The 72,089-nt window shown below is 40.7% G+C and overlaps 1 long non-coding RNA gene across 1 annotated transcript; it reads left to right on the top strand.

Moving 5' to 3' along the window:
• The first annotated feature begins 31,985 nt into the window (after positions 1-31,985).
• LOC122560185 lies at positions 31,986-64,702 on the top strand. Its single transcript, XR_006314688.1, has 5 exons — positions 31,986-32,285; positions 32,663-32,733; positions 50,499-50,605; positions 51,714-51,796; positions 62,476-64,702. It is a non-coding gene; the product is annotated as an uncharacterized LOC122560185 (long non-coding RNA).
• Positions 64,703-72,089: the final 7,387 nt, after the last annotated feature.

The following is a 72,089-nucleotide window of genomic DNA, read 5'->3' as shown; positions in this document are numbered from 1 at the left end:
TATTTGGTGTCCCATAATCTATTCCGGTCCAGGAGATGATTGGTAAGGGCTGATTAATATTATAATGTTTTGTGGAGACATGATGGTGGGGGTGATATTGTTCTGTACACTACACTTATTCAGAGGTAAACACTGCTGTAGCAAGGGCTAATAAGGTGTGAAAATGCAATAATGGGTTTGAAAGGGTTGTTTCGATTAGAAAGGGTTGTTTTAAATTTGGTTTATCTTATGATTAAATTTGGTTTATTTTATGACTTTAGAACTGCGGTTTTATGAATGAATGAAACCATGTTATAGTAGAGTCATAGAGTCATAGAAATGTACAGCACAGAAACAGACCCTTCAGTACAACTTGTCCATGCCGACCAGATATCCCAACTTAATCTAGTCCGACCTGCCAGCACCCGGTCAGTATTCTTCCAAACCCTTCCTATTCATATAACCATCCAGGTTCCTTTTAAATGCTGTAATTGTACTAGCCTCCACCACTTCCTCTGGCAGCTCATTCCATACACGTACCACCCTCTGTGTGAAAAAGTTGCCCCTTAGGTTTCTTTTGTATCTTTCATCTCTCACTGTAAACCTATGCCTTCTAGTTCTGGATTCCCCCACCCCAGGGAAAAGACCTATTTATCCAATCAATGCCCCTCATGATTTTATAAACTTCTATAAGGTCATCCCTCAGCCTCCGACGCTCCAGGGTAAACAGCCCCAGCCTATTCAGCCTCTCCCTATAGCACAAATCCTCCAACCCTGGCAACATTATTGTAAATCTTTTCTGAACCCTTTCAAGTTGCACAACTTCCTTCCGATAGGAAAGAGACCAGAATTGCACGCAATATTCCACAAGTGGCCTAACCAATGTGCTGTATTGCTGCAACATGACCTCCCAATTCCTATACTCAATGTTCTGATCAATAAAGGAAAGCATTGCAAACGCCTTCTTCACTACCCTATCTACCTGTGACTCTACTTTCAAGGAGCTATGAACCTGCAATCCAAGGTCTCTATGTTCAGCAACACTCCCCATGACCTTACCATTAAGTATATAAGTCCTGCTAGGATTTGCTTTCCCAAAATGCAGCACCTCACATTTATCTAAATTATACTCCACCTGCCACTCAGCCCATTGGTCCATCTGATCAATATCCCTTTGGAATCTGAGTTAGCCTTCTTCGCTGTCCATTACACCTCCATCTGCAAACTTACTATCTGTACCTCTTATGCTCACATCAAATCATTTATATAAATGACGAAAAGTAGTGGATCCAGCACCGATCCTTGTGGCACTCCACTGGTCACAGGCCTCCAGTCTGAAAAACAACCTTCCATCATCACCCTCTGTCTTCTACCTTCGAGCCGGTTCTATATCCAAATGGCTAATTCTCCCTGTATGCCATGAGATCTAACCTTGCTCACCAGTCTCCTACAGGGAGCCTTGTCAAACGCCTGACTGAAGTCCATATAGATCAGGTCCACCACTCTCCCCTCATCATTCCTCTTTGTTACTTCTTCAAAGAACTCAATCAAGTTCATGAGACACGATTTCCCACGTACAAAGCCACGATGACTATCCTTAATCAGTTCTTGCCTTTCCAAATACATGTCCATCCTGTCCCTCAGGATTCCCTCCAACAATTTGCCCACCACTGATGTCAGGCTCACCGGTCCATAGTTCCCTGGCTTGTCCTTACCACCTTTCTTAAATAATGGCACCACGTTAGCCAACTTCCAGGCTTCCGGCACCTCACCTGTGACTATCAATGATACAAATATCTCAGCAAAGGGCCCAGCACTCACTTCCCAAGCTTCCCACAGAGTTCTAGGGTACAACTGATCAGGTCCTGGGGATTTATCCATCTTTATGCATTTCAAGCCATCCAGCACTTCCTCCTCTGTAATATGGACATTTTTCAAGATGTCACCATTTATTTCCCTACATTCTATATCTTCCATGTCCTTCTCCACAGTAAACACTGATGCAAAACACTAATTTAGTATCTCCCCATCTCCTGCAGGGAGTTATGAATTAATGAAACAGGAACGCAGTGTTTGCTTATGAATGAGTTAGTAAAGGAGTGATGAAAGAGTTGACATAAAGTACTTGTGAGTGGGTTAGTGAAGGGACCTAGAATACAATATCTCACAGTCCCCCCTTTTGATTCTACTGAGATCTTTTGCAGGGAATCACACAATTCTTTTGCTAGCACAAATATACCATTGAGTCTCCCAGATAGTGGAGGAGCTTGCGAGGACAGGGCTCATCTTTATGGTGCCTGTTCCATTTATAAGGATCCATTGGCCTAATAACTGAGTCATCCTGATGGCATTTGGCAGCATGGTCCTTACCCTGCAGGTCCATGTTGGAGGTGGCACATTTCTGTGATTACTTCCTTGGTGAAAGACAGCCATGAAATGCACTGCTACTGGCAGTCAGAAATAGAATCCACGAATGCGGTCCTCTGCCTCCTCTCTAGTGAGCATCTTATACCCTGACGTTTTGCTCCTTTTCCCAGTGATGTTTCTGCTAAAGGGGACCTGCAATTGAAGGGCCTGTACCTGAGATCATTTGGTATACTCAGAGACCTTCCAAAGTGCGTAGGGAAATTGATCATGGCTCAGCATCTCTCCTACAAGAATCGAGCTTCCCACTAATTCTGCAGCAGCAATAAATAATCAAAAGTGAAAATTGAATGATGATGCTTTTCAGTAGCACCAGCAGATGTTCCTTATGTCGCTGCACACATGTTCTGCTCCCTACGGTTAGCAGGAGTAGCAAGATTCAAAATGGCAGGCATCAAACTGGCGCTGATCCATGTCACAATCCTCCCACTTCACCTGCTTCTGCTGCATGCACAGGAGGCCCTTGTTATGAACCCACTGCATTACAGTCCATGTGGATCAGGTTGGAAGCTGTTTGGAGTGAACCTCTCAACATTTTCTTATTTATCTTGCCCCGGAGCAGTGAAACCAGCAGATGCTATGGAGCTGTAGTTTGCAGCCAAGGTCCTCTGGAAATGGTATGCAAGATCTGACAATTATCTTCTCAGATTTGGAGGAAACAGAAGAATTTAAATGCAAACAGAAAATTTTGACAACGCTCACAAGTCAGACAGCATTAGTGAAGAAAGGAAAGTAGAAAGAATGTTTCAGGTCCGTGACCTTTCAGTTCCAAGAAAGGGTCACAACTGAAATGTTAATCCTGCCATAATTTCACCACTGAGACTGCCTGACCTGCATCACGAGTTCCTGCAGTATATTGTTGGGAAGCATCACTTTTAGAGCTACCTACTGTAGAGACAGACAACAAATTCAGAATGGTTGAATGGTATCATAGTTCTTAAATTTTCTGGATGAAAATCTCTCCTGATATAAGAATGAACCTGGTAATAAAACTGGTTACGTTATAGTTTTCGGAAATAGCTTATTCATATCGATGACCTGTCATTTCATGCATACGGTTCTAGGAACCAAGACAGAATTGAACTACTGGAACCTTCCAACATTTTTACGTCCTGTGACCTGGCCTTCCAAATGCACCCGCCAATAATAGGAATTTTCAATCAACCTGTTCAGACAGGCTATGACACTTGTCTGGGTCAATTGCATCAATGAGCTGAGGAGTGACAGATGGAATTTAATTTAGGTAAATGCAAGGTATTACATGTTGGTAAAACAAACAAGGGCAGAACCTATACAATCAATGGTAGGGCCCTGGTTAATGTTGTAGAACAGAGAGACGTAGGGGTACATGTAAACAGGGTGATTAAGAAGGTATTTAGCACACTTGCCTTCATTGCTGAGACCTTTGAGTAAAGGAATTAGGACATCACGTTGAGGTTGTACAGGATGTTGGTGATGCCTCTGCTGGGTATTGTGTACAGTTCTGGTCACCCTGCTATAGGAAGGATATTATTAACTTGGAGAGGGTTCAGTAAAGATTTACCAGGATGTTGCCAGGAATGGAAGGTTTGAGTTATAAAGATAGGCTGGAACTTTATGCACTGGAGCGTAGGAGGTAGTGGTTTATAAAATTATGAGGGGTGTAGATAAGGTGAATAGCAAGAGCTTTTTTTTCCATAGGGTGGAGAAGTTCAAAATTAGGGGATGTATTTTTAAGGTGAGAGAAGAAAGATTTAAAATAGACTTTGGGGCAACTTTTCTACACAGAGAGTGTTTTGCAAGTGTAATAACTGCCAGAGGAAATAGTGGATGCAGGTTCAGTTACAACATTTTAAAGACATTTGGATAAGTGCATGAATAGGAAAGGTTTGGAGGGATATGGGCCAAACACAGGCAAGTTTGATTTGAGAACATGGTCAGGGTGGACTAAAGGTTCTGTTTTCATGCTATATGACTCTATGACTCTATGATTCTAAGTGAGACTTAACACTGGATCTTTAGGTTCTAATTAACCTATGGCAGACTTCTGGAGCAAGATGGGACTTGAACACAGGCTTCCTGACTCAGAGGTGGGGACACTGCCACATCACCACAAGAGCTCGGTTACGCTGTACTGGTACCTTTAACTGAATCACTAATGGGAAATGTGAGAGGAGGCTGGGGTCTGGGGCCAATCATTTGAATTTATTAAATTTGTATTTAAATTAAATTTGTGCAGAATATAACTCAATTTTTCCTGAGGCAAGTTTAGCTTTGAATCGTTATCCAGTTATCCTGTTGTCTTTTAATGTAGGTATCTGCACAGGAATACATATTAGTGTTGCCAGGCCTCTGTCGTTGCTATTGTGTCTAGTTGCTGCAAGATGCTTATGAGCCAGGAGCAGTTTGTAGGTAGGATGGCACATGACAGCCCAGGAATTCTCATAAAGATTCATTGTTGTAGAGCAGGGGACACTCTATATTGCTTGGCAGAGCAAATACAAATGATCACTACTGACAGTAAAAACCATTGGATTGACACTGCTCAAATATTGAATTTCAATTTAATCAGAAACACCAGGCAGTTTTTTTCAAATTCATATTATAAACTGTTTTACAAATAGTACATTACCAATATTAAAAATGACCATGGAATTCATTCTTAAGTGCATTTCTGCAAGAGTTTTGAAACTAATAATCTTTACCCTAGTCCTATCCAGAACTCTACTGCAGTGATTTTCTTCTTTCTACTTTATACTTCAGGAGGCAGGGAATGTTGGTGGAGTTGTTTTCTCATGTTTTTCTTGGAAGAGGTGGGAATATTTAAAGTAATGGTGATGATTTTTAAGTGACAGCAGCACACCTCCAAGTCATTGTCAGACCTCTCCAAGTGAGAATGTCCAATGCACAGTATTGAAGCTGATGTTTCAGGAGCTTTCTGTGAATGTGTGTGAAGCTAGTTTCATAAAGGACACTAGGATTTATAGGTAAGTCCACTCAGGAGTAGGATGACGACAACTGATCTGTGCACTTGGACATTGCTGACGTCGTAACTTGTGAAAGGGTGAGCTGGCAGTGTCATATCTCATCAATGCCTTTGAAAATGATGGTTGCCAAGGCATGGGAAATTATCAACATATTCCAGAATCTCTCCTTTACCATGTGGAATATTTGGCTGATGGATTATGTATTGATATGAGTTTTGTTCTAGTAACATTCAAGGACAGGGCAAGTTTCCTCTGTGCAGAATTGAAGAGATCAAAAGTAACTTGAAAACTATATGCAAAGTGAGCAATGGCACTGTTGTCATCTGCAAGCTGTAGATTATACCAGGCATGTACTCAGATTAATTTGTGTATTTGTATAGCTTATTTAGCTCCTATTTTAGAAAGTTACAATTTATAACAAATCAGTGTTAAAACAAGATTATCATTAGTTTATTGTGAAACTACTGCAGCAGTAAGTTATTCAAATAAAAATAATAAAAATATTTGCTAAAAATACAAATGCAAAGATTATCAGTAGGCATGGATACAAGATACTTATATAAATTAAAGTAAAGTCAGTCTACTATCTCTGCAAGCCCATGACTTACATGAAGATTCTCTTTCTGATGTGAAGGGATTGAAAAATTGAAGTCAGAATTCAGCAGCTCTAATAATTTAATTAGAGGTTATCCATGTAGGTAGAATCAGTAGATAGCACAGTTTCAGGGAGTATATAAATGTATCTGCTCTTTGTTAATCACAATCAAGCAAAATGGCTGCTGATGTTAACATTGATGAATCATTATTCCACAAGTTAAGTGCTGGAATTCCTTGCAGTATCTTTCCAATCTTCTGATCAACATTACAGAAGCTGTTGAGTCATCATATCTTTTGAGTTTTTAATAGACAGTCCTGAAATTTCATGAATTATTTTATGTCCTCTTAAGATAATACATTAGTCTGTCCAATTTTGGCTGCTGTGAGTCAACAAGAGCAGTTCTTGGTACCATCTTGTAAGATTCTATATCCATCACAGAAAGACAGAATAGGCTTCTTTACCAAATTTATAATTATATATTTGTGACATTACTTACATTGGTCAATTTAGTTTGGGCATGGATGACACTGATGTTACAGAATGTCCCATCTACATAGTACTTAATACTCAAGCTACTTTAATGGTAGTGAGAGCAATTGATCTTTGAGGTGAGTACAGTCATTGACAAGTAGATTGTCAGTATCATGGGGGCTTTAACACAGCCTTGTTTAACACCATTGGCTTTGAAGGTATCTGTTTCAAATTTCCCATTCAAGACACTTGAAACTGTATCACCATGAAGCATATGCAGTCAGGAGCAACTACAATATTTTTCACGTCAATGTGGGCTTGACTGTGCAACATTTTTTTGATCCCAACTTTGTTTCTCAGATGAATAGTTATTAAATGTAGACAAATACATTTAAGCAGATTTATTTTGTAAATGTAGCTTTAGTTTCATATAAATGAATGAGTTAGAAAATTTAGTTATTTTATATTTCACACAATTGCAAGCATGGAAAAACTCACAACCCTCATTTTCCATTTCTTTTTTGCTCTTTTAAAAGAAGAAAGGGTGTTTTCTTTTCTGCGAAGTTCCATGATTTCCATCATTATTATACTGCTCACCTGTTCTGTATGCAGTATGCACTGAGCTGGCAAGGTGACTATAAGGGACTACAGTGATGAGTTAAGATGAGGGAGGCATGGGAAGAGGGTGGGTTGGGCCAAAAGCATGGTTAAGGATTAGAGGGCCCAAAATATCTCAGTACAATTGGAACTGCCAATTAACTAGTCCACCTTGGCACCTGCTTTTGGGGCAATGGACTTGATTCTATTGTGTACCCATCTACCCTGGTACAAGTATCATGTCATTTGGTGGTCTTTTTACTGAGGGGTGGGTGAGGTCTGGCTAATAGAGAAATTCCCTGACTCAAGCTGCCTTCCATGGTAATGAAACTCTAGGCCTCAGTTTCCACCCTCCATAAAACATTTGCCCACATCATTCCAGTCTTCAGTAACATACATTAGTTCAAATTTTCAATTGGTCTCAATTATAAATTTTACATGTTTAGAACTACTTACCTTTATGGCGTTACCATTCTTTGTAAAGCCCATCTGCTAACTGCATAAAAATAGAACATAGAACATAGAACACACAAAAAAAATCACAGAAGTCTCTGTTCCTCTAATTCTTTAGCATTCCGACAAATGGGCAGACTGGTGTTGTAGAAGAAGGTAACCCAGATTGGTTGTATTTTCTTCTGACCAACAGACTGTTCCATTATTGTCCTCTTTCAAATGTTATAAATAATTGAATCCAAATCCAATATTAATTCAATTTATCAATGGATCTTCCTTATCCACAATATTCACAGTTTGCTGGTGTTCTTTCACTGTTCTTTTGCACAGCCATGAAATGGAGCATTTAATTGAGATTGTGCCTGCTAAATATATAGTCCTATCTAAATATATAGTAGCATAGTTCAATTTATTTTTGGACCAAATCTAATGCAGTAGATAATAGAAGCAATACCTGCTAAGTATAATCTTAACACCAACATTCCACATTGCAATATTACGAAAACTTGAAACTCCATCTCTGAAATGTTAAAATGATCCTTATGATCATTTAGGAGTACCCAGTACTTCTGAAAGATGAGTGGATTTGTAACATTACATTTATTGATTTATTCAGTTTTTATTTGTTTCCCCTAAGGTCTTTCATGTTCAGGGATTTGATAATAGTCCTATCAATTTAACAAGCATTTTCCTCGTAAGCGTATTATACTGTGCAGACCGTTATGCATTCAAAGTGCAGAATTGTGTGCCCTCCCCATGTTGAGAGTTTGGTGGTGGGAGGATATTTAATCCGCTGTAAGGGTGGCAGGTAGGGTCCCTTCTGGAGAGATATGGGGGTCAAGGAATGGAGTGGGAAGGTGGGGAATTCCTTACTCAAAAACTCTGCACTTGGTCCAGTGACTCAGCATCAGAAAGGATCTGCCAACTGAGAGCTGTCCATTGCCCTTGTTTCTGACCTCACCCCCATCTTCCCCTCAACCTTTGCGGCCTGCTCATTTCCCATATTCCGGGTATGCTGGGTCTACTTGGTACAGACTTTGAAGGGACAATAGCATTATTTTTCTTATAAGATAAACTCTGCCAGTCCTGCCCTGATTCTCCCGACACCTCTATTTCCATGTCCATACCCACCCCACCCCACACCCCATAGCCCCACCTTCTACCCCTTCACTGATACCAAACAAAATCTCTGTGCACCAATTGGAATCAGTGGCTCATTTGCTGCTGATGTCTGAACTTCCTGCTTTGGTATCCCCAGTATATCATCAATGGCACATTTGGAATATATAAGGTAATCTCACTTATATGTAAAAGAAAGCTGGGGGTAGGATGCTATTTCCCAAGTGGAATAGAGTTGCTGTCCAGTCACAGGGATATAGAAAAAGTGTCTTGTCCCAGAAAAAGAGGGACCAACGAGTCAGGTGGTGGGGTATTTCAGGTCCTAGGATTAGGGCAGGGGGTCAGGTTCCATATGGTAGAGGATAAGTGTTCACAGATTTAGGGAGATGTAAAGTATCTTGGGGGTTAGACTATGTTTTTGACAGTCTAACATTTCTTGAGTAACTATTTGCTGAACTGCACTGGAACCCACTTAATTCTCTGATTTAAGGATACTTTCAGAAAGTTCTAGGTGCAGGAGAAGTGGCCAGCGGAATCTTCAATTTTCTGGGCAATTCCCTTGGAATTTGATATGCCAACAGATTCTGCAGGCTCCTGATACACAACTCCAGTCTATGCTTCAAAAATGAATGGTATGATTAAAGATACCCAACATGGTTTCGTGAAGGGTAGGTCGTGCCCCACAAACCTTACTGAGTTCTTTGAGAAGGTGACCAACAGGTGGATGAGGGTAAAGTTATTAATGTAGTGTAAATGGATTTCAGTAAAGCATTGATAAGGTTCCCCATGGTAGGCTATTGCAGAAAATACAGAGGCATGGGATTGAGGGTGACTTAGCGGTTTGGATCAGAAATTGGTTAGCTGTAAGAAGACAGAGAGGGTGGTAGTTGATGAAATGTTGATCTTGGAGTTCAGTTACTAGTGGGGTACCAGAAGGATCTGTTTTGGGGCCACTGCTGTTTGTCATTTTTATAAATGATCTGGATGTGGATGTAGAAGGATGGGTTAGTAAATTTGCAGACAACACTAAGGTCGGTGGATAGCGCGGAAGGATGTTGCAGGTTACAGAGGGACATAGATATGCTGCAAAGCTGGGCTGGGAGATGGCAAATGGAGTTTAATGTGGAAAAGTGTGAGGTGATTCACTTTGGAAGGAGTAACAGGAACACAGAGTACTAGGCTAATGGTAAGATTCTTGGTAGTGTGAATGAGCAGAAAGATCTCGGTGTCCATGTGCATAGATCCCTGAAAGATGCCACCCAGGTTGATAGGGATGTTAAGAAAGTGTACGGTGTGTTAGCTTTTATTGGTAGAGGGATTGAGTTTATGAGCCATGAGGTCATGTTACAGCTGTACAAAACTCTGGTGCAACCGCACTTGAAGTATTGTGTATAGTTCTGATCGCTGCATTATAGGAAGGAGGTGGAAGCATTGGAAAGAGTGCAGAGGAGATTTATCAAGATGTTGCCTGGTATTAAGAAAGGTTGAGGGACTTGAGGCTGTTTTCGTTAGAGAGAAGAAGGTTGAGAGGTGACTTAATAGAGACATATAAATGTTTCCTCAGATGGTGACGGCGAACATGAGGGGTCATAACTTTAAATTGAGGGGTGATATATAGGATGTCAGAGGTAGGTTCTTTACCCAGAGAGTAGTAAGGGCGTGGACTGCCTGCCTGCAACAGTCATAGATGTGCCAACTTTAAGGGCATGTAAATGGTCATTGGATAAACACATGGATGATAATGGAATAGTGTAGGATAGATGGGCTTCAGATTCGTTTCACAGGTCAGTGCAACATCGAGGGCTGAAGGGCCTTGACTGTGCTATAATGTTCTATGTTTTATGTTCTACCTGGGCCTCAGCACGTGACCAGGAGTCCAACCTTACACTTCAGAAGCTGACTCAAAGAGGATGTAAGAGACTGAGCCAAGCTGTCCAGGGAGTGTAAAGAAAGTGCAGTTCACACCAGGTCCTTCCCAGGGCACAGCTGTCAAGGGGAGTGAGCCATGTTAGTTTTATGACATTCTTTACACATGCAGACCTGAGCTTACACCCAGAAGCTGTGTATGAAAAGTAATAGGAAAGCACAGAAACACATCCAAGAGATGTCTGAAGAAGGGTTATACCCAAAATGTTGAATACTCGACCTCCTGATGCTGCCTGGCTTGCTGTGTTCTTCCAGCCTCCTGCTTGTCTACTTTGGATTCCAGCATCTGCAATTTACTTCTCTTTCTGCAATCCAGGACCATCAGTGGGCCTTGTCTCATCACAGCCACCAAACCTAGAGATGCCTGAGGCATGTTGGAAGAATGCCCCATGTTTCAGCATCATCTTCTCAAAGTTCTCCTGCAGAGTGTCTGTAAAAGGAAAGGTATGTTGTTTTTCATGGATGGCAACAAGAGGCCATATCAAATCACAAAGACTGGACCAAAGCAGCTGCAGAGGTTAGCACCTGTGGGAACCAGAGGTCAGAGCAGAAGCAACGCTTCAAGAAGCTGAATAGTCCACTGCATATTCCCAGAGTATGGTACGTGTCTCTATCTACTCAATGCTTCATGCCCTGTGTCAGCACACTGTTGGACAAGGCTGGCACACAGAAGGTTGGATCTCCATCTCCATCACATGCCTCATGTGCAAGGAATGTTTGTTACTCCTCTGCACCTACCAATGTTGTACTGTGAACATCATTGTGCCTCTCAAACATCTGCCAGGGTTTACGTATAATCAGAGGAGGAACTAAAACATTTAAAACCACTCGTTCCCAGACATTTTATCACAACCAGGAGAACCTACATATCTGATAACTTCTCACTGAAGGCTTGCATTAGATAAGGACCCAATCACAAAAGGTGGCTTTCCTTAAAGACCCACTTTTTTTCTACCTATGCTTGATGCTCTCCCTCGCCATCTCCACCTGCTTCTGGAGGTCCCCCACACACACCCCTGCTGGAAACCTGCTGATCCAGCACCCACACATTGCACTCAGTAACCAATTGCGAAGCAGTTTAGTGATTCACAGCTTTAATTGCACCATGAAGGCTAGAATATTCAATTCACATAGAGCCAGCAATCTCTTCTCACATCACTGGTTTGGGCCAATGGTAAGATTGGGATGATACCCACCATTTGCTCCAGCTGACCTTCTCAGCCCTAACCTGTCCTGGTACCCTCCAAGGAATCGAGGCTCTCTGCAGCTCACCCACACAGGAGCCTAGGTCGGACAGCTCTCCAGGAGCTGTATGATTGACTGCTCTTGTTGTTTCAGTTTCCATCTCCTGGTCGGTCCTCTATGTGCAATTAGGAGAGGAACTAAAACATTTAAAACCACTCGTTCCCAGACATTTTATCACAACCAGGAGAACCTACATATCTGATAACTTCTCACTGAAGGCTTGCATTGGATAAGGACCCAATGATGAGAATAGACCTCCAAACACTGGATGTACTCGCCCACAACCAAAATCACAACACATAGACCACTCCAGGACTCCTCACTGCTATCCAGTTCCACTTCACTGGAGCCATACTACACCACACTCCAGGTTCCACAATGCCACTGAGGGAGATGTTTGCCTACACATCATCCACCAGACTCTGACCCCAATCAATTCCTCTCTAAGAACTATTTCCTGAGGCTGCCTCCAGCTATTGGTTTAATAACATTGCTCTGGTCACTTGTGTCCAGCTGCCTGATGCCTCTGCAGGGTTCAGGGTCCCACGTATTATTTCAACTGGTATTCTGATTTTGGAGGAATTTTTTTTCAGATTGGAAGGTCAATCCCAGCAGCCATGTGATCATTCAATGCTGTTATTCTCAGTGCTTCTCTCTCAGTCCTCATGGACACCATTTGAATACATGACTTATCCTCGACTATTCACTCATTGACTTGACCGTCTCCACTAGAAGACATGGTGAGACCAAGAAAATGGTCTGTGGGAAGAAATGTGCCTAAACCAAAGATGAGGTAGTATAGAGAAAAGCCTGTGGATGAGTGTGAGGTGCTATTGGAAGTACAAACTAATTTCAGAAAGTACTCAGGCCACTTTAATTTTTTCCTATGTGATTAAGTGCACAGAGGGTCATGCAGTATATGGTCGAAGCATTCACACTGTCCATGACCCTCTGGGTGATAAGGGGTGGTGAAGTTCTTGGTCATGCCATCAGCTTTGCAATGTTCCCATAGCATCACCCTCTTGGTATTGCAACCCTGTGAATCTGACATTGAAAACCAAAACGGACAAACCAATTACACATCTGCACTCTGGCTGCAGCTGCAGCTTGTTAACGGGTTGGAATGATCTGCATGAACTTTGTGAAGACTTCCATAAATATAAGAACAAGCTCAGTCCTGTTACTGCTGGAGTCAAAAATTGTAAGATCCATTGCATGGACATGTCGGTGTCTCTTGTTGTCCAGGGATCCCATGTTAGGGTAAAGTCACTTGCCTGCTTTGACCGAAGTACATCTCTCTCAACATCAACAGTAGTCACCAATATCAGCAGCCATCCCAGACCTCTCTGCTCTCCTGAACCAATAGCTAAGCTGGCCCAACTTACCAGGAAGTCACCCTACGTGGCAGAGGGCTCACCCAGAACTGGTGAAATGCCCAGTGTGGCAGCATGAGATCCTTAGTGTGCCAGTTAAATGGCCCAATTCGCCCCAGATCAGAATGACTGTCCTCTACATTCATCACAATGCTGACAAGAAATCAAAGGGCATTTCACTCCCTGCCAAATGATGTCAAAGCAAAGCAAACTCTTAAATTTTCCCAGTCTTCTGTGCTTTTTCAGAGTTCAATAGACGATAAACATTTGAGCCAGTGGCTATGATACTTTATTTGGCCCTTGGTTCAGTGAAATTAAGTACATAAGGAGACCTAGACTGTTGAAGAGACATAATACAACCACAAAGTGTGATATGTGAGATATGAGTGAATTTGTTACATTTTTTGATATAATGTTTTGATGCTGATAAGCCAAAACAAAATACTAGCGTGTTCACAAGTCAGTATTTCAAAATGACTTCAATGTTAGAATGATAAAGTTGGATATTTTCTATTGTCAACCTGCACTTACACAATGCTCTTATTTACCATGGATTGCAAATGAGCATTTTTCAAGAAACTTAGACAACGTGCAGAGGATTGAACACATTAAGTACAGTATTAGTAATTTATAAAATGGCTTTGCTTCAGTGCTGTAGGTGAATTGGGGCCTCAGTTTTCCATTATTTGTACAGCATCCAAATTCAGCGGGAACATGTTGAGTAAAGTTGCACGGACATGCCATTGTATCAAAAAGAGTGCAAAAATGAACTTGTACATAATGTACTACAGTCCTGGACTTCGCTTATTTGCAGAATTCTTGCCAGAAATGGGGCAGGGGAGAACTTCCAACTATCAGATGACCTCAATGTGAACTCACCAAGTTCTGGATGGAGGCCAATTGCACATGCTGGGTAAGCTTTCAGCACAACGTCTTCACTCTGTTGGGACTCCATCCCTATGAAAGAAAATAAAATATTACTGCAACATTTAATTCATGGCAGCAATGTAAAGATAAGGGCCAATGACTTTGTAAAAACAAAGGAAAATCTGCAAATAATTATTTAGAGGAATTGAAGAAAGTAATATAACCAAACAGGGAATAAAGGATACCATCGTTTAGCTCACAGGTTGCATGTTAACTCCCTGAACAGCAATCAAGTCAGTCCAATTCCCAAATCTTCCTATAGTCCTGCCTTTTCTAGAAAGAAATTTGGTGATCTTCAGTATGCATACCGGCTGGTTGTTGCCAACAAACAAATCTGAACATTTCTGGTGAAACCAAAGTAATGATTGAGGAAAATTAAATGTGGGACTAAACCCTACTCACTTCCCACCATTTACATATTGCTAAGATGGGCAATCACTGTATGGGCAGTTAGTGCTTTCAGGGGTTGCAGAACTAAATTCCACCAGCTACTTCTAGGCACAGAAATTCAGTGGAAGCCTTGCTGGCTTGTTTTCCTGTGATGACTTACCTCAAAAACAGGCAACAATTTACCAAAAGATAAATTCAGGTTCCAGAGTATTAGTTAGAAATTTGCTCCCAGGATAAGCATTCAATATCCTGAAATATAAGCTGAAATGTGAACCGATCTAAATCGGTAACAATCTATGACAATTCTAGATGTGAAATCACATCATCCTCCTTTAATGCCTCTTCTGTGATGTCCAATAGGGTGAGAATGCACTTGTCAGGTTCTACTCTGATTTATCCAGAAAGTCATTTGCCATGGCACTCTTTGCACTCTTACATGGTTATCTCTGGCATTCCTGTAGGATGTCTTCTTTGTCCCCATATATTTCTCATTTGAACCTTGTTAACATCAACCAAAAAGCTCTCGATTAAAATAAAATACTGCAGAGGCTAAAAACCTGAAATAAAAACAGGAAGTGCTAGAGAAATTCAGCATTCTGACAGAATCTGTAGTGAGAGAAACAGCATTAATTCTTCAGGTGTCTCAATGAAGGTCAATACAAGTTGGAGGAACAGCATCTCATTTTTTCATTTTACAGCCTCCCGTACTTAATATTGAGTTTCACTACTTGAGGTTATGACCTTTGTGCCCCATTATTTTATATCCTCTATCCTCCACTAGCCATGTCTTGTCTGTGTTAGCTTTGCTCAGCAGAGTGGATTCATTTTCTCCTTTTCGCACCTAATATTAACACCTATTTTACATCCTTTCTCTCCCGTAGCTGATGAAGAAGCAGTGCTCCAAATGCTAGTACTTTCAAATAAACCTGTTGGACCAAAACCTGGTGTTGTGTGATTTTTAAATTTGTCCACCCCAGTCCAACACAAGACCTCCACATCATGGCTACCATAAATATTGTGGATATAGGAACAAGTCAGACCTGAAGCTAATGCAGTGAGTGACTCAACTCCAACTCCCAAAAGTCTTTCAACCATCTACACAACACAAGTTAAGAGTATGATGGATTATTCATGCAACTGCAACAACACACAGCAAACTGCATGGCACTAGAAATTTGGATGCTTGGGCTGCCGGTACAGATGTAAAATGGTGTCCATGCAACTCCTGCCCACTTCTGGTGCAGCTTTGAACAAACACAACATTAGAAACAAGATCTGTGACACAGAAGGAAGTAATATGGCCCAGCATATCTATGCAGGCTGTAAAAGAACCATCCATCCTGATCCCAGTTTACAGCTTTTGCTCTGTAGTCCCATAGATTACAGCACTCCAAGTACATATCGAAGTGTTTTTATGACAGCCATGAAGATGTTTGCTTCTAAACCCTTTAACACAGTGAGCTCTAGATGCCCAGCATCATTAACTTCCTTTTAATCATTAGATTATAATAGAATAGAATAGAATAGCCTTTATTGTCACATGCGCTCGAATGAAAAATTTGTATTGTTGTCTCTCTGCGCCATCTTACGTAATGGGTACCTAAGTACAGATACTTTAAGTCTTGTCATAGAATTGAAAAAGTAAAAAAAGATTAGCATGGGAATACAGAGTTTAAAAGTCCAGAATGAGAATAAGAAATGTATTTAAAGTACACGTTTTACACCTTTTCCAACATGAGTTCTTGCCTGCCGAGCTTCAGAACATGAGGCCACGCTGCCTCCACACACTGGCCTATTGTGCAGGACTTGCTCTGTTACCCGGGAAGGACCTTATGTGTCTGTAACAGTTTTACTTACTCGAATGTCTGAACCTGGTGGGCTTTCAGAGCAGCAAGGCTCAAATGTAAGGACATTTCGTTGAGATGTCACCATGCGGGGTGACCCAGTTACTTGGCTTGATAGAAGGAGCAACAGATTGGTTCAGAGTGATCACACCTTCAGACTTCCCCATGCAGCTAATCAATAATAGAAGATCTTAATTGACCTTTCCAAAGTTGTGAAAGGAACAGGGAGCAGTCGGATCTTGCAACAGTACAGTGTAATTAAAATTTTCCCAGCTGTCACTTTATCCTTATTCCTCAACATAATTAGCCCTCTTGTAAAAATTCCTTTGCTTCAGATTGAACAATATAGAATCAGTGAAAGACTGGCATGGTTTGTACTTTCTTTCTACCACATCTCCTCACTGCCAACTGCAAATTTTTTTTTATACCTGGGTTCTGTTTCATCATTTGATACATCGAGTGTCCTTACACTACCCTGCTAAAGCGGGAATGACAACTCAACACCCAACACCCACCTCCCCCACTAACCAAAATATGCTGCTGCAAAGCATCAATCTCAGGAGTAAGTGGTGAAGGTTGGGAGAGCCTGTAATATGGAGAGTGTTCTATTCTACACCGTTTCTCTCTAAGCACAAGCAGTGGGTGGTAAGAGGTCAGTTTACTTTAAAATGATTTGGTCATAGATGAGAATATTTGTGAAATGATTAGGGTCAAGGTTGGAAACATCTGTTCAGAGAGGCTACAGAAGGTTTTTGAAATGGAACCTTGCTAGTTATTGAGAAAAGGTACTTGCCAGCAAGAGAATAAGTTACTTCCTGACAGAAGAACACAATTATGCCAAGACACATTTGGCGGTGGTTATACATAGCTGAAGGTTTCCCGTATGCCCATAACTGGCAGGCAATTGACACAATCTGAGTTTTGATTTGTGGGGGAAGCATATGCTTCTAAAGCATTGCCAAGTAGTGAAACTGAAGTATTCTTGTATATGTGTGCTGGAGTAGGCGGGTGAGTACCAAAGGTTTTGCTTCAAGGTTAAAATGCTGAGCCGAAGGAAATTTAAGGAGTCTGATCAATGTAGCATCTCTACAGTGGTCCTGCCAAACGTCCAAGGGCAAAACAATGCCTCCAACAAATCATGTTTTGAAGATATTGTGCAATTTTTGGGACAGACATTCTTCCACAACTGAACTCTCAGGTATAGATCTGCTTTATGACAATATTACTTCAAAAAAGTTCAGACTTTACCTTGTTTTGGTGTGATTCAGAAAAGTTAAACTATTCTTAAGAATAGTTTCTGAACATTTTCATTCATTGTAATTTTCATTTGGTTCATTTGGAAAGGCTGAAGCTTACAAACATCAAATTCCTGACAGGCTCTGTGAATAGCAAAGTTCTTTTATATAAATTGGTGCAAACACGTACATATCTAAACAGATAAAAAGGAGGAGCGCAAGCAGGATGTTTGGTCCCTCAAGCCTGCTCTGCATGCAATAAAATCATGGTGGATTTGTTTGTGTTTCAAATTCCACACTTCAGTGTTCCAAAGTCAAGCGACCCTCTGAGAGTTAAAAAAATGGACCACAGTTTCTGAATTGCTAATGAAGAGCGAAACTATGAACATTGCAATTGTTGCAGTAGAGGTTACTGTCAACTTCAACAATCTTCGTTTTTCAGGTGGTTAATACTCTATTATTCTGATTCCTTTTGACTGTGACTGAATTTCAGCATATGTGATGAGAGAGAATGCTTTTGTTGTTCTGGTTTATTTTGCCTGGTTTACTAGTGAGCTGGCTGGTAGCACTCACAGTGACAGACTAACTTTTCCGGGAACTCAGGGGCAGATGGGAAATAGTTCTTCAACTCTAACCCTCACAGCGTGGTAGTGCGTCAAAACAAATTATTTTACATAGGCACCTCAGCTTACTAGCACACACAAGAATGTGAAGCTCCACAAGCAAACATTAGAGTTGAAACAAGGTTTTTAATCCCTGGCCTTGTGTATTCTACAGAGGGAAAATCAAAAGGTGTCTACAGTTTGGGACATAACCTGCAGGGGTCACCTGCTGCTGAGGAGAGTTTCATCAGCATTCCATTATTACTGTAGTCACAAAAGCTCATAGACAAGTATGTTCTGATTTGGAGATGCCGGTGTTGGACTGGGGTATACAAAGTTCAAAATAGTGTTCAAAGCACACTAGCTTTCGGAGCGACGCTCCTTCATCAGGTGGTAGTGGAGGGCTCAATCCTCCACTATCACCCGATGAAGGAGCGTCGCTCCGAAAGCTAGTGCTTCCAATTAAACCTGTTGGACTATAACCTGGTGTTGGGTGATTATTACGTATGTTCTGATTTGCCTTTTCTGCCTTTAAAGAGTTATTTGATTTTCTCTTTTCATTGTTAGGTATGAAATTCTGTGGATCTCTGTCAAGACAGCCATTCGATTCACATTCATGACCACTTTTGGCTATTTCAACCTTCATTGAAAGAAACATATTCTGGAAGTATTAGTTAAACGTGTCCATAATACTGTACTTCAGAGTTCTGATCCATAGCCATAACAGCTTCTATTATCTCATTGGCTACCTCTTCTAAGAATGTAGGATGAAGTCCATTAGGCTCTGTGGCTCTGTCAATCTGCCGTTCCAATAGTTACTTGATACCTGCTTCCTTAGTGATTGTGATTTTACCAAGTTCCTTTCTCCTAATTTACAGCTATGGCAAGAATGATTTTTGTATGCTTTACGGCATAGATTGAAGCAAAATAGTTGTTCATTTCATTTGCCACTTCCTGGTTATCTATTATTAAATCTCCATTTTCACTCTACAGAGGTCCATGCACATTTTCATGAAAATGCTTTTTCACGCAAGGAACATGAGTGGACATTATTTTTCGGTTTGTTCCGCCAGTGCATGTTGCAGATCTTAGTACTTCATAGAAGTTTTTATGTCACCCGTTTCAGAATACAGTTGAGGTTTTACTGTAAGGGTTATCCACCAGTCATTAATCATGTTTACCAGTTTACAATGAAAGGTGTTACGGGTGGTCGGCTGTCTTTCTCTCCTGGCCAGTCAGCTTTGAGTGAATAAGCCAGTGCCCAGTATTGCAGTCCCTGATCTTCTTGGTGCTTTATCTGAACACCTTGTTGGATGTATCCAGTACTGCAACTTTGAGGTGTTCGCAGCATCTCCTACAGTGAAGCAACAGTGAGGTCAGGCTGTTCCAGTCTGATCTGTAATATTGTTTGGTAATTATCCCTTCAAGGTGAGGTGTATAGGCTGCTGACTGAAAATTTCGTTGATTGGTTTTCTCTTGGTCTGTTCTTGAGGGCTTAGCATTGAAATGGAAGTTCAGCTTTGAGTGAATAACCCAGTGCCCTGTATTGCAGTCAGTACTGGGTATGACTCAAATATGCAGAGCCTCCTTTACATCACACTGGCACACCAAAATGTAGTGTATCAGATGTCAGTGCTTACAGCAGGAATACATCTATGTTCTCTTGAAATGATCTCTATTGTTCTTTATGGACAGCTGCTTTTCTGCATAGAGTTCCAAGAGTAGATGTTCATTTTCACTGCAACGGGTTTAGATTCAGGGCTCCCTGTCTGACATAGGTTGTTAATCAAGGCTTGAAGGAAATATTTTATTTATCGTTAATAAACCAACCATATTCCATGAAATATGGTCTGGCATGGCTTTGGTCCAGAAAACAATGATCACCTCAGTCATTTGAGCTGTTTGGAATCCTTCTAAACTGGCAATTATCATTATCAAGGAAGACATCTGCTCAGATGACATCATGTTCATCATTTCTCTCCTCACTATAGTGAGATGGTGCGCCTTGGAGCCAACAAGGAGAGTTGGCATAGATTAGGACCATTTATGTCAGTCCACCCTACCAGTAAGATGCAACTGACTAAACGTATAAGGTTGTACCTCCATTTGAACACCCCTGACACACAGCCTAGCACAATTAGGAACCTTCGTCAGCTTGAGATGTGCTCTCTTGAAGTCATAAGAGGGGCAGTCTTACCAGCTTTTAAAGCTGGCTGCATCAGGACTAAAAGGGGACTTGATTGATCCTCATGGTATCCGGTGGCCACACAGAATGCCATCTTATGGGTGGGACCAATTTGGAGGCCTCCTACTCTTTTATTATCCAATTAGGATTGACAGGACGATTCCTGAGGCTAGAGGCTCTCTCAAAGGACTATAAACTGTGTATAACTATGAACTGTCAGGCAGAGAAGAGATTGTGAATGTGCTTCAAAACAAAGATGATCTTGGAAGCCTTTTGAAAATAGGGTTGCATGTAGCTGTGTGGGGGTTGGTTCCAAAATTGTAGGGTGGAATGCTTCAGGTAGGCCCCAACACTATCACCGAGAGGTACGGCAGCATTAGGGGGGCAGGGGGAGGAGGAGGCTGGGAAGGTCGTATCGGACCTCAACAAGTACCCACCACTGTCAGCAATCAATTTGCTCCCCATGTGTACTAGCAAGTAACCACGGCCAATAGACATTGCTTCCGGCAAAATCGCTTGGAGTCTGTGGCACGAAGGGGAGCTGACCTGACTCTACGTACTATCTTTAGATTTTACTCCCTATCTCTCCTCCAACCTGACTTCGTGAAGCAAGAAGATTCCATCTAAGGTTTCAAAGAAACACATTGTTGGAGGCATGCTGCTTCTCACATCCTTTATTTATCAAGTTTGTATAATCTTCTGACGCTTCCTGCATACTTTCAGCCAGGTGCAGAGAGTGGGATGGAGGAGGTAGGATGGGGGAGGTGAAAAATCATCAGTCCTTTAGAAATGATGAAAATAATTTTGAATATTTCACAGCCATTCCAAAGATTATTTGTCTGTTGGATAAAGAGACAGCAGGAAGGCAAACAGAAAAGGTATTGTGCTTGATCATTATGACAACAAACAATTCGTACCTTAATAGTATTTTAATGCTGCTTCATTAAATACTTTACCATATTTTTGAAAAGGGGTAAGACTCTATGAAGAATGTGTAGCCAAATTATTTTTCACTCAGAATACATTTGTTTTATCTGAAATATTGGACTTGATGGTACAATCTTGAGATAATACAGGGTAAAAGGAGATGTGCCAAGAATATTCACATGAACCAGACCATGACTGTAGACCATAACATAATGCCTGCCAATTATCAACAAGTGGCTTAACTTGTTCAAGGTCAATGAGAAGTCAGTTGCCGAACTTTGCCATCTGTAGCAAATAGACCACGTTCGAACATCTTGTCAGCACTGTGTGGTTGGCAAGATGAATAATGCTCTCAAATGTTAGCAGTATGGCTCATTCCTGGCCAGCACTTTAAAAACAACTAATGTGCTGTTCACAGATAAATTAAACAGGTGAGTGATGCTTTAGTCAGCATAGCTCAAAACTTTCATCTCTTCTTTTTATCACATAGCTTGAAATAGCTCCCACTGTCACTGCATTGCTGCATTTGCAAACTAGAGGGAACTGTGGATGGCTGCTTTTGCCCAACCTGAAACTCATCTTATGTGGTGTGGTAAGGGTCCATATTTATGTTACAATCATTTGATACGTGAATTCTTTGGAAAGTATGAGCATGCAAGATTTTGAATTGTAAATAATAGTTTAAATATGTTGTCACAAAGCTGGTTTCTTTTTTTATAAAAGCTGTTCCTTTTCTCAAGGATACTATGTCCTTAGTTTTTTTTATCAGAGGTGTAATAAACAGCTCTTGGTTCTGAGAAGTCTAGTTTGGTACAGAGATTAAAGGATATTGAGAGGCCTTTTCGTTTATATGTAAACAGTTGCGACTTCAGGCCAAAGTGGTCCTGTTTTAGAAGTGATCTGTATAATGAAAGGGGAGTGGTCAGCTCTTTAGCTGAGCAGAGTTCAGTCCAGAACTAGTTGGGAGTTCAACAGTGAGCTGTGTGGAAACACACTCTCTCTCTTTCTACCCTTCTAACTTCAACCTGTAAGCATGTATTGCATTTGTACTGGTTTTTAAGGGGGTTTGCTGAATAGGACTATTGTATATATTCCAAATAGCATAATTATGTCTCATTTGGATAGACTGAGTTCTGTATGGGTTCTTTATTCTGTTCTTTGTCTTTCATTGTGTAATTTTGTGAATAAACTTTTGCCTGTTTTAAAGCCTGGTGGTCAACCTCGCTAACTTACTCCGGGTAATTTTCACTGTACACTTACCAAACAAATTGCAAAGTTATGGTCTGGGTTGCCTGCTCAAGAATGTTTTGAATGGTCTGGTCTAGTTCATAACAATGTAGTTTGGTGAGATACAATGAGAGAGCTCTAAAGCAAATGTATTTGACATGGATAATCAGTAGATATACAGTAGATTGACAAGCAACATTTTGAGGTTCACAATGGTTATTGGGTATTATTATAATTCAACACTGGTCTATATTTATTTTTGTGTCCAAATAGTCTAGCAATTTTTTTACCAGGCATTGCACTCCTTTTTATAGAAGGTGTGCTCTATAATGCCAAACAGATGCCAGTTTATGTAACAAATGGGAAGTCAGGTCTGCAATGTTGTGTCATTTAACTTTTTTCTGCCTAAACTATAGGGTCACCATCACTTGTTTTTGCCCTCCTGATGAATATTTTATGATGATATTAACCTTTTTTGAAGTCAGGTTATTTCTATTCTCCTATCTCATTCGTTTGAGTGTGCTCTACCTGACCTAAACTGCACAAATTAAAGACTTGTAAATACACAGTACCTTTCAATAATCTCAGAACACAAATACTTTACACAGGTACATAAAGTCCTTTCAGCTACTCTTGCTTCGCCATTCCAGATCACAGCTGATCATCTAGCTCAGTCCCATTTTCCCATGGTATTCCCATATCCCTTGATTCAATTAAAATCCAGAAATCTATTGGTTGCAATCTTGAACATAATGACAGACTTCCATAGCCCTCTGACAACAACAATTCCAAAGATTCACTCTGCTCTGTATGAAGAAATTCCTCATTATTCAAGCCCTAAATAGCTTGCCACTCACTCTGAAACTATATCCCTGGTTCTGGACTTTTGCCCCAGAGGGGCAGAGTAGGGACTTATCCACAGGAACCATTTTTTCTACATTACACAATGTAGCCCTTTAAATTTTTGTAAGTTTCCATAAGATCAACTCTCACTATTCCAAACTTGAGAGAATACAGACCTTGTCTCAGCGTGTTCACTTAGATTAGAGCCACCATCTGGTAAGTCACCGCTGTACTCCCTCTACGGCAATAATATTCGTCCTTAGGTAAAGAAACTAAAACTGTACACAGTACTCCAAGTGCAGTCTCATCAAGGTTCTATACAGCTGAAGGAAGGCATTGTTACTCGTATACTCAAATCCTCTTGTTATAAAAGGCAACAAACCAATTCTTTTCGTAACTTGCATGTTTGCTTTCAGTGATGTATAAAAAGGACACAAAGGTCCTTTTGAACGTCAATGTTTCCACACCAATAATGAAATATTCTGCACACACAGCATATGCATCAGCAGTTCCAGTGCAACCTGTCTGAGGACTAATGGTAAGTCAGTCAGACAGTTGACAAGTATCAGTCAGGAGTTCCATCACTTGTCAGTCGGGGCTGTCATTCAAGGTTGATAAGGGGAATTGACCAAGGTTAGTCCTGAGGGTTCTGCTCACTTCAAGTCAAGGGAGTTTATCAGGAACCACCACTATGATAGGGAAGTTGGGAAAATCAATTGTGGGGATTGGAGTCAGCATACTGCAATGGACAAATTGTGAAGAGAGGTACACAACTTATTAAGTAAGAGACTACAACACATTGGAGGAGATGGATTACTGCGGTGACCAAGTTGCAGAAACTGTGACACAGTCAGTTCTGGGTACATTACCTGGATGTTTTGTATCAGGAGAGAGTCACACCCGTCAGGATAGGATCTTCTGATTTGGTTTGTGGTCAGGGACAGGTGAGTGAGACTCCAAGTGAAGCAGACAATGTGGACCAGAAGAGAAGAGCACAGGAACCTCATTGTAATTGTCCAGCATGTTTGAGGAACTGCCAGCTTTGGAAGAGATTGAAGGTTTCACAGTGACCATATAACCATAGAGCAGAAAGACATTCAAGTGAGGGAGCAATATAGTGAAGAGATTGACACTGTTTCTTGCAGTGGAGGGCGAGAACCCGGAAGGTCATGTTGCTTGCCAGGGCCAAAAGCCAACACATCTGTTTAGGGGAAGGATGTAGTCGTTGTAATGTTTGTGAATATCAGCGACTTAGGCAGGACGAGGAAAGTGGTTCTGCATAGGCAGTATGAGCAGTTAGATATCAAACTAAAAAAGCAGAACCTCAAAGGTTCAGTATTATTAATTGATTATATGACCTGGGGCAAATCAGATTAGAGAAATGAAAGCATTCCTTGAAACCTGGCATGGAAGAAGTAGATTCCAGTCATGGTTCTGGGAAAGTGGAATCTGCACCTATGGGATGGTCCTGTGCTGGGCTGGTGTTGTAGCAAGTGCATAACTAAGAAAGTGAAAAGGGTTTGGAATGTAATAGTAGGGCAAGAGATCAAATTGAGGAGAATGTGGTAAATGAAAGAGGAAAACATAAAGTGGAAAATGTTTTAATATGGAAAATGGTAAACAGGACAAGACAGGTAGGAGTAGAGAATAAATACCAAAAGCAAATCAACAGATAATACTAGAAATTACAAAAGTAATAAAGGGACAAAGCTAAAGGTTCTGTGTCTGTGATACACATAGCATTCAGAACAGAACAGACGAACTGATATTGCAAATAATAATTCAGTAAGTATGATCTGACAGCTACTGTAGAGACATGGCTGCAGGATGACATAAATTTGGGACTGAACATTATATTCTACAGAACATTTAACATGGTTTAGAAGCAAGCAAAAGGAGAAGGGCAGCTTTATTAATTAATGACAGTATTAGTACAATAGGGAAGGATGACCTAAGTTTAGGAAACCAGGAAACAGAAGCAGTTTGTGTCAAGACGAAAAATGATAAAGACAAGAAGTCACTTGTGTGCGTGGTATACAGGCTTCCTACCAGCAACTACACAGTATAAAAAAGCAATAATGGGAACATGCTATAATGGGAACATGCTAATGGGAACAATCATTGGGGATTTTAATCTACATTTAGATAGAAGAATTAGATTGGCAAATAGTGTTTAGAAGAGGGGTTCACTGAATGTTTTGGGATATTTTCTTTGAATAGCATGTTCTGGAACTGACTAGACAGCAAGGCTCTACAGAAGACCTGATATTGTGCAATGAGATAGAATTATTTGACAACTTAATAGTGAAGGTGCCCGTTTATTAACAGTGATCATAATATGATTGAATTTTACACTCGCTTTAAGGGAGAGGAGTAGGTTCAATACCAGTATTTTAGAATTTTCTTATCGCATGTGACTTGATTGAAACATATAAGCTATGTAAGATCTTGGCAGTGCAAATATGGAAAGGATGTTACCTCTTGTGAGAGAATCTAGAACTAGAGGATTACTTTTTAAAATAAAGAAAACAACTTAAGATGGAAGTAAGGTTTTTTTTTCTTCTTGGAGAATCCCTTTCTACAGAACTAACGTTTCACTTTGTTAACTGTTACCTTCTTAATTATCTATAGAAACTCTTAATATATGTTTTTATTGTTCCAGTTCGCTTTCTCTTGTATGTTAATTTCTCCTTTTTAATCATTTTGTTTTTTTTTGTTGCCAGTTGCATATTTCCTTCTCAACTTTCTTTCTTACCTCATTAAACAAACCTCAACCAAGTTAGTTAAACAAACTTTGTCCTTAACAGATTCATGCTGGTATTCCTTGATTAGTCTACCTTGTCTAAATGATTATAGAAGTTAAAATATACCTCAGAGCCAATTTGATTGAAAATATTTCAAAGCTAAAATAATTTAAACTTTTTTTTGAATACCATTATTTGAAAAGTTATCTTTAAAATCTACTGATAAATCAGTTAACATCAGTCTATGATTACAGAATTATTTTTCAGAGTTAATCATATTGCTTATCAAAGACCATCACAGAAACCAACCTCCCATTCTCTGACTCCATTTACACTTCTCTTTCCTGCGGAAAGACTGCCAACATTATCAGACACCCCTCTCAGCCCGGTAATGCTCTCTTCCAACCTCTTCAGTTAGGTAGTCAGATACAGATGCTTGAACACATGCACCAACAGGTTCAAGAACAGCTTCTTCCCTGCTATTATTAGAGTGCTGAATGGATGCCTCTAGCTTCAACTAATGCTGTTGTGATAATGTTGATCTTGCTATTGCATCTCCTGTGCAGATATAATCTTGTTACCTCACTCTGTCTAAGCACCCGATGATCTGTGTGTCCTTGTTTACAATGATCTGATTGTACTGCTCGTAAAACAAGACTTTTTTGCTATTCTTAGGCACATGTGACAAATCAAAAAGTTCAAATACAATAAAAATGCTATTAGCCCTTAAAACATATTTGCTCCTGTTTATACAAGGAGTTACTTTTTATAAGGTCTCCAGTAAGTGTGGGATTGGGAAAGTTGAAATTATCATTGACTTTGGTAATTGCTGTAAGTGAATGTGCATGGCCAGACAGGCCACATTAGAATCTGTCAGTAGAATCAGTTTTAATGATTGATCTTTAATTCTTTGCTAATCTGCAAATACAGATCCTAAAACTGGGGACAGATTATGAGTGATAATGAGGAAGAACTTCTTCTGTTGCCTTCACCTTCATGCCCATTAATTTGAACAGGAGTCCTCTCCTCATCCCACAGACCCCTTCACCCATCTGCAAACTCTCCCTCCATCTGGACCCATTCCTCTGGCCTTGTACCTGCGCTCAAACTGATCATCAAGTACTGTCAAAGTGACATTGGTTGCCTCAATTTCTCTGCACAACACTCCCCTCTCCACCCCACTGAATTTCAACCTTTCTCTCTTGGACCTAGCTGCACTCCGTGCTCTCAGATCCAATCCTAACGTTGTAATTAAGCCTGCTGACAAAGGTGGTGTTGTTGTTGTCTGGAGCACTAACCTCCACATTGCAGAAGCTGAATGCTAGCTCTCAGACACCTCCTGCTATCTCCTACTGGACCATGAGCCGACCATAGAACACCAGGCCACTGTGTCCACAACAGTCATTAATCTCATTTCATCTGGTGATCTCCCCCCTGCACTGCATCCAAGCTCATAGTCTCCTAACCCCACATAGCTCACCTCTACCTCCTTCCCAAAGTCCACTAACAGGACTGCCTGGGCACAGCCAGTACTTGTGCCTGCTCCTGCCACACAGAATGGGGGTGCCACAATGGCTCAGTGGTTAGCACTGCTGCCTCACAGCGCCAGGAATCCAGGTTTGATTCCAGCCTCAGGTGACTGCTTGTGTGGAGTTTGCACATTCTGCCTATGTCTGGGTGGGTTTCCTCCGGGTGCTCCGGTTTCCTCCCACAGTCCAAAGATATGCAGGTTAGATGAATTGGCCATGCTAAAATTGCCCATAGTATTTAGGGATGTACAGACTACCTTAGTCTACATTAGTCCGTGGTAAATATAGAATAATGGGAGTGGGTTTGGGTGGGATGCTCTTCAGAGGGTCGGTGTGGACTTGTTGGGCTGAAGGACCTGTTCCCACACTGTAGGGATTAAGAAGAAACTCATCACTTCCCACATCGATTCACTTTTATCTCCCCTTGTCCAATCCCTTCCCACTTACATCTGTGATACATCTGATGCTTTTGGTCAGTTTCAGCATTTTCAGCTTGTGGGCTCCAGCCACCTCCTCTTACCATGGATATGCAATCCCTTTACACATCCATTGCTATCAGGATGGTCTCAGAGCTCTTTGCTTCTTCCTGGAAAAAAGGCCTGAACTATCCCCATTCACCACCACCTGACAGAGCTTGTCCTCACTCCGAACAACTCCTCCTTTGACTCCTCCCAGTTTCCTCAGGTCAAAGATGTGGCCATGGGTACCCCCATGGGCCCCAGTTATGCCTGCCTGTCCTACTCCGGCATCCACCCACAATTCTTTCTCCGATATGTCTTTGATATCATCAGTGCTGCTTCCTTCTCTCTCCAGAATTGAAAGAATGAATCAATTTTGCTTCCAATTTGCACCCCACTCTCAACTTCACCAGGTCATCTCTGACTCCTCCCTTCCCTTCCTCAACCATTTCCATTTCTGGGGATTCGCTGGCCACCAGTATCCACTACAAACCCACTGACTCCCACAGTTAACCTTCACTATACATCCTCACACCCTACTTCCTGGAAACACTCACCCAGTTCCTCCTTCCCTGTTGCAACTGTTCGGATGATGTCAACTTCCACAAGGAAACCTTTGAAATGTCCATCTTCTTCCTCAACTGAGGATTCCCCAGTACTATGGTGGACAGTGCCAACAGCTGGGTCCAACCCATCTCTGGCAGTTCGGCCCTGACCCCCTTCTCTTCCTTCCCACAATAGCAACAGCGCCCTCCCTCATTCTCACCTATCATCTCACCAGTATTCACAGCCAAAGGTTCATTACTTGCCATTTCCGCCACCTCCTGCAGGATATCATCACTAGACACATATAACCCTCCAGAGAGGAGGATGGTGGTCCTCACCCTCAACAATTTCTCCTTCCAATCCTCCCACTTCCTCCAGACAAAAGGGGTAGCCATGGGCACCTGCATGGGCCCAAGCTATTCCTGTCTCTTTGTCAGTTATATAGAACAGTCCAACTTTTGCAGTTACACCAGCACCACTCCCACCTCTTCATCCTCTACATTGATGACTGCATCGGCGCCACTTCGTGCTCCCATGAGGAGGTCGAACAGTTCATCAATTTCACAAACACATTCCACCCCGACCTCACATTCACCTGGATCATCTGTGACACCTCCCTTTCCTCCTAGACCTCTCCATCTACATCCACGAGGACTGACTCAACACTGACATTTTTTATAAGGTAAAAACAAGAACTGCAGATGCTGGAAACCAGAGTCTAGATTAGAGTGGTGCTGGAAAAGCACAGCAGGTCAGGCAGCATCTGAGGCAGCTTTCCTGATGAAGGGCTTTTGCCCGAAACGTCGATGTTCCTGCTCCTTGGATGCTGTCTGACCTGCTGTGCTTTTCCAGCACCACTCTAATCTAGACACTGACATTTTTTACAAACCCGACTCCCACAGCCACCTGGATTATACCTCCTCCCACCCTACATCCTGCAAAAATGCTATCCCGTATTCCCAATTCCTCTGCCTCTGCTACATCTGCTCCCAGGAGGACCAGTTCCACCACAGATCACACCAGATAGCCTCCTTCTTTAAAGACTGAAATTTCCCCTCCCAGGTGGTTGAAGATGCCCTCCAACACATCTCATTCATGTCCTGCACCTCCGCCCTCGAACCCCACCCTTCCAACCGCAACAAGGACAGAACCACCCCACCCCCACCCCGGTCCTCACCTTCCACCCCACCAAACTCTGCATAAACCGCATCATCCACCAACATTTCCACCACCTACAAATGGACCCCACCACCAGGGATATATTTCCCTCCTCATCCCTATCTGCTTTCTGCAAAGACCATTCCCTCCATGACTACCTGGTCAGGTCCACATCCCCCACCAACCCACCCTCCCCTCCTGGTACCTTCCCCTGCCACCGCGGGAATTGCAAAACCTGCGCCCAAACCTCCCCCTCACCTCTATCCAAGGCCCCAAAGGAGCCTTCCACATCCACCAAAGTTTCACCTGCATTTCCACACGTCATTTATTGTACCCATTGCTCCCGATGCGGTCTCCTCTACATTGGGAAGACCGGACGTCTCCTTGCAGAGCGCTTCAGGGAACATCTCCGGGACACCCGCACCAATCAACCCCACCACCTTGTGGCTGAACATTTCAACTCCCCCTCCCACTCTGCCGAAGACATGCAGGTCCTGGGCCTTCTCCATCGTCATTCCCTCACCACCTGAAGCCTGGAGGAAGAACGCCTTATCCCAACCACTACAAAACATGGGCTGCTACCACAAACAACCCATTGTCAGCCATTAAGAGTCGCCATTAAGCAGCTATTCATTCTCCCAGGCTGATCTATACCTACTCCTTTGTCTGGGCTTTATTTCTACCTATCATTTACTCTTTCCTCCTCCCTCTCACACCATCTTAGCTCATACGTTCTATGTTCTATATACCAACCTTTACCTAGCTATAATTAGTTCTGAAAAATGGTCACAGGACCCAAAACATTAACTCTGATTTCTCTCCACAGATGTTGCCAGTCCTGTTGAGTTTTTCCAGCAATTTCTGATTTTGTTCCTGATTCCCAGCATCCTCAGTTCTTTATTTTTTTTCGAAGAACTCTGATAGTTCACTAACCCTTTCATAGGGATATCAACTCTCCTAGATGGTCCTGAGGTGCTCAGAATTAAAGATTAATCACCAGGACACTGCTGCAAGCAACTTCAGAAAAATAACTGAGAACATTGAAATGTTTTTTAATGTTATTTATTAATTGTAATATTGGATAAGGAAGTTGTGTAACTGGGTATGATGATTAAAAGTGGGTCGTCGCATTTGAAATGTGCAAGAATACACCCTGGTTGCAACCCGTACCCTTCCAGGAGATTCGGGCGGTTAACCGCGCTTGTCCTTCCCCAGCCGCTGCCTGTATTTCCATCATTTGCTGCTTCTACTTCAGATTCCCAGAATTTGTGGTAGATTACTTTCTAAATGAGGTTTCCATGGCAGCTCAATCCGAAAGAAAGGATGTGCCTTTCTGGACCCTGGAATACCCGCACAGACTCAAAGGACAGAATCTGGATCGAAAAGATGTATTACCAGTGTTTAAAGAAAAATCAACAAAATTTGGGGTTCGCTGCACTTGTGTCTGCATTGTACATAGCGATTGCATCATTATAACCTCGCTCGGTAACCGTTTAAAGGGACAGGAACTACTTGGTATCATCAAAGGAATTGTGCCAATTTATTGTTTGGTTTGTAAAACAATAATTAAATGACATTTTCTTTGCACCTTCCAACTTCAATACTATGTAAATACCAGTACTAAAATTGTGCCATCTTGCGGATATTCCAGCAGGAGCATATACCCAAATATTTATGGATGCAAACAGAATGCACCGATGTTGATATTTTGATTGATGTTTTTTAAAGTGCAGCATATGATTTTTGCAATGATACACCTTACTTTCCAAAAGTATTTCGGAATAACGTGCAGTGCTGACAGTTCACTAGATTTTTGATTGTTAATATTAGACTATGTGCACGCTTTTTTTCCCCTTTTGGTATTGGCTCGAGTCTGAAATGTTGCTCGATTACCTTATATAACATCAGCTCCATGAAACCCACAACTCCCAGTTGGAGTGTCCCTGGCTATGAGTCAACACAGCAGTACTGTACGGGATATAGAAAGCGGCCCGCATCCTAACTTGCTGTGGTCTCTTGGCGCTTGATTGACAGGCAGCTGCAACGCGCGCGACGCTCTTCGAGGCTAGCAACGTTCCAAAATAGAACGCCGGTGACGTCATGGCACCAATGGGAGGAGGGGATAGGCTGGGCCTGGGTAAGCAGGTTGGGTTGAGCGGTGGCATCGCGGGTTGATCGTCGCTGATTGGCTGCCAGTCCCAGACAGGGGGGACTTTGAGTTGATTATTCATGCAGAGTAAGCAGTCTGGCTTTGCAGCAGCACCACTACCAGTGCTGAATGTTTGGATTAATGCCAACAAGCTACAGAATTAGCTCATTGTTCCGTACACTCCAACTACGGGCACTGGGGTAGACAGTAAACCAGCTTTTTTGGGAGCTTTTCAAGCGCTGACTGTACTTCATTTTTTGGAGTGCAGTAATCATTGCCTTTACGGAAAAAAAAATGCTCCCTATTTTGGGAGCTACATTGCAGATCTCTATGTAGGGTAGAAGGTGGAGCGGGGCAGAGGGCTTTGTCTGTAAGTATTGTACCGTGAAGCAATCTATTCTGCAGTTCAGCTTTTAAAAGCATTATTTTTATTTAACAATGTTGATTTTGCTCTGGACCAGCTCGTTCTCTAGTGGTAAGCGCTGTGTTGAGCTATCCTTACGAGCGTCCTTTTGTTCTTTCTGTCTTAGAAGCGAATGGTCCGACTTAGTTTTCTTTCAACCATTGCAGATTTAGAACGTGGTTTTATGTTGGTTATTGTACATTTAGGTTGCTTTAAATTCCATCTTTCTTTTGGTATTTCAGATATTAAGAACATGAAATTAACAATATGTGTTTGAAAAAAATCATTGTTATAACATTGTAAATAATTATATATAAAAACAGTGCATGTTCTTTCCCTCATAGTTTGTTCCCCTTTAGGAACTGGGGAGACCTGCCTGCAGTCCCGCCTCTGCCAACAAAACATGCAGTTAGGGGTAAGGATTGATCGTCTCAAACAAAAATGTGTAGTTATGATTTAGAGCGTTCCTGGTTAATAAATGTCAAACGAATCACATATCTGTGTGTACGCTGCTGCGGTTATTCATCTCCTTGGGAAAATGGATGCTTTTATAATTGATCACCAATGACAGTTTATACATATAGGTGTGCAGTTTTTGGTTTATCTTATCCAAACTCCTTTAGAACGTGATCCTGTTTCAGACTGGGGGCTTAATTCATCTATTAATTTTCATTTTCCGGAACTAGACATTTTGAAATGATACTCATTTTGAGAACCTACATTTTTAACACATATTTTCCAAATATATTGACCAATTTGGTAATTTTTCAGTAATTTCATGCATGTATTAATTTAATAAAATCTTTTGGATTTTGGGTTTTAGAACGATTTGAATTCCTGTATTTACTCAGTAAAGGCTTTATTGTTGTTACATTGATTCTTTTATATTTTAAATTGCAGAAAGTATACATCATAGAAACAGGTCATTCAGTCTTTTAAAGAGTCTGTGTTGGGATTTATACTAGTCTCCTCTCATTGAATTTAGCCATGTCTCAACATTTCGGCACAGCTTGCTGAATTCCAATGATCAGGTTCTCATTTACACTTAAAATTATTCAAGTAGTACCTTTTATTTCTTGTTAATTTTTTCATTGAGCTTTTGTATTGATTCTTAAAATAATTCTGTTACTTTTGAATAGTCAGCATAGAATTAAATTATTTTTAAACTTTCAACTTTTAAAGTGTAAATCAAGTCTTATGGCTAAAAATGATTTAGTAAGCTAAAAACAGTAAAATATTAAAGCAATTACTCAATAATAAATTGTTCTTGGTTGATATCTTTCACAAACTCTGAATTATTGGAATGCAAAAACTGTAATCAATTTTTCCTTTTATTACTCAGAATGAATTGTGAATGCAACAATCTTATTGCATCTTTGAAGGAATAAAATCTTCCAAAGAGCATTCAGTGTGTTATTTTAGTTTATAATTTGATATAAGGTGACCAAGAATTAATTCACATGTGGGTTTTAAGGAATATTTTAAAGATATTTTAGGAGAGACTTCCAAAATTTAGAATCTTGACAAATGAAAACATGAAGATATTCTTATTAACAAAAACTATAATGTGAGTTAATTCATTCATGAGATGTTGGTGTCAATGACTGAGGCAAGCATTTATTGCCCATCCCTAGTTGCCCTTGAGGAGGTGCTGTTTGGCTGCATTCTTGAACTGCGACAGTCCATTTGCAATAGGTACACCCACAATGCCATTAGGGAGGGAGCTCCAGGATTTTGATCCAGTAACTCTGAAGGAGCAGTAATAAGTCACGATGGTGAGTGGATTGGAGAGAAACATCAAGGTGGTAGTGTTTCTATGTATTTACTACCCTTGTCGTTCAAGTTGGTAGTGGTCATGTGTTTACCAATCTAAGCTGCTTTTTACTCTTAAACATACAATCTTTCTTCAAGTGGACCATAGTTTTCTAACGTTTTCATCCAAATAAGAGTAACTGAAATCCCAGATCATATTTGCTCTGCCAAAAAGACACATGGGATTAGGCGTAACTGGAAGTTGATGCTAGATGGTGCCTGTAGTAATAAATTATTTGAATTTACTGCATCCAACTTTGAATTCTACATTTATTGACAGCCAAAATGGAAATTTTTAATTGGAGTCAATATAAATCAACAAGGACAGAGTTCTAGATGAGTGGGACTTAGTACAGGATAGAATATTTGGCAGCAGTGTTAAATGATATAGGAGTTCAAGAGTTTGGCCAGGAGCACATTAAGAGTTTCTACAAGTGGTAGTGACCAAGACATAAATGATGTTTTCAGCAACTAGATTGAAATAGGTGAGTAGGGAAGGTCTATGGCAAGGAGATTTTGCAATGAGAAATTCATCTTGGAATTATTTAGGATACTATAGCTGCTAAATATCTGGTCCTGTTGACAATTGTGACTTTTCAGAGAGGAAATCAATGATGAGGACAAAGGATTTGTGCAGGGGTCAAACACAGTGGTTTCAGTCTTTCCACTACTTAATATGGTTGGAGACATTCAGACATGATGTGAAGGGAAGTCTTGTGGTGAATTTGGTAGACTACTTGCATATGAGCATGGTGGAGAGTAAAGAGAGGTTAGATGTGGTGATGTAGTTTTCAAGGACAGAGGTTGTGTTAGTCTAAATAAAGAGGTGGTGTTGGTGAGTTTAAAAGAGGGAGTGATTTAATTTTGACGTATGGATCAGGAAGGTAGGTTGGGTGATCAATATTTTATGAAGCATAGGTAGTAGCAGTTGGTTCTGCTGGGTAAGATCAATTGGAAAAGCTGTGAGAAATTGGACAAAACTAAGAGAAACAAAGGTGCAGGGCTAAGATAGGTAGTAGCTCGGAAATGGAAGTTTGACATGATGGGAAAGTGAGTGCTGTATTGGTGGGAGTGGAGAGTGGATTAATGTAGCAATGGCAGATGAAAAAAATGGCCCAAATGTTATTGACAAAGAAGCCCTTGAGAAACTTGCAGGTGGAGAGGGCAGGAGAGATGGCTGGTAGTATTAGCAATGGGTAATAATTCTTTATGTGGCTAACCAGAGTAATAACGAATGACTAACTGGGTCTATGCCAGATATGCTTATACCTTAGGAATTGGAATTGAAGGAACATTGCCAGTGGAATGACAAGTAGAATAGCCTAAATGCAGGGCCCTATGTGCTAATGGTGTAATCTCTTAGGAAAGAGATACAATGTATTAACTGTTGAGGAAATATATCTTAAAAGGTTTTCTTAAAAATGATTCTTAGCTCCTATTTGCCAGGTGCTGCAATGTAAATAATGAAATAATAAGATTTTAAAATATGCTTATTAGGGATTATGCACTGCTTGATATTTTCAGAATGTCCCACCAGGTGCTCAGGTTTCCTCTCACAGTCCGAAGATGTGCACATTAGGTGGATTGGCTGTGTTAAATTGCCCATAGTGTCCAGGAATGTACAGGCTAGGTGGGTTAACCATGGGAAATGCGGCATTACGGGGATAGGATGGGGGTCTGGGTCTGGAAGGGATGCTGTTCAGAGGGTCAGTGCAGATTCTATGGGCCAAATGGTGTCTTTCCACACTATAGCGATTCTATGATTCTATGACTATTAGGTCCTCTATGCATCTGAACAAATGATACTTGTCTCAATTTTGAAACAATTTGAAAAAGATAATATTCTTCCTCAGTCGGACCTGATGTGAATGTAACTACCATTTTTCTGTGCTTCTACCTACAAAGATATATGTACCCTTCATGATAATTGTTACATATAAACCAGCCTGGATAAGGACAACAGACTTTCTTCCCCAATGGGCATTATTAGCTAATTGGGCTTTAATGTCTAAAATCACATTTCAGATTGCTAGTTTTGTAACACAACCACTGCACTGCCATAATTCTTGGTTTTACTGTACCTGTACTCAATGACATTTGGCAGCATTGTGTCTTTCATGTTGTTCTGATCCTATCTGATGGTAATACCAGGCAGTCAGATCCCAGAGTAAAGCCTGGCTTGATGGATAACCTGTTTTACTTTTGCTTATTTGTTTATTGTGGCGATCAGTCTCTGAACATATTCATGGGAGGCTGCCAATGTCCTTTCAACAAAAGAACATCAAAGTTTATTACTCACAAAAGAAAAAAAATCTGTTTTACACTATACAATTACAATTTGAAATGGTTTTATTACAATTATTAGAAATAAAAGATTTATTTCTACAACAGTCTTATGGTTACTCAAACCTCAATGAGATGTCAACACACTTTAAAAGTTTCTTCTGCAGTTCGCATGGCTTAAATTGGTTTCTGAAGCTTTGTTCTCATTGACTTCTAAATGCTGTCAGAACAAACAGATGGATTCTCTATCCACTCAGCGTCGAGCTGTTTTCTGCTTTTGGCATTTTCTTCCAAGCTACTGAGGACAATTTTCCCCAAACCTTCCTTTTTAGAGTTTGCTGAGCTAGCAGCACTCTTTAAACAAACTGATTCTGTCTCTGACTCCCTGTATCATAGGACACCTTGTGAGGTGTCTCAACGTTTTTGTCTGTTCTACTGCTATTTCTAATGCACTAAACTGTTCACAGTTGCTCCAAGGCCAGAGGCCCTCATTGAAAATACATGTATCAACAAACAGCGAAATCTGTGATGACTCAGAACAGTTTTGTTTGGATGCTATTAAGCTTCTTGAGTTTGGTGGAGTTGCGCATTCAAGGCAGGTGTAGATGTGGCATAGTGGGAATGTCATTGGGATGCCCAGTTAAGTAGACCTAATATTCAGGAGACGCAAGTTCAAATCCCACCACAGTAGCTGGTGGTTATAAATTCAGTCAGTAAAGCTGGTGCTGAAAGATAGTCTTAAGTAATGGTAATATTGACAGCCATCAACAATTGTCATAAAACCCTGTTGTTCACTGACATCCTTTAGGGAAGAAAAGCTGCTGTTCTCACCTGGTCTGGTTGCCATGTTACTTCAGATCCACAGCAATGTGGTTGACTCTTAGCTACCTTTTATGGAATGACTGAACAAGCCATTCAGCTCAAGTGGAATTGAGGATGGACAACAAAGGCATGAGAAAATGTTTTGAAAAACTGTGTGCCTAGATGGTGAACAGGCTTTGGGAAGATGAGATGAGTTACTCGCTGTAGAACTCACATTCTGACATGCTTTTGTACTCACAGTGTTGATATGACTTGTCCAGTTAGATTTTTAGGTTTCTGATCAATGAAACCCACTGTTCTGTCAGAGTGTTGGGGGTGGGCTTTTCAACAATAGTAATGTCATTGATGCCAAGGAGAGATGGTATGATTTCCTCTTGTAGGAGGTGGTCTCAGTCTCATACTTGGTGGTTTGAATGTTATTTGTCACTTTTCACCCAATCTTTAATGTTCACGTGGTGCATTTGGACATAGACTGCTTCAGTATCAGGAACTGTGATTAGTACTGAACATTGTCATCATCAGTGAACAGTCCCACTTCTGACCTTATGGGGAAGGAAAGGTCAGTAATGAAGCAACTAAAGACTCTCCCAAGAAGAATTCCAGCAGAAATGTCCTGGAACAGAGACGAGTGACCTCCAACAATCACAACCATCTTCCTTTCTGCCCAGTATGATTCCAACCATTGAAAGATTTGCCTTAAATTCTCATAAATTGCCTTAAATTTTAAATTAGTTTAAGATTTTCAGGGCTTCTTGATGTCACACTCTACTTTGATGTCAAGGGCAGTCACTCTCACCTCATCTCTTGAATACAAAGAACAAAGAAAATTTACAGCCCAGAAACAGGCCTTTCGGCCCTCCAAGACTGAGCCGATCCAAATGTACTGTCTAAACGGTCAATTCCTAAGCATCCCTCTACTCCCCACCTACTCATGCATTTATCCAGATGCATCTTAAATGAATCTACTGTGTCTGCCTGTACCACCTCTGCTGGCAATGTGTTCAAAACGCCCACCACCCTCTGAATTGAACTCTTCTGTGCATCTTTACAGCAAAGGTCAGGAGCTGAGTGGCCTGGTGGAGCCCAAACTGAGCTTCAATGAACAGGTTATGATTGTGTAACTGCCAGCAGGTAGAACTGTCAAAGACACCTCCCATCACTTGACTAATAATTGCGAATAAACTGATGAGGTGGCAATTTACTGGATTGGATTTGACCTTTGTGAATTGGACATATATGGCTACATTTTGACATTGTTGTGTAGATGCTGGCGTTGTACCCGTACTGGAACCACTTGACTGGGTCTTAGCTAGTTTTGGAGCATGTGTTCAGTATGACAGCTGGGTATTGTTAGATTTCATAGTCTTTGGTATGCCTCGTGCCATCAGCCATTTCACAATATCACATGGAGTAAATTGAACTGGCTGAAAACCGGCATCTGGAGGCCTCAGGAGAAAGCTGAGTTAGATCTTTCACTTGTCACTTCTATCTGAAAGTGTTTGCAAACCCTTCAACCTTGTCCTTGCACTGTTGTGCTGGCCTCTCCCATATTTGAGGATGTTTGTGGCATCCCCTCGTCTGTTTACTTCCTTAATTGTCCACTGTCAATTATGACTGAATGTGGAAAGAGTGCAGAGCTTTGACCTGGTCTGTTAATTGTGGATCATTTACTGGATCACTTGGTATTGGTTAGCTCAGTTGGCTGGACAATAGCGTGATGCCAATAGTGTAGATTCAATTCCTGTACTGGCTGAGGTTACAATGAAGTTTCCACCTTTTCAGCCTGGGCTGAAGGTGACCCTCAGGTTAAACCCATCACTCATTATCCCTCTCTAATGAGAAAGCAGCTGATAGTCACCTAAAACTATGATGACTTTACCTTTTTACTTACTCTATCACAAACTGGGTTCTGTTGTTTAACGTGCATACAGAAGACTGTTGCAGCTTTTTTGTGTGCGCACCTCATTTCTGGGTATGCTTGGTGCTGAAACTGACATGCTTGCCTGCACTCCATATGTAACATATAACCAGGTTTGGGTCCCTGGCTTGATGATTCCATGGCAGATCATGAAGATACATGTTATGTTTGAATACAATTTTGCTGCTATTAGTGACCAACACCACCTCCTGAGTGTCTCTTTTTGGTCTTCTAGATCTGCCTGAATCTATTCCATTCACAGAATGGTCGTACAACACAAAGAGATGGTTCAGAAGCAATTTACCAGGATGTTATCAGGTGTGGAAAGTTGAGATATAAAGAAAGGCTGGATAGGCTGGGACTTCTTTCACTGGAGCGTAAGAGATTGAGAGGTGACTTTATAGAAGTTTATAAAATAATGAGGGGTACAGACAGTGCTAACGGTAGTTGTCTTTTCCCTAGGATGGGGGAATTTCAAGACTAGGGGACACATTTTTAAGGTGAGAAGAGAGAAATTTTTAAAAAGACATGATAGGCAAATTTTTTTACACAGAGGGCGGTTCGTGTGTGGAATGAACTTCCTAATGAAGTGGTAGATGTGGATACAATTGCAACATTTAAAAGGCAGTTGGATATCCACATGAATAGGAAAGGTTTGGAAGGATAGGGGCCAGGAGCAAGCAGGTTGGCCTAGTATTTGTTGGGATTATGTTTGGACTGGGTGGACCGAAGGGTCTCTTTCAGTGCTGTATGACTGTACATCTGCGTACTGGTCTCTCCTACCAATAGTGTCATGGACAGATAACTCTGAGGCAATACAATGGTGAGGTTGAGGTCAAGTAGCTTTTACTTTTTGGTCCTGTCACCACCTACCATAGACCTAGTCTAGTTGGTAAATGCTTTGGGATTCTGCCAGCTCAGTCAGTATGATGTTGCTAAGCCACTTTGAAGGTCTGTGCCCAGAGTATATTCCCTTGGTACTCTCAGTATTCTTTCCAGCTGGAGGCTAGGTCAGGAAGTCAGAGACTGGGAAGTGAGACCAGTGGCTAGATTGGGAAGAAAATCAGAGGCCAGTTCAAGGAAAGTGACTGAATGGACCAGACATGAGCCAAAGAAATCCAAATTCTTTAAATGTGGGATGGAGTACTTTTGTTCTTCCTGCCTTGACATTGAGGTGATTATATATCCCATTAGTAATAAAGGACCTATGACATGGCTCTCTTTGTGACCTAAATGCACAAGCTAGTTTTTTTGCATATGGAACAGCATAAAGCCTGTTTCGGGTATGATCATTGCAAGGCGATTTGCTTACAGTACATTTCCAGTTGGAAATGTATAAATGCTTCCTGCTTTCCATACTGTGAATTAGCCTGTTTCGTCCCTGAAAAATGAGTGCTGTCATGAATACCTCATGAATTGTCAGCTGAGGTCATATTCCCTTGAAGGCAGTGTATATGCTACTTAGCAACTAAACTATAATTTATATAAATTCAAAATACTTATTGTTTTCTGAAAGAAAAATAGAAAATTCATCCAAACATCTGGCCAGCTGACTAGATTGCTGTAGGCCAGATTGATGAATTCCATCTGAATGTTCGCTACCACCTGCAGCCTGAAGCCATTACCCATGGTGCTTGAATATATTGGATCGATTCACGTCTGTGCATGTACTTATCCTTGGATGACCTCAGAAGCTGACAGGCAGCCCTTTGAAAGGAGTGCTGTGCAAAAAAAAAGCACATTCTTTATGGCCTCCACAGGAATGAGGATAGGCTAAATATGATATGTTGCACAACATTCTTTTATGTGATTACATTTGTACTGGAAAATAATAATGTTTTTATCGGTTCGGGATTATTTTGTTAATAAGTATGTGAAGAAGCTTGATTTTTCTGAAATAGTAGAAGGCTCTATTAGTGTGACTTGAAGTTTTTGATTTCTCTTTACCTCAAAGCAATATCCAACAAGTAGTCACTTTAAAATTTATTAATCACAGACATGTCCCCAATTGCAAGCTACTAAATGTCACAATTTTACTAAAACATTTATTCAAGCACTGATTAATCCACATTTTTATGTAAAAATCAGCAAAGTTTGCACTGGCCATGAGCTTCAAAACCACAGAACTTTAACTTGTTATGAGAAGCAGTAGACCATAATATTTAGTACTGCCAGTGAACTGGATTCATGTTAATGTTAAATTGCCTATTTGAAACAAATGAATTGATAACAGAGAAGTTGTAGCAAAGTTCCCCTGTACATTAAATTCCCCTGTACATTAAAGGTAATGGAAAAAGTTAACATAGGGACTGACTAATGTTCATATTTTTAAACACATAGAGCCAAATAGCATGAGGTGATGATCTAGTGGTATTGCTGCTTAATAATTAATCCAGAGACCCAGGTAATGCTCTGAGGACCTGGGTCCAAATCCAGAGTGGAATTTGAATTCAATAAAATATGAAATTAAGAGTCTAATGATGACTGTGAAGCCATTTTTGTTTGTTAGGGAAAAACCCACCAGGATCACTAATTTCCTTTAGGGAAGGAAACTGCTATCCTTACCTGGTCTGGCCTACATGTAATTCCAGACCCGAAGCAATGTAGTTAACTCTTAACTGCCCTTTGGACATTTGCTGATGAACAATAAATGATGGCCTACCAGTAATACCTACATAAATGAATAATAAAAACGTAATAGTAACAGATCCATTTATTACACATTTCCAAATATTCTTGCTTATAAAAAGAATTTGAAAATGTTTATAGGCCTCATGCATCAACATGAGTACAGCTGTAATCATGGATGGCTTTAATTTACACATAGATTGGACAAACCAAACTAGCAATGATTTGTTTTATTTGTTCCTGGAATGTGGGCATCACTGGCCAGGCCAGCACATATTTCCCATCCCTCATTGTCCAGAGGCAATTAAGAGTCAATCACATTGCTGTGTTACATGTATGCTAGACCAAGTAATAACAGCAGTGGGTTTATTAGTCAGAAACAATTACATTGCAGCTATTAGGCTAGCTTTTTATTTCATATTTTTATTGAATTCCAATTTCACTATTTGGGATTTGAACCTCTTCCCCAAAATATTAACCTGTGGCTCTGTATTACTAGTCCAGCAATATTACCACTACTTCACTGCCTCCCAAATTTTGGAATTGAGTTTGTTGGTGTGTATACAGAGGAACTTCAATTATCCGGCATTCGATAATCTGAATCTCGGATTATGCGGACAAGATCACAAGGTCCCGATGCCTGGCTAAACTGTATTATCTGGCATTCGAATGTCTGAACATTCGATTATCTGACAAAATACTCCCCGCCCGTGTCATTCGGATAATTGAGGTTCCTGTGTACATGATTTTTTTAAACCAGTATGTTGACGAACCAACCAAAGAACAGGTTATTCGAGACTGGGTACTGTGCACTGAGAGTGGATTAATTAACAGTCTTGTGAAGGGTGCCTTGGGGAAAGTGCATTGATAGAATTCTTCAATAATGTGGAGAGTGAAGTAACCAAATCCAAAACTAGGGTCCTGAATCTAAATAAAGGGAACTACAGGGGTTTGAGGTGTGAACTTGCTATGATAAATGGGGAACATTACTTGAAGGGATGATGGCTGACAGGCAATGGTTAATATTTAAAGAACATGTACATGATTTGCAGCAATTATTCTTTCTTGTCTGGCACAAAACTAAACCAGACTCTATAAAAGATCTTAAAGTAAGGGAACCCTTAGGAAGTAGCGACCATAATATGGTAGAGTTCAGTCTGGAGTTTGAAAGGGAGAAGGCAAAATCGGATGTAATGGTGTTACAGTTGAATAAAGGTAATGATGAGGGCATGAGAGAGGAACTAACTAAAATAGACTGGAAGCAGAGGCTAACCGGGAAGACAGTAGAGCAAAAATGGCAGGAGTTTGTAGGTATAATTGAGGACACTGTACAGAGGTTCATTCCCAAGAAAAGAAAGATTAACCGGGGAGGGATTAGACAAGAACACTTGAAATTACGACAGGGCGGATGTGATCAGGTCTTTTTTTCTTCTTTTAGCTCAAAAAGCAGGGGAGTTGTTATTCTTTTCGGAAGAATTTCCCTTTCAAAATCCTAAAGCAGATAAAAGACGAATCTGGACGATATATCTTGATTAAAGCCCTCATAAATGGAGAGGAATGTGGGATTTTAAATTTGTACTGCCCCTCGGCACACCCCTTTAAATTTATAACGGAAGGCTTTTCAAAATTGATGGCTTTTGATGCCCGTCATATAATTATAGGGGGAGACTTTAATTGTATTATGGATCCGGAAATAGATAGGATTCCCAAGAGTACTGCAGGAGTATCTCCCAGATCTAGACAATTGATGGATCTGAACAAAGAATTAGGATTAGTAGATGTATGGAGATGTCTTCATCCACAGGGTAGAGATTTTTCTTTCTACTCTAATCCACATAAATGTCATACCAGAATTGATATTCTGGTACATAAGAAACAAACGACAGGCAGAAGTAGGCATTGGGCCACTTCAAACTGATGCAGGAAGCCTAGTGATGGGAGATAAGGAAATAGCAGGAGAACTTAACAAGTACTTTGCGTCAGTCTTCACAGTGGGAGACATGAGTAATATCCCAAAAATTAAAGGGTGTCACGGGGCTGAGTTGAGTATGGTTGCCATTACGAAAGAGATAGTGCTAGAAAAGTTAAAAAGTCTTAAAATTGATAAATCTCCTGGCCCCGATGGGATACACCCTAGAGTTCTGAGAGAGGTGGCTGAGGAAATAGCAGAGGCATTGGTTGAGATCTTTCAAGAGTCACTGGAGTCAGGAAAGGTCCCGGATGATTATAAGATGGCTGTTGTAACCCCCTTGTTCAAGAAAGGATCAAGGCAAAAGATGGAAAATTATAGGCCAATCAGCTTAACCTCGGTTGTTGGTAAAATTCTAGAATCCATCATTAAGGATGAGGTTTCTAAATTCTTGGAAGAGCAGAGTCTGATTAGAACAAGTCAACATGGATTTAGTAAAGGGAGGTCATGCCTGACAAACCTGTTGGAATTTTTTGAAGAGGTGACAAGTAGGTTAGACCAGGGAAACCCAGTGGATGTGGTCTATCTAGACTTTCAAAAGGCCTTTGATAAGGTGCCACACGGGAGGCTGCTGAGCAAGGTGAGGGCCCATGGTGTTCGAGGTGAGCTGCTGGGATGGATTGAGGATTGGCTGTCTAACAGAAGGCAGAGAGTTGGGATAAAAGGTTCTTTTTCAGAATGGCAGCCGGTGACGAGCGGTGTCCCGCGGGGTTCGGTGCTGGGGCCACAGCTGTTCGCATTATATATTAATGATTTGGATGAGGGAACCGGGGGCATTCTAGCGAATTTTGCCGATGATACGAAGTTAGGTGGACAGGCAGGTAGTACTGAGGAAGTGGGGAGGCTACAGAAGGATCTAGACAGTTTGGGAGAGTGGTCCAGGAAATGGCTGATGGAATTTAACGTGAGCAAGTGCGAGGTCTTGCACTTTGGCAAAAAGAATAAAAGCATTGACTACTTTCTAAATGGTGAGAAAATTAATAAAGCCAAAGCACAAAGGGATCTGGGAGTGCTAGTCGAGGATTCTCTAAAGGTAAACATGCAGGTTGGGTCCGTGATTAAGAAAGCGAATGCAATGTTGTCTCTTATCTCAAGAGGGTTGGAATATAAAAGCAGAGATGTACTCCTAAGACTTTATAAAGCTCTGGTTAGGCCCCATTTGGAGTACTGTGTCCAGTTTTGGTCCCCACACCTCAGGAAGGACATACTGGCACTGGAACGTGTCCAGCGGAGATTCACACGGATGATCCCTGGAATGACAGGTCTAACATATGAGGAATGGCTGAGGATACTGGGATTGTATTCTTTGGAGTTTAGAAGATTAAGGGGAGATCTAATAGAAACTTATAAGATAATACATGGCTTGGAGAGGGTGGACGCTAGGAAATTGTTTCCGTTAGACAAGGAGACTAGGACCCGTGGACACAGCCTTAGAATTAGAGGGGGTCATTTCAGAACAGAAATGCGGACACATTTCTTCAGCCAGAGAGTGGTGGGCCTGTGGAATTCATTGCCACGGAGTGCAGTGGAAGCCGGGATGCTAAATGTCTTCAAGGCCGAGATTGATAGATTCTTGTTGTCTAGAGGAATTAAGGGCTACGGGGAGAACGCTGGTAAGTGGAGCTGAAATGCGCATCAGCCATGATTGAATGGCGGAGTGGACTCGATGGGCCGAATGACCTTACTTCCACTCCTATGTCTTATGGTCTTATGGTCTTAAAAGTGGAAAGGTGGTTCAACCATGTCTTACAAAAGACATTAGTGATAATATTAGATCGAAAGGGATACATATTAGATTGCCAGAGAGAAAACAGCAAAGCGAAGGATTGGGAGCATTTTCAAAGTCAGCAAAAAAAGACAATATGTTTGATCAAGATGGGGAAAATAGAGTATGAAAGTAACAATGTAAAGAAGATAAAAGCTGACCATCAAAGCTTCTATAAATATGCGAAGAGAAAATGCTGGTTAAAGTCAAATGTTGGTCACTTACAGTCAGAAGTTGGGGACATTATAATGGGGAACAAACAAATGGCAGAAGAATTGAGTACATACTTTGGTTCCGTGTTCACAAAGAGAGCACAAAGAAGCTCCCAGAAATGTTAAAGAACCAAAGGTCTAGTGAAGATGGAATTCAATGATAACAGTATTAATAAGAAAATAGTGCTGGTGAATTTAATGGCGTTAAAGGCTGAAAAATCACCGGGGCATGATAAGTTGCATTCCTGTGTACTAAAGGAAATGGTCCTGGAAAAATTGGATGCATTGCTGGTCATCTTCCAAAATTTTATAGATTCTGGAGCTGTTCCTGGAGGGTGGCAAATGTAATCCTGTTATTTGAAACTGGTGGAGAGACAAAACAGTATTGCAAACCAGTTAGCCTAACGTCAGTAATGGGGAAATGCTAGAGTCTGTTATGAAAGACATGACAATAGGACATTTTGGAGAGCATTATGGAATTGGACAAACCCAGCCCAGCTTAGTGTGGGTTATGAAAGGAAAATCATGCTTAACTAATCTATTGGAGTTTTTTGAGGATGTAACTGTTTGAATAGATAAGGCAGAACTGGTCGATATGGTGAATTTGTCAAATACATAAACGGGGCTTGATTGTGAGAAGGATGCAAGGAGGCTTTGAGGTTATTTATGGAAGTTGAGTGAGTGAGTGAACACATGGCAGATGCAGTACAACGTGTCTAAGTGTGAAGTTATATACTTTAGTATGAAAAACAGAAAGAAAGTATTATTTAAGTGGTCGTGTATTGGGAAGTGTAGATGTACAAACAGATCAAGATGTACTTGAACATCAGTTAATGAAAACAGACAGGTGCGGCAAGTAATTTGGAAGGCAGGTGGTATGTTGATCTTCACTGAAGTAGAGATGTTTTATTGCAGTTATACAGGATTTTGGTAAGACCACACATGAAATATTGAGTGACGCTTTGATCTCCCTACCTAGAAAATGCTATATGTGCCATAGAGGGAGTGCAGCAGAGGTTCTCTAGGTTGATAACAGGGATGGCAGGACCTTTATATGTGAAGAGATTGGCTTGACTGAGCCTGTGTTCACTTTAAAGGATGAGTTTAAAAGGATGAGAGAAGGTCTATTTGAAATGTATAAAATTCTAACAAGATGGACAGACTAGCTGCAGGGAGCTTGTTTTCTTTCTTGTGGAGTCTAGAACCAGGGGTTAATGTCAGGAGATGGGGTAGGCCATTCAGAATTGAGATGAGCAAAGATTTCTTCATTCAAAGGTTAGTGAACCTTTGAAGGCTTTGTAGCCAAGTCACTGAGTATTCAACAAAGAAATGTCCGTAGGTCCATTTTCAGATTTTAGAACATCAAGGGTATGGGGTGAAAGTGGTTATATGACGTTAAGAGTGAGGATTAGCCATCATCATATTGGGATAGTAGAGCAGGCTTGAAGGGCTGAATGGCTTACTCCTCCATGTTTCTATGTTTATTTGAGCTTATTCCAAGAGCAGATACCCTGGAATGGCTAAAAAAAACTTTAATTGAACATTATATTTTCCTTCTGGTGTTAACCCCTCTCCGAAACATACAGGAAATGGTCAGGACATGTGAAAATGAAAAATCACAGATCACAACCAAACACACGGCCTGTTGCCATTTTAGCATAGTGATTACATGGTGTTTTTATGTGCTGCTGTGCAGAGGCCAGAGTTTATTATAATATATAAATCAGGCATTTACAATTTAGTTGTGAGCCCGATCTTCAGCATGCACCAGTAAATCATTTCTTATTAGATGTGAATGGAGCACCTAAAGCTCCAATGAGCCTCTCTCCTTTCTGCCAAAGTTGCCTTGACTCTGGATACTTCCTCAATATAAAGATAACAGTAAATTTCTGTTGCTCACTGGTAGTTTTCCTATTATGAATGCAGATGGTGATATGATAATGTTACTGAGCTAAATATCCAGCAGTCTAAACTAATGCTGTAGGCATTGGATGCGCACGTTCCACATCCACCGATTTTGGCATGTATCACGTGCCAGTCTGTAAACTCTTAAGGCACTCCTTTGAATCCATGTACTGGTCACTTCTGTACTTTAGTGCTTCACCTCGGGCTGCACTGGTAATTGCCATTGTAGTGCTGCAGCAACACCTAAATGTTTCAACTATCAAATCTGCTATTGTGATTGCTCTTCAAGTCTTCATTGTGCCCACCTACAACGCTAATCCACACATGGCACCATGAACCTAGCTCTGGCTGCATTCTCCAGATGGAGCTTTGGAGCTTGAGGCTGAATAGACTGGAGCTGTCTTCCCTGAAGCGTTGGAGGCTGAGGGGTGAGGTGACCTTATTGAAGTTTATAAAATCATGATGGGCATGGATAGGGTAAATAGACAAGGTCTTTTCCCTGGGGTGGGGGAGTCCGGAACTAGAGGGCGTAGGTTTAGGGTGAGAGGAGAATGATTCAAAAGGGACCTAAGAGGCAACATTTTCATGCAAAAGTGGTGCGTGTAAGGAATGAACTGCCAGAGGACCTGGTGGAGGCTGGTACAATTACAACATTTAAAAGACATCTGGATGGGTATATGAATAGGAAGGATTTAGAGGGATACAGGTCAAGTGCTGGCAAATGGGACTAGATTAATTTGTGATATCTGGTCGGCATGGACGAGTTGGACTGAAGTCTGCTTCTGTGCTGTACATCTCTATGATTGTATAACTGGCAATAATTTCCTTGCATTGGTTATCCAGGATATAGGAAGCATGCTGGATTTCACACATATTACGTGTCGAGTGGGACTGCCATTCCTTGGTTAAATGATAAACCTTATACTCATAAACCTTCTTCTGCTAATAATTAACTACTTATGCTAATAAACCTTTCCAGTTTTTATTATACACTCATGGATGTGTATCACTGGCTGATCCAGTATTTATTGCATGTCCTTAGTTGCCCGAGAGAAGGTGAATTTAGATTAGATTACTTACAGTGTGGAAACAGGCCCTTCGGCCCAACAAGTCCACACTGACCCTCCGAAGAGCAACCCACTTCCCCTACATTTACCCCTTCACCTAACACTACGGGCAATTTAGCATGGCCAATTCACCTAACCTGCTCATTTTTGGACTGTGGGAGGAAACCGGAGCAAGCCCACGCAGACACGGGGAGAATGTGCAAACTCCACACAGTCAGTCGCCTGAGGCGAGAATTGAACCCGGGTCTCTGGTGCTGTGAGGCAGCAGTGCTAACCACTGTGCCACCGTGCTGTGATGGTAAACTGTTGTTGCAGATAGACGCACACTGATGTGAGGGAGGGTGTTCTAGGATATTAACGAAGGGTGGGACTAGTTTGCATGGACAAATTGTACTGAAGTGCTGTACGATTCTATGAATGGCAATTTTAAAATTTTTATTTCCAAATCAGGACAGTGTGTGGCTTGGGGAGGAAACTGCACATATATGTGCTGCCCAGTGTCATTTTAGGTAATTGAGGTTGTGAGTTTGGAAGGTGCTGTCGAAGTTCCTTACATACCTTCTATTCATGTCACTAAAACATGGAGAACCAGTACCAGTACAATCTCACAGCTGCTTAGAGTCATTCCTGCGAGGAATTCAGCAGCAATACTCATTAATCAATCCATCTTGTTTTTGTTGGTTTGTTTGATTTTTCTTTCTCCATTTTTTTAGCCAAATTTAGGAGCATCACCAGAACACTGTTGCTCCCATTTCTCTTCCTCTCTCTTTTTCTCTTGCTCAGTTTATCTTCTGCCCATTGTTCCCTTTTCACTGTTGTTGCTCCCAACTCTCTCTCGAATCAGTATCAGGAACTTACCCTGTGACCAACTTATGATGTTGCGGTTTGATTCTCCTCCTCCATTTTTGGGATCCATCTCTGCTTTCCAGTCTCTATAGTGGTCCCTCTCTATTGCACAGTGATCTCTTACAGTCTCTCAGTAATGATCCTTCTCTGCTTCACAGGGTGGCATTTCTGCTGGTAACATGCAGCTAGCAGACCCCCTTTGGAACTGCTATCCAGTTGAGGATGTCAGCTTCTGCCGAGGAACTGCCAGTACTCAGCAGTGCCACGTTTAGTGTTGGCAATTGCTGAGGCTGCATATGAAGAACAAAGAAGCCTTAGTAGGTTCATCTGTGTGGGAGCCAGGGCTAGGTGTGTGGCCCTGGGCAAATGGGGAGGATGGTTGTTATAGTGACTGCCACAACTTGAACGTGGGACAGCTGTTGTCTCCAGGTCTCTTTCTGTAGACCCCTCCACAAGCGGCCTCTGGGAGTAGGAAGTGACTCATAATTGGGCCATTGTGTGATTTGGTTAACCCCCTCTGAGCAACTGGGCAAGAAAACTCTTATCTTTTAAAATCACTATTGAGTGAAGCTTTGAATGCAAATTTTAAAAGCCAAATGTACATGTTAGTATCAATTTTCAAGATTTGATCTTGGTTGTCCATGAAAACTGGCCACACCTAAATTGTGCAACAGCAATAAATGAATAAATGAACTGTCAACTTTTCAACCATGTGGTAAAGCCACCTTAAAACTTAGTATATTTTGGTATTCCTGATAAAACCAGACAGTTTGGTGTAAAAATGACGACAATTCATACCCAGTGATATTATTGAAGTCCTGCAATTCAATTCCAGTAATCTCCTTTTCCATATGGAATGTGTTTTGTTGCAGCTGTACTGTTTTTCTTTACTATGCTGTCCTTTCACTCCATCTAATAAAATGCCAACACTCTTCATGCCTTTACTTCCTTAGTGCTCCCCTGATATCATCCAGGCCTGGAGTAAATTTTAGAATTGCATCAGTGAAGTTTGCTGCAGAAAACTGGCTGCTGTAGCTGTATTCTGGAATGAATCCTTATGGTACAGTAATGTACCTTTTCTCATCTCAAGATTAACTACTGTACTGAGATAAGTGTTGCATGCTTAACTTCTTCAATGTAAAAAGAATCAGCTGATATTTTCTTTGGACAGGAAGTTGCTTTAATGTAATTTTTTGCAGATGTTGCATTTCTTCCACGTGTTATCTTGGTACCATGCCAGTTATTTAGACAACGTTACTTACAACAAAATGCAAAATGTTTGTCAAAAGGCCTTTTACAGCTTATTTAAAATGCCCTTATTTTTACAGCTCATTGTGTAGAAAATGTCACTCCTTAAAGAAACTTGGAGTACACAGTATATAAATTTTGAGCTTATTTAATTCACTCCATTAACAATATGTTTCACAATATGAGAGTTTGATTTTTTTTTGTTTATATTCAGTGGCATCAGGGTGACACCAGGTAACTTTGAGGAGAGGTGTTTTATGCATTTGACCTTTGTATCTAAAAGTGTATAAATACTTGAAGCCTTTGTACTTGGTGCCAGAGGACAAGCTTGAGTTTTTTTGTAGTCTAATGCTTGTTCCAACTACCAGTTTAAACATCATATTATTTATTGACTTATTTTCTGTTGTAATGGCCTTTTTTGTAGTTAACTGTATTACTGATAACAACATTTAAAATTTTGGCTACCAATTCCTTTGTGACACTGTCTGAAGATATAACTCAAAAAATGTGTAAAATGCTTAATGCATCACCGGGACCCCTGAAACCATTGGTGGATTTAAGTTGTTCTCTATTATCTACAACAGCTTTTTCAGTGTTTTACATTAGGCTTGAAAACACTGTTCATTCGTAGAACCATGTCACTGCTTTTACTTTCTCATAGCCTTCATGTTTCTTACAACTCTAAATGTTTAAGCAGACTGTACAAAGTTCCACAGCCCAATGTTTCTTAGATCTCCAATTGTGTGTGTTGTAAGAGCCACTGACTAACTAACTAACTAACTAACTAACAGCCTGTTACTAAATTATATCCAGTATAATACACATCTGTCTTACATCTATGTAAAATGGATTTAACTTTTTTGCTGCTATTTTGACAATAGCTTAAGAAAAACAATATGTTTGTCTGCTTTTTTTGAAAGGCCTGGCAAAGTTTTGAACTGGTGTTTCCCATGTTACCTCAAGACTGCTGAAGACCAGTGCCAAGGATGGAAGCCTTCCTTCAGTAAGAGATTTAATTATGAGCATAATATGTTGTAGCTGTCACCTTTGGGAGGCACCATTGATTTACTAAATGTGAATTATTCACATGCTGCCAAACAAGGCACGGCTCCAAAGTTAACAAACTTTAGCCTGGACAGTAATGCATAGAACTGCAGACTAAATAAATACAATGAAAAAAAAAGTCTTTCAACACCTGAGTTCTATTTACTGATCTCCCATTTCAGTTAGTGGTCAAGTTCACCTTATTGAACCCGTCTAGTTGCAACTAATTATCTATTCACCTGAGACATCAGTTAATACATTTAGTTGTGGTAACAGTCAATTATATTAATAGTGCATAAAATAGAATGCTGCCTACTTACTAATGCTTCCTGAACTGCAAGTTCAGAAATTCAGTGGTTCCCTTCATTCACTGAGGTTTATTTCAACAGCAATACTGACGATGTTAAGGTTATGATGTCTTGATTTTGCATAGTGGGAGTGAATTTCCAGGAAAATTCATCACTTGTCAGCAATAGACTTTGGTGCAAGAGTTTCCAGCCTGTGTGATAAGACAAAGTAGACATTGCTAATGCCATTTTACTAAGCTCACCCTCTGCCATTACAGTAAGTGATCAAGAAAATGTTCATGGATTTCATTCTCAGTATCTTTAATGCAGCACTTTACAGTGGCATAAGGGAAAATGCTTGCAGTATTACATCAGGACAAGTGACTAAAGAATCCTGTTATTGTGCTGAAGCAATAAAAAAAAACACATTTTACAGATATTTAGAAGTTACACAGCAATGCAAGACACAAAGGGAATCATAGCTAGTTCAGGAAAATTATTGACTATTCCATACCTGAAATGTATGCAGTTAAGGACAAGACTCCTCCAGATGGCTCTTTTCTAAACAAACTGATCTTTGTCTTTCTTGCACTGAGAATTAGTACAGTACCATTAAAATGAACTTTACTTCCTTTCTTTCTGAGGAATCAATAATCTCTGACCATATGGGATTTTAAACACTTTTTACAATGGAAAAAGTTCAAGAAAAAACTGTTTTTGCAGCTGGAAGGAACTGCACAGCACAATGCCTTTTGGATGTCATCCCAGATTTTAGCCTGCCTCTCACAACATGATTTGAGTAGTAAATTAGCCTCAAACCCAAGGTCTCTTTTCCATACACTAGATGATTATTGAATTAGGTACATTTTCATTGTACTCTTAGTAACTTCCCAAGCAGTTGTTGTCAGAAGACAATCAGAAGACAGAAATTGAAAAGGAGTGAAACATTTCTGGTGTATGAAAGTTTTCAAATGCAGTTTTTGAAAGGCAGAATATTTGCAAATTAGTTACAAAATATTGTTGTCTATTTTCTATTCTGCTTGTTTCTCTCCCTCAAAACTGGTTAAAATGTTTAATAATACTGGGTGTTAGAGAGGATATGATGAGGTATCAAGTGCATCTGGGACATTCAGATTATTTAAAACTGAGCGTGAAGTTGCGATATATTTTGCAACTTAAAGATGAAACTAGATGCTAGGGCTTTGCACTAAACTACCTGCCCTATTACAACATTTCATCTGTTCAAGGGTAGGGGAAGATGGTCAGCAACACAGATGGTTGCCTCTGCGCAGCTTTCCTGAGGGTGGTTTTGTCTACTCTTCCATATATATTCAAAATGTGTTACCATAATACTATTGGAGTATCTGTCAGAGAGGCTTTAGCAGCATAAACAGTAGAGAGTTTTTTGAATTGCAGTCAGAATATTATCATTTAATAAAAATACAATGGCAAAAATGTAAAGTTCTACTTACGTTTATTGTCACAGGACTATATCTTCTCAGTTTAAACTTTGGCAGTAATGTCGAGAACAAAGGGGTTAGAATTGTTAAATAATTGGCAGAAATGCTAAAGGCCACATGAGAGAAAAAAAAAATTTAAACAGCATGCAGTTCCAGTCAGGGATGTACTGACTGAAAGGGTGGTATAAGCAGAGTTAGTCTATACTTGCAGGAGGGAATTACATAAGCACCTAAAAGACAACGAAAATTGCAAAGCTGTTAGGTGGGGACTGTAGGGACCAGCTAAATTGTCCCACAGAACTACATCTAACTCCCTCTTGAAAACATTCCAGGTTTTGGCCTCAATCACATTCTGTGGCAGAGAATTCCGCAGCCTTCACTCCCTGGGTGAAAGATATTTCTCCATCTTTCAGTCCTAAATAGCCTGTCCTTATACAGTGAATCCTGGTTCTGAACTCCCTGCATTTAACCTGCCTAGTCCTGTTCGAGTTTTATAGTGAAAAAAACCCCTCATTCTACTGAATTCTAGTGAAAAGATTCTAATCAATTCATTGTCTCTTCTATGTCAGTCCTGCCATCCCAGCAATCAGTCTTCCTCTTCCCTGCTCTTCCTCTAGAGCAAGAACCTCCTTCCTCTGATAAGGCGATCAGAACTGCACTCAATGTTCCAGGTCTGGCCTCGCCTTGTTGTATAATTGCAGCAAGCCATCCTTGTTCCTGTGTTTGAGTCCTCTCATCATCAAGGTCAACATACAGTTTGCCTTCTTCACTGCCTGCTGCACCTGCATGCTCACTTGCAGAAAATGGTGAACAGGTACCCCCAGGTCTCATTGCAACTCCTCCTTTCCCATCTGTCCCCATTCAGACAATAACTTGCCTTCCTGGTTTTGCTATCAAAGTGGATTACTTCACATTTATCCACATTATACTTCAACTGATATGCATTGGCCCAGCTCTCAACTTGTCAAAATTACAATGAAGGATCGCTGTATCTGCCTGACAGTTCATCCTCCCACTCAGCTTTGAGCTGTCTGCAAACTTGGAGATGTTATATTTATTTCCCTCGTCTAAATCAATATATATTGTGAATAACTGGAGTCTGAGCAAGGTAATCATTGGCTGCCTCTTGGAAAATGACCTGTTCATTCCTACTCTGTGTTTTGTGTCTACCAACCAGTTCTCTACCCATGTCAGTACAGTGCCCCAAATTCCACACGCTTTAATTTACATGCTATTTTCTTAAATAAAAGCCTTCTGAAAATCCAAATAAACTACATCCAGTGGCTCTCTCTTATCAACTTACCTAGTTACATTCCAAAAAATTCCAATTGATTTTTCAAGCGTGATTTTAATTTTGTAAATTCATGTTGACTGCATCCAACCCTGCCTCTGTTTTTCAAGCGCTTTGTTATTAAATCTTTTATAATAGGCTCTAGCATTTTCTCTAGTACTGATGTGAGGCATTCCGATCTATAATGTCTCATTTTCTCTCTATGTGTTTTTTTAAATAGTAGGGTTACATTAGCTACCTTCCAATCCAAAGTAATTGATTCAGAGTCTAAAGAATGATGACCACCAATGCATCCACTGTTTCTTGGGCTACTTCCTTATGAACTCTGAGATGTGGATTATCGAGCCCTCGGGATTTATCTACGTTCAATCTCATCAATTTCCCCAACACTGTTTCCTTACTAATACGGACTTCATTCAGTTCCTCCCTCTCACTAAACCCTGTGTTCACCAACATTTTTGGGACATTATTTATTTCCTCCTTTGTGAAGACCAAACCAAAATATGTATTTAATTAGTCTACCATCTCTTTGTTGCCCATTAAAACATCCCGTTTCAATTTGTAAAGGACTTACATTTGCCTTCACACATCCTTTTCACCTAACATCCCTATAGAAGCTTTTACAATCAGTTTCCCTGCAAACTCTCATACTCCATTTCCCTTTCTTAATACTGTACATCCCTTTGTTCTCTGGAAATGGTCCCACTCAAAGGGAGCGAAGCAAAAGGCTTAGGCCATTCATTTCAAATAGCTAGCTGGCAAACCAAACTGAATATACAATCATGAAATATTTTTGTCTACAGTGACAAATTGCAGCAGAAACTTAAGAAAACATGGAAGAATGTTCTGCTAGAAACATTATCGACTTAATGAATTATAAATGAGCAGGAGAATCAAGAGACTGATCCCTTTGGAATTTTGTTTATTTTCCATTTCCTGACGTTCAATTCCAGCCAGTATTTGTGCTCCACGTTTAAAGTGAGTTAAAATGGCAACTATCATTTCAAACCTCTTGTGCACCTTTGTGTTCAAGTGATGCCAGAGGAAGCTACTTCATTCTTTCACTCCGTTAGTAAGAATTCATACAGAGAATTAGAAGGTTGCAACAGCAAGACAGCAGTTGATAATTATGGGTTGGTCCATAGATCCAAACCATTTAGCCAATTCCCCTCTTAAGATTAGATTACTTACAGTGTGGAAACAGGCCCTTCGGCCCAACAAGTCCACACTGACCCGCCGAAGTGCAACCCACCCAGACCCATTCCCCTACATTTTACCCCTTCACCTAACCTACACATCTTTGGACTGAGGGAGCATGGCCAATTCACCTAACCTACACATCTTTGGACTGAGGGAGGAAACCCACGCAGACACGGGGAGAATGTGCAAACTCCACACAGTCAGTCGCCTGAGGCGGGAATTCAACCCGCGTCTCTGGCACTGTGAGGCAATAGTGCTAACCACTGTGCCACCGTGCCACCCTAAAGGAAATTAGTAGACCATATAGCTTTACCAACAATCAATAATGAATTGATAGTCATCAGTAGGTTCTTAATTCCACATTTTTATTCAATTCAAAATCCACCATCTGCCATGGCAGGATTCGAACCCAGGTTCATTAGACCCAGAACCGTAGTCAGGTCTCTGGATTAACAGTCCAGTGATAATACAACTAGGCCACTGCCTCCTCTTCCAGACAGGCATTTCCTTTCTACTGCTGAACATTACAGCTAACATTTTAACCTCAGCTTAATTATAATTTCAAAGGTAAGTGTTTATATATCTGAAGTGAAAATACTTCTAGATTATACTCAAATGCCTTCAGCATAGAAGTCAATCCCGAGGAGTACTCCAAGTGACGTATAAATTACACCAAATTAAACACAGCAATATAAAGAGACAATAAAAAGGGGAATTTTAAATTTCAAAAAGGTGCTGAGAAGAAATGGAGGAGTTAAAAATGAATTCTAATTCAAGTGGAGGACCAACCATTGGTGGTCAACTAGAGGAAAATGAGAAGAGCAACAAACTTAAGGAAAAAACATTAAGCAGAGGCGAGGAGCCAGAAGACTGGTCAGAAAACAAAGAATAGCATCAAACAATAGAAAGTAAATCAGGACAAATTAGAGCGCTGTGTTTGCTAGCTAGAGATGTAAAAACAACTGGCAAGAGTTTCCATAGTTATCAAGAAAAAAAAGTATTGCACTCTAAAGGATGAGTTAAAGAAACATCAAATGTAATGGATATATATTTTGTTTCCTCAATATGATAGAAAAAAATCTCAGTAATATTTATTAAGGGGAGATTAAACTAGGTGAAATTATAAATCACTCAGGATGCAGTACTAAACAGAGTGATGGAGCAACAGGTTTATTAGTTTCCAGATCCAGATGGACCTTATCCTAGGGTCTTAAGAGTGGCCAGTAAGGTTGTACCCTGGAAATTGACGTAGGTTATATTTAAGATTTTTGTTCCTGATTTGAGTGTCTTTCAAATTCATGTGAAATTGTGTGGTACAATCATTATTTTCCTGCAGATCTTTTAACATGGCATTACTAATTATTCCTGCCTCATTACACGTTAACAGATCTTTGAAAGCTTTATACCTAACCAGTTTCATAATGTATTGCTTCAGAAACTGTTACCAAAATGTTCTACAAAATTAATTCGTGACCATTCTTGTCAATTTGGTTTTCTCAGTCCATGTGCATGTTAAAGTGCCCACAATGAATGCATTGCCTCTGTTACAAGCTGACAAGGATATGAACTTACCTGCAACAGAGGGTGCAGTTCATTGCTCTCCCTCCAATATGAGTATGGAGGTGTGCGCAGGGTGGAATCTCAGTCTTTTTCTTTTTTCTGCCCTGATTTAAATGTGGGATAGGAAGGCTTGTAGATGGCATTTCCACTTTGATATCAACTGATAACATACTCGCTTAAATGCCTTTTTCTCCAAATGCTGGTATTCACCATAAAGGATTTGCTTGGTATTTAACATAAAGGATTTGCTTACAGGCTCCTAGTGGTCAGGGAGAGCCCTCACTCAAAGACACTCAGTTCCTGATTTAAGAAATCTGGCATTGGATCACCCTCCAACTTCCCTTAGCCAACAGCTCTGTCTCTGTGGCATCAACTCCTTCCATACTCACTTCTGGCCTGGTTACCTCAATGATCCTGGGCTTCTGATGTATCCATTACTAACAACTATCAACACTCTCCTACTAATGCTGCCTGCAAGGAAGAGCTGCTGGCTTCTGATTAGCCAGTAGTTCCCTGTGACCTGGATTTCCCGTCTGGGGTTCTTGATCTCAGCAAAAATCTGTCAGACGTCCAGCCTGGATCAATTGCCAAGATTAAATAAAATCCCATGAAGCTTGAGCAATTTCGGAACATATCCTAAATCCTAATATGAAATGACTATCTTTAGTTCTTTTGCATTTCATCGTCTCAACATTTGAGTTAAGAGGACTTGAGACACAATGGGAAGCATCTCTTTCTCAGAGCCAGTATCTTTTGAGCTTGAGTCCCAACCCAGGAGGTGAGGAACAATGAAGGTGTTTTCATGTTGCAGTCAAACAGGTTGAATATTAATAGACATTAAGAGTGGTTGAGATTCTTGATCATGTCATGTGATCGAAAGAAAGTTGGAACCTCTTCCACCACCATCCAGACTGCAACATACATGTAGGCTTCCATGTTGCCACAGCAACCCTGACTTCCTCAGCAAACTGTAATGCACCATCACCATCATACTGGAGTCATTTAGCTAATTGTTGAAGTTTTTTTTAAATCCAGGGCTAACGTTGCTTTTAGCTATACATTTTGAACAATTGAAAATGGAAGCCGAGTTTTATATTGTTTAAGGCAAACATTCTTTGTGACTTTGATAAGGGCCATTCCAGTACTGTGGCAAGACTGGAACCCTGACTGGAGTGGAATCATGGAATCTTTGAAAACTTGGGCATAGATTTGGGAAAAAAAACCAGACATTCCAGAACTTTGGCGAGAAAGGGGAAATTCATGTTGGAGTTAGAACTTACAAGGACATAAACACCAAGAGTGGGTATTAGGGGAGACGGATCATAGTGGGAGACAATATTTGAGTAGAGAAACCCATCAGAAATATCAGCTAACATGGAGCCCAAGAAGGGCTTGGTTGGAAAAAGATTGAGGCAGCTGGATCTTGTGGACGTTATGAGTTTGAGGGCAATAAAGAAGAGGTGAAACAGAATTTGAAATAGAACTCAGACAGTGGGAGAGGTAAGGATTATGTAGGCCTCGTGAGCTTGGAGAAGCAACAGAGACCATTGAATTGGTGGACTGAATATTTCTGCTGGAGGCCCAGTCATTGAGAATGTTCAATATCAAGATCAGTAAATTTCTATATACTAATGACATCAAGGGTTTCGGGGATAGCATGAGTTAATTGTTTATCAGCATGACGTGGAATAACAAAGTAGGTTTGAAGAGTTCAATGACCTACTCCTCCTGTTTTTCTATGTTTCTATAAGTCACCCCTTGTTAGCATGGAGGAGACAGTGGACAGTGATTTCAGAAGGCAGGTTGTGGTGAAGAGAATGCAGAGTTATCTTTGCATTCCTGAATGAATTTTGAACTGTAAGCAGTGATGGAGAGCAGTATCTGATAATGCATACATAGTGCAGCGGGTCTAGTGATGGGTGGTTAAACAAATTCTCCACCAAAAATCTGCATTTTGTAGACTTCAGGGAGTGGAAATTAGAAGTAAAACACCAAATGACTAGATACAGAAAGTAGTGGGTTTAAAAAAAAATTAATAGTGAATAAATATGAAGAAATTCTTAGTAAGTATACATTTCTTCTATGAGGACAGCATTCTTGCTGTGCTGTTTGAAAAAGAGTTAACCATTTTAATCTCACTGTTCTGCTCTTTGTCCATGGCCCTGTAGCCTACAGTGCCTCAAGTGCATAAAATAAATGCTTCCAAGGCCTTCTGACTCTACCATTTGTAGAGGTAATGAATTCCGGACCCCAGCCTCTCCAGATGAAGATTTGCCTCCACTCATCACTCTACCAGTAATGTTAAATCTGTGTTTCCTGATTGATTTCTCTTGCTAAGTCCTTCTTATCTATTTGGCTCCTTCATAATTTTAAAATCCCAATTAGTGCATTAACATCTTTCCTGCAAATGATCAGAACCATATGCTGTACCCTTGCTGTGGTCTGGCTACAGTTTTATAAAATTTGAGCATGACCTCTTGTATTCTATACCTTGACTAAAAAAAGAATTTGTCCTTTTAGCCTTCATCACTATTTTATCCACCTCTGCTGCCACCTTCGGTGATCTGTGAACATTGATTCTATGGTCCCTCTACTATGAATACCCTTCTAAGTAAACTACAAAATATTGTGCATTGCCTCTGATAGAACATTTAAAATTATGAAAGGAAGATGTGTGAAGCTGAGCACTAGATTTTCCAGTAGTTGAGGCATGTAGTAATGAGAGCCAGTGGAGAAAAGATTATACATAAATTATTTAAAACCGATTTGGGAGAGTTGTGAGAGTGGCGTTTACCACCAGAAACTTATATCGACCTTCAAGAGTAGATTAGACAGATGAATGAAAGAACAGCAGTTGTATCTGGAACAGGCCGGGTAAATGCCATTGAAGCTACTTGACTAAGTAGAGGCTAATCACGAGTGACTTGTTTTTATGTTGCAAATTGATTACACTTCAAAGTACTTCAAAGCGAAGAAAATAGTTAGGAAGTGCAGTTGTTGTCAGGTGGGGAAATGTCAAATCTAGTTTTGATACTACACTGTCCAAAACAGAAATATGATAACTGACTTCAGGACCTGGTTTTCATGGTGCTGCTCAAAAGAAATGCTGGCCAATTCCACTGCTCTTCTTCAAATGATACCAAAGATATTTACTGCCTATCTGAGACAGAAGACTGGCCTCAGTTAAGCATCTCATCTGAAAGATAACGTCTGCAACATGCAATCTCTCCTTTAGTAAGGATTGGAATGTCTTTCCAGATTATATATTCAAGTCTTTTTAATGAGACTTGAATCCATGTCCTTTCAACTGAGGTGTAATTATTATAATTGGCAACAAAGTAGTAAAATGAGTGCCACTGTGGCTCAGTAGCTAGCACTGCTGTCTCACAGTGCCATGGACCCGGGTTTGATTCCAACCTTGGGCGACTGTCTGAATAGAGTTTCCTGTGTGTGCCGGTTTCTTCCCACAGTCCAGAGTTGTCCAGGTTAGGTGGATTGGCTATGCTAAATTGCCCCTAGTGTTCAGGGATGTGCAGGTTAGGTGGATTAGCCATAGGAAATGCAGGGTTACAGGGATGAGGTAGGGAGATGGGTCTGGAGGGGATGTTCTTCGGAGGGGTTGTGTGGACCTCATGGGCAGATTAGTCTGTTACCACAGTGTAAGGATTCTGTGATGAAACCCAAATGTCACTGCCCTAATTTTTGTTTCTAGATCAGGTGTACAAAGACAGGATAACGTTTAAATGGTCACCTGCACTTCCCACTGACACTCCGGGGTTACTGTAACTAGTCTAAGAGTTGAGATGGGCTATGCAGAAAGCACTAACCTTTTATGCCTCTTCATTACTCCTAAATTACCCCAGTGCCCACTACACTTCACCCAACCCCTACCATGCCAACTCTTCTAATATCCACAAGTACCAATAAACACAAAAAAAGTTGTAAAAGTTAAAAATGTCTACATTGCAAACTGCATTCTATTGAGAAACACACTGACTCATAAAGCACATTGTTACCTGTTGACAGGTCTTGATACTTCTTAACTAGTTGGACAGTTCAAAGGGCTTTACACGTTTTCCACACAATCTTCTCAACAATTAACAATCCTGAAGGACAGCTAATCTTGCCTCCCCCCAGACGAAAACTTCCTTGGCCCTCATCACAAAGTGTCTGGTACAGGATTGCTCAGTCTTCAAAAGCTATCCAACATTAATGTACTGAGAACAGAGCTGTTGTTACCTAATTTAAACTGATCAGATCATGATCATTCAAACGAGCATTTCTGACCATTTAAATGCCAGTTGTCTCTGTGAAATGCTCCTGTATGCTCATGGACCATCTCCTTGAAAATAAGAATTGCCAGGTTTTGGGGGCAGGAGTCAGGATTTTCAATATCTTCTACCACTTTCACAAAGGTAGTGAGAATCTTTGTTGTGGCAACAATCTGGAATGCTGATTTAAAAAGGACTTTTTTTCAAACACTTGAGATGAGATTGCTAAAGTTCACTCAAGGGGGAAATGCATTTGCTGCTGTTCTACTAACTTGTTGCAGCAAATTGTAAAGTTTTAAAAGTTGGGGTGCAAAGTGGTGTGCAAAGATTCTTGATGTAAAAAGCAAATTTATCAAAATCCTACTTGTTTCCTTTACTGTCAGTGATTAATTATTGGATGTGTTGTGCATTTTGTAAAATTAACGATTCACTCATTAATTAATGCTATCATTTGTATTCATTCTGGAAGTATAAGTTTTGTGCCGTTTTTAAATTTTCTAATCTAAAAGTCTGATTCTGAGGGACTATATCACACATACATGTTGATTTATTGTTTGTTTTTATTAAAGGGAATGCTTCATGTCTCCCACCAGGAAAAAATACTGGCTTCAAGAAGGGGAACAATAAGAGCAAAGCCTTGGACCTGGCTCCCTCAATGGAGCCAGATCCATATTTTGCCAATAGACGATGGAGTCACTGTATATTCGATCATTATTCTTCCATGTGTGTTGACCTGCTGTCTGAGTTTTGCTGAGTTGGCACAGTTTCAGAGTTTGTTTGTGTTTTTTAAAATTTTTAGATAAAACAAATTGAGGGGACTCTGAACCTGGCTGATTTGTACCATGGATAATATTACCACAAAACAACAAATATCAGTCTTACTTAACTGGAAACACTAATAAACACACACTGTGAACAACAATGTTTACAACCAATACAGGTGGGCCTTCAGGCCTTTTCGTACCATGCACCGCGCTGTCTTCCATTACTCCATTGGAAGTGTACAACCAAAGCATTTCCTCTTTTACATGTAATGTTTTCATTAGACTACAAAGGCTGAGAGTCCCTTGCATTTTCTTTTATTTTTAGTGTATTCAGCTTGTTAGTTCATAATGTATGTCTAAAATCTTCAATTGCCTATGTAACCTCATATTTTAGCCATGTAAATTTTATGTATAGAAATACTGTAATAGTATGTAATGCATTGTTTCCTTGTGGTAAGTGATTGAGGTGCTGCCACGGGATATGAGACACTGATGAATGGTGCTATTTTGGATTTTAAATATGCTCCTTGGCAAGGTAGCTCTGATGGAATTTTGTTTTTATTTTCCCTGATCTGAGAGGGTATTGATGCTTTTCTGATTGCTTTCATTTTTTGGACAGGATTGACTTGTTTCTGAATGTGCGGTGGCTTTCATATTGGATCTATTAGGCTAGGAGCAGTACCTGTTGACTAAAGAGTTGACTTGCAGCAAACTAGGTGCATGAAAGTGCCTGAGAGAAAAAGGGACAATTGCAGCATTGCAACCTTACCTTTTTAAATTACTTTCTCCCTTTAGGTACTTCTTTCATAGTTTAAGAAATATTTAAAAATGCATCTTTAAATACTCAGCAGCAGGTTGAGACAATGGTTTATTATTTTGAACTATATCCTTAAAGAATAAAACATACTGAATATGACTAGAAAGCAATCTTAAGATAACTTCTCAAGTTCAATAATTTCTCAACTCGGTGGAAGTAGTGTGGTGGTTGGGGAAATATGTTAGTTGTATCCATAGATTGTAATAATACCTAGAATACATGCATTCTGAAGAAGAAGTACTTGCCAATGGAAGACCCTTTCTTTGTCAGCAAATGGATGGTAGCAGATGGCTTTGCCTTCAGCAGGAGATGCAGAACCCAAAACTCTCTTTTCACTCAAGGAGTCTGTTCCATTTTTTCCACAGTTCAATAAGTTAGAGCCAACGTTTTTCAGATTTATTAGTTCTAAGAGCCAAGCAGATGAACTCTCACTAAGTCAGCAGAGCAAAATTTTCTGTGCCAACCTCCTTTTCATTTTAAATAGGCCTATGCCAATCTCTGATAGGCTTTCTTTTTTGGGTGGGCAGTTATGATTTTAAGTGACAAGCTCGCACCTTCATAATTTCAGTACCAATTATGACCACGTTTGTCAACCTACAAGAAAATACTTAAGAGCTGAAGAGTCATTGCAATTAACCAGATAGCTCTTTGTGGAAACAAACGTGGTGTGGTGTCCACTTTATCCCAGGTTTGTTTCAGTTTTCCAAAGAAGCTATCCTTTATTTTGCTGGAGAACAAATGGTCTAAATACACATTGCAAACAGGGAAAAAGTGGGGAGAAAAGGATGTTTGCTATTTTGTGTTTGCTCCCTTTTCAACAAAACCATATAATACCACCAAGTATGAGGTGCTGCTGTGTTTGATATGGTCTGAAAGCCCACCTTAAGAAATATTTTAATGTCTTCGTAGCTCTTCCTTCCATGCAGGCCTTCCTGCTTGTTCTAAACTATTCCAGTTTCTGACTGTTAAATGCTGATGCATGTATCCATTATTTACTGTGTTTAAATTTATGTTTGATTAGAATTTAGTTGTGCAACTGGCGAAGTAGTATTTTAGTGGCACTTTGCAGATGTATAAAAATGCTTTATGATAAAGTACGTTTTACTGAAAATGTGACCTTCAACTGCTTTACTGTTGTACCCCATATACCCAGTGTAACACTATTTTGTGCTAATTTTAGTGGGAATTCTTCAATAAATATTCAATGTGATTCAATATTATTTGAGAAGTATGTTTATTTATACTACATTTAAAGTTAATGCATATTAAGAATTAGGTAAGATCAAGTTAGTTCTAACTTCTGTCTTACCAGAAAATTAAGCATCTCAAATTCGTAATGGGCGAATTGACTCTGGAACTTCATTCATCCAGGCAAGTGGGGAGTATTTCATCACACTCCTGACTTAAATCTTATAGATATTTAAAAGGCTTTGGAGAGTCAGGAGGCAAGTTATTTATTGTATAGTTCCCAGCCTTTAACAAGTACTTTTGAGACTGAACAAGGCAAATTTCTGTTCGATCATAACCTCCAGGATGTTGCTGTCTTTTATTCATCTTAAGGGATGTAAACATTTATTGGCCAGAGTGCAGTTAAGAGTCAACCACATGGATGTGTCTCTGAAGTCATATGTGGACCAGACCAGGTAAAGATTTCCTTCAAAAGTGAACCAGATGGGTTTTTCCTGACAATTGCAACAGTTTCATGGTCGTTAGGCTCTTAATTCTAGATTTTATTATTGAATTCAAATATCACCATCTGCTGTGGCAGATTTGAACCCAGGTCCCCAGAGCACATTATCCAGGTCTTTGGATTAATGGTCTAGCAATAATCTCTCCTAATAGTGGCTGAGTCAATGTTTTGCTGGGAAGGTGGTTACTTTCTGACTTGTTGGAGATGATTTTACTGTGTCACTTTTGTGTGGTAAATATTAATTGCCCCTTTTCAGCATTTTTTATAAAGGAGGGCTCTCCATTATTTCCTAGTACATTATTTTCTGAAGCCTTTACGAGATACAGAGAATCATCTACTTAAGACAATACTAGCATATTGTCTTCTCACTCAATAGACAGGAAGCATAGCACCTGAACTCCCAACACTGCAGATGTAGTTGCCTGCTCAAATCTGACACTGTGGGGCTACCTTACAATGAGGATATACACAAGGCATTCCATAAATCTGCAGTTAGTGATAGACTGTTTATGACATGAGCAGGTTATCAGTGAATACCTGTTAGCCTGGCAGCACATGTATTCACACTGCTTCATTCAGCCTGTTGTCACATCCTCAGCCCTCCTGGGAGAAACAAAGGCTAGTTTCTTCAGGAAAAGGCTAGTTTCCCCCAGCCACATGTGATTCAGACCTTTTCTTATCTCTCATCAGATGAGAGTGTGTGTCCATTGGAAGCCATAAAACCTAAAACATTGTTTTTCCAAACAGATGGCCTGGTCAATAATGGTTCTGCTGTCTTAAGTACTCAGAAGCCCTATAGTATATTACAAAGTGACTCCAAACATTTGTGGCAATCTAAAGCATCCTCATCAACACTACTATAATGAGAGAAAGAGGAGAAGAAAGAAAATGGGAGGAGGAGGAGGAAGGGACCCAGTGACCTTGACTCCTCCTTTACTAGGCAGATTGACCCAAATTCCATTATCAAGCTCCATCTGCTATGTAACTACTTACCTGACCACACTGGATCCATCATTTGAGATGCCCTGTTACAGTATTTCCTTGACAACCATCCAACAATAAAGACCATCAACAAAAACGTTCTCATTAACATCTTTATCTATACAAGCAGAACAAATGATTCACCCTTAGTTTTGCCTGTCTTAGTGCTGCTGGTCAGTCAGGGTGGCTGGGGGAAGAATGCTGATTTGGTGAGACAGCAGATGGCTTTAAGGGATGATCTCAAACAGCTCCGGGCCTCACCTCGAGGATCCTGCTTCAGACTGTACCATTGATTGGTAGCAATCTGGGTGAGCTAGCTGAGATGCCACAACCAGTGCAATGGCATAATAAACGTACTGTGAGGGATACAACTGTCATTTGAAGAGAGGTCAGCTGGTTCTGCATCATGGTGCCAATGCCACTCACAGGATCCAGAACCTCTGCAATCCTAACAAGTTGCATCTTACTGGCTCCTTTGTGCACTGAGATTCACAGCTATGATGGTAACTGTCAGAGCCTGCATGCCAGCCAGTGTGGATCCCATGACCTCAGTCCAAGCTCCCACTGCAGGACCTGAGCTAATGACCAAGCAGGGGTCATGAAAACATAAAAGGAATGGGGAGAAATGTGCACAGGAGTTGGGAAGTGTCAGAAGGAAATCAGGAGGTCCATAATTAAACTACCTGCAGCTTTCAGGCCATCTTGGATATCAGGATGAAGCTGAGAGGGGAGTTGTGAAAAACCACATGCTAGTAACATGCCATCATTCTCAATGATCTCAGTGATACCAGATCCCATGGGCTGCATTAAAGATGATCCCCCCCAATTCATTGCACCATCTCCATTATTAGGCTCGAGTGGCAGCATCATGCCAGTCCACTGCTATTTGTTCAGTTATGGATAACATTGTACTGCAATAAAGAGGGCAGAATCCCAGAGACTGTTGATTGTTAAAATCATAAGACCATAAGACATAGGAGTGGAAGTAAGGTCATTTGGCCCATTGAGCCCACTCCTCCATTTAATCATGGCTGATGGGCATTTCAACTCCACTTACCTGCACTCTCCCCGTAGTCTTTAATTCCTTGCGAGATTAAGAATTTCTCAATCTCTGCCTTGAAGATATTTAACGTCCCAGCCTCCACAGGCCCACCACTCTCTGGCTGAAGAACTGTCTACTCATTTCCATTCTAAATTGACCCCCTCTAATTCCAAGGCTATGCCCACAGGTGAAAATGTGTTGCTGGAAAAGTGCAGCAGGTCAGGCAGCATCCAGGGAACAGGAGAATCGACGTTTCGGGCATAAGCCCTTCTTCAGGAATGCCCACAGGTCCCAGTCTCCCCACCTAATGGAAACAACTTCCCAGCATCCACCCTTTCTAAGCTATGCATTATCTTGTAAATTTCTATCAATCTTCTAAACTGTAATGAATACAATCCCAATCCCATAGTTTTCAAGTCACTATTCATTGAGTAGGTTGAAACCAAAGGATAAATTTAAAAAGACAACTGCATCTTAAGTGGCATAAACAGCAGTTTTCAAGATGGACACTATGGGATCGTGTTCAATAACGACTGGAACTGATGAGTGGCGAAAATAGCCTCTTTATTCAGCAATTACAACACAAATTCAAGGTGGCAATAGAATTCCGAAATAGAGTTCTTACAACATCCCCTTTATGCACGTTTCTTACATGTATGAAAATGTCATTACTATGGTGTTACATTTTTATCTATAGCACACAAAGGTTTGAAGGGCTTCTTTCCTGGGAGACAGGAGATGGTTTAAAATGTGCTAAGTGCTGGCTGCTACTTCTGATGGAATGTCTCTCTGGTCTGCTTGCATGATTAGGAGGTGTTAGCCCTTTTGTCTTTTAAATTAGTAAATTTATTAAAAAATACTAGGCATATATGCTCTAAATAAGTTATAAATCGTAATAAAAGAATAAAGTGTATGAAACTGATTACTGTAACTGTGTGGTGAGATTTATTTACTATTTGCCGGTATGAATTTCATTCATTCTTGCAATTTCTTGCAAGCGCTGTTTTGTCAGTTAGTTTCTTAAAGAGATAGTGACCCAGTTAAAAGGTATTTAACAGGTAGGTAATCTATTCAGGTCCAGGAGATGGTTGGTAAGGGCTGATTAATATGATAATATTTTGTGCAGACTTGGTGTGGATGGTATTGTTCTGTATGCTGATAAGGTGCAGAAATGCAGGAATGGGTTTGAAAGGATTGTTTTTAAATTTGGATACTACAGAACTGCGGTTTTTTGAATGAATATATGAAACCATGTTATAGTAAATAACAGGTTAGTAAAGGGTTATGAATAAATGGGAACCCGGTATTAATGAATGAAGTGAGCTGGTAAGTGAGTCAATAACGATAGCCTATAACACAATATCACATTACAAATATCTCACAGCACGTATCTACCTAATTACAGTTGATATTTGAGAAGCCACTCATCAGAGGCAATCAGCATGAATGACTCACTTCCTGATAGTTCACAAAATCATTTAGGTGTAGTTAAGTGAATTCAGATGGATGTGGACTAAGCCAAGAGACTCAACCACCGTGGACAATGGACCATGGCTCAGAAGGAGGTACCCACTAGCCATTACATCTGATTACATTTACCAATGAACCTGCAATGAGGGCTTCCCCACCCTGTTCTGACTATGTTTGGCGATCTCACAAATTTCTGAATGATGATGAATAAGCTAATTCATTTCAAAAACAGAAATTGCCGGAGAAACAGAGCAGGTCTCACAGCATCTGTGTGGAGAAAGCAAAGTTAATGTTTTGATCATCAGGATTCAAGACAGCTAGGAAAGGTTGGTATTTATGGTGAAGATAGGCGTGGAGCGGTGAGTGGATAGGTGGAGACAAGCTCAGAGAGAGATATGAAAGGGTTAGGCAGATGAAGTGATTATAGTTAGTTGGCCAGGGCAGAAGAGAAACTGAACGAGTGAGTATGAGAGTTGGAGAGAATGGGCAGCCTGTGCTGAAAGGTGACTTTGGGAGTTGGTGGACTTGTAGAGGATACTGGTGGCCAACGTATCCCCAGAAATGGAAACAGAGATACTGAGAAAGGGAAAGGAGGAGTTAGAGATGGACCAGGTGAAGGTGGCAACCAGGTGGAAATTGGAAGCAAAATTGATTAATTTTTCCAGTTCTGAATAAGAGAGGGAAGCAGCATCAATGATGTCATTGATATATTGGAGAAAAAGTTGTGGGGAAGGACCTGTGTAGGACTGGAACAAGGAATGTGCCATGCACCCCACCAATAGACAGGCATAACTTTGATCTGAATAAAATGAGGGGACCTTAAAAGAGAAGTTGTTCAAAATGAGGATGAGCTCGGCCAAGCGGAGGAGGATGGTGGTGAATGGAGATGGTTCAGGCCTTTTTTTCCAGGATGTTTTTTTGGATCATTGGAATGTCTTCTGGGGTAGAAGTGATCTACATGAGAAGGTTGGATTGCTCCTGAATTGGAAGGGGAGTAATATACTGGCGGGGAGATTTGCTAAAACTGTTCGGGACACTTTAAACTAGTAAGGGGGAGGTGGGGAATGGGACGCAGGGAAATAATGAGGAAAGAGATCAGTCTGAGACTAGTACAGTTGGGAAAAGGAGTCAAACAATCAGGGCAGGCAGGAACAAAGCAGAGAATGATGCAGAACTGATAAAATAAACTGCATTTATTTCAATGCAAGAGGCCTAACAGAGAAGACAGATGAACTCAGAGCTTGTCTAGGAATATGGGACTAGGATATCATAGTAATTACAGCAATGTGGCTCAGAGATGGACAGGACTGGCAGCTTGATGTTGCAAGGATATAGATGCTATAGGAAGGATGAAAAGGAGGGGGGAGTGGTGGTGGCAAGAGAGAAGGGGGAATGGGATTTTTGATGAGGAATAACATTGTTTTTAGGGAGGTATTCCTGGGAATACATCCAGGTAAGTCATTTGGGTGGAACTGAGAAATAAGAAAGGGATGATCACCTTATTGGGATTGTATTGTAGACCCCTCCCAAATAGTCAGCAGGAAATTGAGAAGCAAATTTGTAAGGAGATCTCAGTAGGAATAATGTGGTTATGGTAAGGGATTTTAACTTTCCAAACAAACTGGGAATGCCACAATGTTAAGAGCTTGGATGGAGAAGAATTTGTTAAGTGTGTACAAGAACATTTTCTGAATCAGTATGTGGATGTACCTACTAGAGAAGGTGCAAACCTTGACCTAATCTTGGGAAATAAGTCAGGGCAAGTGACTGAGGTGTCAGTGGGGCAGCACTTTGGACAAGCGACCATAATTTTACTAATTTTAAAATAATGATGGAAAAGGATAGAGCGGACCTAAAAGTTAAAGGCCAATTTTGACTGTATTAGGCAAGAACTTTCAAAAGTTGATTGTGGGCAGATGTTTGCAGGGAAAGGGAAAGCTGGAAAATGGGAAGCCTTCAGAAATGAGTTAGAGAGTCCAGAGACAGTATGGTCCTATTAGGGTGAAGGGTAAGACTGGTAGGTGTAGGGAATGCTGGATGATTAGGTTTTGGTCAAGAATAAGAAGGAAGCTTTTGTCAGATATGGACAGCAGAAGTCAAGTGTGTCTCTAGAAGAGTATAAAGGCAGTAGGAGTATACCTAAGAGGGAAATCAGGAGGACAAAAAGGGGACATGAGATAGCTTTGGCAAATAGGGTTAAGGAGAATCCAAAGGCATTCTACAAATACATCAAGGACAAAAGGGTAACTAGAAAGAGAATGGGGCTCCTTAAAGGCCTCATCCCTGATGAAAGGCTCCTGCCCGAAATGTCGACTTTCCTGTTCCTCGGTTGCTGCCTGACCTGCTGTGCTTTTCCCAGCACCATTCTAATCTTGACTCCTTAAAGGTCAGCAAGGCAGCCGATGTGTGGAGCTGCAGGAGATGGAGAAGATACTAAACAAGCATTTTGCATCAGTGTTTACTATGGAGAAGAATATGGAAAATACAGAATGTGGGGACATAAATAGCAATATCTTGAAAAATGTCCGTATTACAGACGAGGAGCTGCTGGATTTCTTAAAATGCATGAAGGTGGATAAGTCCCCGGGACCTGATCAGGTGTACACTAGAACTCTGTGGGAAGCTAGGAATGTGATTGCTGAAACCCTTGGTAAAATATTTGTATCATCAATAGTCACAGGTGAGGTGCCAGTAGGCTGGAAGCTGGCTAACGTGGTGTCTCTGTTTAGGAAAGGTGATAAGGAAAAGCAGGGGACTTATGACTGGCGTGCCTGACATCGGTGGTGGGCAAGTTGTTAGAGGGAATCCTGAGGGATAAGATTTACTTGTAGAACTAATTAGGGATAGTCAACATAGCTTTGTGCATGGGAAATCATGTCTCATGAACTTGATAATTTTTTGAAAAAGTAACAAAGAGGATTGATGAGGGCAGAGTGGTGGACGTGACCTATATGGACTTCAGTAAGGTGTTCGACAAGGTTCCTCATGTATACTGGTTACTAAAGTTAGATCATACGGAATAGAGGGAGAACTAGCCATTTGGATACAGAATTGGCTTGAAGGTAGGAGACAGGAGGTGGTGGTGGAGGGGGGGGGGCTTGCTTCCCAGACTGGAGGCGTGTGACCAGTGGTGTGCCACAAGGATCGGTGCTGGATCCACTGCTTTTCATCATTTATACAAATAATTTGGATGTGACTATAGTGTGGTTAGTAAGTTTGCAGATGACATCAGTTGAAACTTTATTGCTGGAATAGCACAGCAGGTCAGGCAGCATCCAGGGAACAGGAGATTCGACGTTTCGGGCACAGGCCCTTCTTCTGATTCCTGAAGAAGGGCCTGTGCCTGAAACGTCGAATCTCCTGTTCCCTGGATGCTGCCTGACCTGCTGTGCTGTTCCAGCAATAAAGTTTCAACTTTG

This window comes from Chiloscyllium plagiosum, chromosome 2 (assembly GCF_004010195.1).
Source record: "Chiloscyllium plagiosum isolate BGI_BamShark_2017 chromosome 2, ASM401019v2, whole genome shotgun sequence".
Taxonomy (NCBI): Eukaryota; Metazoa; Chordata; class Chondrichthyes; order Orectolobiformes; family Hemiscylliidae; genus Chiloscyllium; species Chiloscyllium plagiosum.
This window is presented reverse-complemented; position numbering and strand designations above follow the sequence as displayed.